The sequence below is a fragment of the Bombina bombina genome, chromosome 7, assembly GCF_027579735.1.
Source record: "Bombina bombina isolate aBomBom1 chromosome 7, aBomBom1.pri, whole genome shotgun sequence".
In the NCBI taxonomy this organism is placed as follows: Eukaryota; Metazoa; Chordata; class Amphibia; order Anura; family Bombinatoridae; genus Bombina; species Bombina bombina.
Genome location: NC_069505.1, coordinates 372,387,343 through 372,455,631, shown reverse-complemented (window position 1 = coordinate 372,455,631; position 68,289 = coordinate 372,387,343). Strand labels below are relative to the sequence as shown.

The window sequence follows — 68,289 nt, the reverse complement described above, 5'->3', positions numbered from 1 at the left end:
GGACAGATCATAGTCTCTATTGAGACCCCTAGGTTGTAATGTGGCAAGTTGGTGTATCCACCACATTTCCCTTTGTTGCAGGAGGCGTTCCCTATCCATACCATTTCTATTAGGGCCCACATGGTCTATGATCTGCCACCTCATCTGGCTAACACTGTGACCTTTCTCCAAAAAATGACTTGAGACAGGGGCCTCTTTATTTTTGCACCTAATGTTTGATCTGTGTTGGCTCACAGATGACCACTAGGGGGAGATATTTCCCCAAGGTAGGTGCATTTTGGCGCCTTGTGAAGGGTATTTAAATGTTGGTGTGTTAATTATTAAAAATATAGCATGAGGAAGGGGCTGTGACCCCGAAACGTTGCTAAATAAATATTGCCTTTTTACACTTTTGGAGTGCTGGAGTACTGTTTTGTATTTGCTGATTGCTGGAGGGCTGTGGCAGTGCCATTGGTCTCCTGTGCACCCATACCTCTGTGCTGTGCTCTCCTTTGGGTTGTGATAAATTAAATATACTTTTATATAATTATCAATCTCAATTTGACAATTAGACCTTGACTAAAATGTGTCCACCACTAAAATTCATTGTGTGTATGTGAGACAGAGTGAAAGTGTGTGTGTGTGGGCTGTCTGTGTGCATGTGTGTGGGCTGTCTGTGTGTGTGTGGGGGCTGTCTGTGTGTGTGTGGGCTGTCTGTGTGCGTGTGTGTGGGCTGTCTGTGTGTGTGTGGGCTGTGTGTGTGTGGGCTGTCTGTGTGTGTGTGTGTATGTGTGGGCTGTCTGTGTGTGTGTGTGTGGGCTGTCTGTGTGTGTGGGGGGCTCTGTGTGTGTGTGTGGGGGGGCTGTGTGTGTGTGTATGTGGGCTCTCTGTGTGTGTGGGGGGGCTCTGTGTGTGTGTGTGTGTGTGTGGGCTCTGTGTGTGTGGGTTCTCTCTGTGTGTGTGGGGGGCTCTGTGTGTGTGTGTGTGTGGGCTCTGTGTGTGTGTGTGGGGGTTCTCTGTGTGTGTGTGGGGCTCTCTGTGTGTGTGGGCTATCTGTGTGTGTGTGTGTGGGCTATCTGTGTGTGTGGGGGCTATCTGTGTGTGTGTGTGTGGGGGGCTGTTTGTGTGTGGGGGCTATCTGTGTCTGTGTGTGGGCTATCTGTCTGTGTGTGGGGGGGATATCTGCCTATGTGTGTGTGGGCTATCTGTCTATGTGTGTGTGGGCTATCTGTCTATGTGTGTGTGTGGGCTATCTGTCTGTATGTGTGTGGGCTGTCTGTCTGTGTGTGGGCTGTCTGTGTGTGGGCTATCTGTCTGTGTGTGGGCTAGCCTATCTGTGTGTGGGCTAGCCTATCTGTCTCTGTGTGTGTGTGTGGGCTATCTGTGTGTGTGTGGGGGGGGGGGGGCTATTTGTGTGTGTGTGTGTGTGGGGGGCTATCTGTGTGTGTGTGGGTTATCTGCCTGTGTGTGTGGGGGCTATCTGTCTATGTGTGTGTAGGGGCTATCTGTCTATGTGTGTGTAGGCTATCTGTCTATGTGTGTGTGGGCTATCTGTCTATGTGTGTGTGGGCTATCTGTCTGTGTGCGTGTGGGCTGTCTGTCTGTGTGTGGGCTATCTGTCTGTGTGTGGGCTATCTGTCTGTGTGTGGGCTAGCCTATCTGTGTGTGGTCTAGCCTATCTGTCTCTGTGTGTGTGTGTGGGGGGGGGGCTATCTGTGTGTGTGTGGGCTGTCTGTGTGTGTGTGTGCGGGCTATCTGTCTGTGTGTGTGGGGGCTATCTGTCTGTGTGTGTGTGGGGGGGCTATCTGTGTGTGTGTGTGTGGGCTGTCTGTGTGTGGGCTATCTGTGTGTGGGCTATCTGTGTGTGTGTGGGCTATCTGTGTGTGTGTGGGCTATCTGTGTGTGTGTGTGGGCTATCTGTGTGTGTGTGGGCTATCTGTGTGTGTGTGTGGGGGTTATCTGTGTGTGTGGGGGCTATCTCTCTGTGTATGTGTGGGCTATCTCTCTGTGTGTGTGTGGGCTATCTGTGTGTGTGGGGGGGGCTATCTGTGTGTGTGTGTGTGGGCTATCTGTGTGTGTGTGTGGGCTATCTATGTGTGTGTGTGTGGGGGGGGCTATCTCTCTGTGGGTGATCTGTGTGTGTATATGTGTCTGAGTGTGTGGATGTATGTGTATATAAGTATCTCTGTGTGTGTATTATATATGTGCACTGTGTTTGTGTGGTACAGTGCATTGCCCCATTTATTTTAAGTATTTTTTTCTTCTGGGTAGAGGCCTGCGCTGTCATTCTGCCTAGGGACCTGCACTTGCTGTGGCGGCCCTGGCATTTCTGTAATGTTCTTGTTATCATAAGATAAAACATAAAAATAAGGCACAGTTCAACTCAACTTTTCCTAATTGTCAGCATAATTCTTCATTATATACATAAATTGTTGTTCCAATAGTACAAATGGTCCATTGCAATATACAATGTTATAGTGCTCCACTTTAGTGGATTTATATTCTCCCATTTTTTATTTATTTGTAAAAATGGCGGGGGCGGGGTTGGGGGCGGGGATTGGGTGGAGTTGGGGGCAGGGATTGGGCAGGGTTGGAGGCCGGAATAAAGGGGGCCCCATTTTGTCATCCTGCCTTGGGCTCCGCAATGGCTAGGACCGGCCCTGATTAGGGGGTGTTTTTATTTTAGGGTGTCTTTTTTTTGTTTTTATAGGGGTATTAGATTAGGTTTAATTTTTTTAGTTTGGATAATTTGGTTTATTATTTTTTGTAATCTTAGATTTTTTATTTTTGGTAATATTAGATTGTATTTTTTTTATTTTTTTTTTATTTTTACTGTAATGTTAGACTACCAGGGAGTTATGGTACTTATATATTAAGCGCAAGGCTTTCTGCACCGGTCTATGTGTGGTGAGGTGAATATGGAGTAAAATTTCTCAATATTCTCTGCGTAAGTTGTTGCGCTGAATATGTGATACCAACTTGCGGCGCCGGTTCTATGTTTGTTTATGGGAGTAAAAATAGCGGCCGACAGGTGAAATATATGTGCCGCATTTATATGCAGCCCCGTATATGTGATAGCAATATCCGACAAAAAACAGCCAATGCCGGCTTTTGCGGGCGACGCCACATATGTAATTTTGTCCTGGGTGTACGCATACGCAGGCACATATACATATGTACTCATATACACACACATGTACACACTCATATACAGGGAGTGCAGAATTATTAGGCAAGTTGTATTTTTGAGGATTAATTTTATTATTGAACAACAACCATGTTCTCAATGAACCCAAAAAACTCATTAATATCAAAGCTGAATATTTTTGGAAGTAGTTTTTACTTTGTTTTTAGTTTTAGCTATTTTAGGGGGATATCTGTGTGTGCAGGTGACTATTACTGTGCATAATTATTAGGCAACTTAACAAAAAACAAATATATACCCATTTCAATTATTTATTTTTACCAGTGAAACCAATATAACATCTCAACATTCACAAATATACATTTCTGACATTCAAAAACAAAACAAAAACAAATCAGTGACCAATATAGCCACCTTTCTTTGCAAGGACACTCAAAAGCCTGCCATCCATGAATTCTATCAGTGTTTTGATCTGTTCACCATCAACGTTGTGTGCAGCAGCAACCACAGCCTCCCAGACACTGTTCAGAGAGGTGTACTGTTTTCCCTCCTTGTAAATCTCACATTTGATGATGGACCACAGGTTCTCAATGGGGTTCAGATCAGGTGAACAAGGAGGCCATGTCATTAGATTTTCTTCTTTTATACACTTTCTTGCCAGCCACGCTGTAGAGTACTTGGACGCGTGTGATGGAGCATTGTCCTGCATGAAAATCATGTTTTTCTTGAAGGATGCAGACTTCTTCCTGTACCACTGCTTGAAGAAGGTGTCTTCCAGAAACTGACAGTAGGACTGGGAGTTGAGCTTGACTCCATCCTCAACCCGAAAAGGCCCCACAAGCTCATCTTTGATGATACCAGCCCAAACCAGTACTCCACCTCCACCTTGCTGGCGTCTGAGTTGGACTGGAGCTCTCTGCCCTTTACCAATCCAGCCACGGGCCCATCCATCTGGCCCATCAAGACTCACTCTTATTTCATCAGTCCATAAAACCTTAGAAAAATCAGTCTTGAGATATTTCTTGGCCCAGTCTTGACGTTTCAGCTTGTGTGTCTTGTTCAATGGTGGTCGTCTTTCAGCCTTTCTTACCTTGGCCATGTCTCTGAGTATTGCACACCTTGTGCTTTTGGGCACTCCAGTGATGTTGCAGCTCTGAAATATGGCCAAACTGGTGGCAAGTGGCATCTTGGCAGCTGCACGCTTGACTTTTCTCAGTTCATGGGCAGTTATTTTGCGTCTTGGTTTTTCCACACGCTTCTTGCGACCCTGTTGACTATTTTGAATGAAACGCTTGATTGTTCGATGATCACGCTTCAGAAGCCTTGCAATTTTAAGAGTGCTGCATCCCTCTGCAAGATATCTCACTATTTTTAACTTTTCTGAGACTGTCAAGTCCTTCTTTTGACCCATTTTGCCAAAGGAAAGGAAGTTGCCTAATAATTATGCACACCTGATATAGGGTGTTGATGTCATTAGACCACACCCCTTCTCATTACAGAGATGCACATCACCTAATATGCTTAATTGGTAGTAGGCTTTCAAGCCTATACAGCTTGGAGTAAGACAACATGCATAAAGAGGATGATGTGGTCAAAATACTCATTTGCCTAATAATTCTGCACTCCCTGTATACACTTACACACTCAGGCACACTAATTATTAAACACAAACTCACACCCCTCACATGCACATACCCCTTCTCTCCCCCCCCCCATGCCCATACCCCTTGTCATGAGACGCAGGACACAGTAAGATAGGTACAACTCGATTTTATTGCAGAGCATAAGTTATACAGACTGCACAACACATCCAGCTTAGTTACTGCGACACAGGTTAAGACCAGCACTAGACTACGCCCACTTCCTGTGACATCACACCCACTCTCTCATCACATTTCCCCCCTTTTCAAAGATCAAAACACAATTTTTTTTATTTTTAATACAACAGATAGCAATGTATAGAAGAACATATATATATATATATATATATATATATATATATATAACAAAAATCATGTCTTGGACATCGGGGTAGACATGATTATTCTGCCCATTCTTCTGGTCACTGCTCTAACTACAGTGCTAATCTCGGTAGCGGGCTGGAAGTTTCACATCCCTTCCACGTGACGTCATTTTACAAGAACTACTGTACCTTCCGATGCAGTGGTAGGTATTTGAGAGTCCAATGAAGGCACTGAAGTATCCCTACTGTGGTCTTGCTGCGGGAAACTACCCCTCTTATAATAGGTGATCCCACCAGCTGTGGCCCCGAAGCATCCTCTGCCAATACCTCAGGTACTGTCTGAAGATGTCTTCTATTTTGGCGTGTGACAGTCCCTCCCTCAGTAAGGACTACATATGACCTTGGTTCTGGGGAGCGTCCTATTACAGTGGCTGGTGTCTTCCATTTATTTTCATCATGTTCAGCTCCTGCAAAGGCCTCACAGAGTGTCTTTTGTCGTAAAAGAATCAATAGCCTCATTTTGCCTCTTCAGTCTTCCTTAGGACCTCCTCCCACTGAACGGGGGGGGGGGGCAGACTTGAACTCACCCACAGAAGGTAGTGTGGTGCAGATCTGTCATCCTAGCATCAGCTATAACCCATGATTTGAATAGGAGTCACCCTATAAGCTAGTAGAGCTAGGTAGGACTCTGATTGCTTCAAAATGAACTTGGTGGTTTGAACTGCCCTCTCGGCCATTCCATTGGCCTGCAGGTAAGGCAGACTTGAAGTAGAATGAATGAAGTCCTATTCACTGCTGAAGGAACTGAACTCCATGGAAGCAAACTGCATGTGTTATCACTCACTGTCACTAGCTCCATCGGTATGCCCCACCGGGCGAACAAACCTTTAAGATGAGTGATGACAGCCAGACTAGTTGTAACACACACTAACTTGAAATTAGAAGTTTGCTTATAAGTATCAAAAGTTTATAGCAGACCATAAAATTAGAGTGTGTCTCACGTAGATTATAGTGAAGTTTTATCTATAAAAACTCACATATAACCTGGGTGAGTGGGATTTAGTTTTAGATCTCATGCTGTCATGAACAATAAAGCTGAGTGTGATTGTGGTTCTCATCAAATAAGTAATTGAAATGATGCAAATTAAGATCTTAAAATAAGACTGCTGATAAAAAGTAATATGTATGAAAAAATATGAAATAATCTTTGATACAAAAATTAGGTAAATGCTTAGTTATATAGGTAAAAAATAATGGTTGATAAAGTCCAGGTACGACTCACCTCCGGAGGGCAATTGTAATCTGTAACAGTGGTGGTTTAGTGGTTTGTAAGGCAGACAGCAGAGAGATGGGAGAGCTGCACTCAGAGCTTCAGCACAGAACGCAGAGGAGTCACAGCGTTCTGATCCGTGAAACCGGAAGTGCGGGTGACGTCACGCAGACGGCGTGAGTTAGACAGCGTATGCTGACAGGAAGGCAGGATAGATCCACAGAGGAATCGGTTAAGAAAGGAAGCATGTAACTTCAATACCAAGCAAGGTATTGAATGTTACTAGCTCCTTTATGGCCAAGTGAGATAATTGTCTACCGCCCTTTAAAGAGACAGGCTCCATTTATGACGGAGCACCCCCTCAAAGGAACCACTCTGTGGTTCAAGGTCGAGGTCTGGTGGGATGCCGACGGGGGAACAAGGATACCAATCTTGGAGCGGAGAGATTAACTGAAGGTTCCCAGGAATCCTCCTCCTTGGAGTAACCCTTCCAGTGGATCAAGTACTGGAGTCTACCAGACACTTTTCGAGAGTCCAGGATGCTTTCAACCTCATACTCTATTTCAGGTGCCAGAGGTGGGTTATCAACCGAAGAGGGTTGATGATTCCTAAGTGCCTGATAGGGTTTGAGAAGGGAGACGTGGAAGGTTGGGTGTATTCGGTATTGAGAGGGTAAGGTGAGGGTCACTGCGTTGTCATTGACAACCTTGGATACAGGAAAAGGTCCGATGAACAGCTTATTAAACTTACGACTTGGTACCGTGAGACAAAGATTTCTTGTGGAAAGCCAAACCAGGTCCCCAGGTTTGTAGATAGGGGAAGCTCTATGACGAAGGTCATAGTAGTGTTTATGACGTAGTTGAGCCTTCTTGATATTTTCTGAAAGCAATGAAAAGGATTCTGAAATGGTATTAGTGAAATCATTAATTATGGGACAATCGCTTTGTCTGTCCGGGAATAAGTGAAATGATGGATGAAATCCGTAGTAGGCATGAAACGGCGTATCTTTGATAGAGGTGTGATATGTATTGTTATGCGCAAATTCAGCTATAGGGAGTAATTGATTCCAGTTATCCTGCTGTTGGGTAGAAAAACAACGGATGTATTCCTCCAACCACTGGTTGGTACGCTCAGTCTGCCCATTGGTCTGGGGGTGGAAGGCAGATGATAAGGGTTGATCTATATCTAGGGAGTTACATAGTTGTTTCCAGAGGCAAGAGGTAAATTGTGTCCCTCTGTCAGTTGTGATGGATGAGGGTATACCGTGTAATTTGATTACATTCTCAAGCAACAATGTCACCGTTTCCATGCTAGTAGGAAGCTTATGGAAAGGGACGAAATGTGACATTTTCGTAAAAAGATCAACTATGACCATGATTGTATTGTTTCCACCAGATTTGGGTAATTCAACAATAAAATCTATGGCAATCTCACTCCATGGCCTTTTGGGTATTGGAAGAGAGAGTAAATATCCTGGAGGATGTTTTCTGTCTATTTTACATATGGTGCAAGTTTTGCAAGTTGATATGTGTTTTTGAACATCATATAACATTCCTGGCCACTAATACAATTGTTTAAGTAGTCTATGGGTCTTGTTGACTCCTGGGTGTCCAGAGAGTTTGGAGTCATGTACCTGTTCAAGTATGTGAAGTCTCAATTTTGGGGGGACATATACCCTGTCTCGATAGTAAAATATTCCATCATGATGAAGAGACAGATTATATGTGTTTTTTGATGTATTGATCGCTTGTTTACTCTTTAATTGTTTGGTGAAATCTACAATACTGCCTATTGTACATTCTGGGGGAACAAGAGTGCCTGTGTGTGGTAACAAGGAAGGTTTTGGAGGTAATCTAGATAGGATATCTGCTTTTGTGTTCAGGGAGGCTGACCTATAGGTAATGATGTAATTAAACCTTGAAAAGAACAGACTCCATCGGACCTGTCTAGATGTGAGTGTACGGTTGGTTTTAAGATACTGCAAATTTCTGTGATCAGTGTATATAATGATTGGTTCAATGGTCCCCTCCAATAGATGTCTCCAATTAACTAGGGCACTCTTCATGGCAAGCAATTCTTTTTCCCCTAAATGGTAGTTAAGTTCGGAAGGTGACAGAACACGGGAATAAAATGCTATTGGATGCAATTTATTGGTGGTTTTGGATCTTTGTGAAAGCACAGCCCCCAATGCATACTCAGATGCATCTACTTCAAGGGTGTACTGGAGCTGCGGATCAGGATAAGCAAGAATGGGAGCTGTGATAAATGCCTTTTTTAGATAATTAAAGGCATCATTGGCCGAGGGGTTCCAAACAAAGCGTGTGTTACTTTTGGTAAGATTGGTCAGGGGTTTGGTAATGTGGGAAAACCCTTTGATGAATTTTCGATAGAAATTCGAAAAATCCTAGGAATTTCTGTACATGTTTCTTATTATGAGGTATGGGCCATTCCTCTATTACTTTAACGTTAGTGTCTTCCATCTGGATTCCCTTTGATGAAATGTGATACCCCAGGAAAGTTATGTCATTACTATGAAAAATACATTTTTCAGCCTTAACATAGAGTTTATGTGCTTGCAGACATGATAAAACTGTTCTTACGTGTTTAATATGTTCAGTCAACGTATTAGAGAGTATGAGAATATCATCAAGATATATCACTATAAAGGTGTCTAATAGGTCTCTAAAGATATCATTGCTATAACATTGAAACGTTGCAGGGGCATTACATAGCCCAAATGGCATTACCGTGTACTCAAAAAGTCCGTACCTAGTACGGAACGCCATCAACCACTCATCCCCTGAACGCATACGGATAAGATTGTAAGCACCTCTGAGGTCAAGTTTGGTAAAAATAGATGACCAATTCAATCTTTCTATAAGTTCAGGGATGAGTGGCAGAGGATAACGATCTTTCACAGTGCGCTTATTGAGCTCACGGAAATCCACGATAGGCCTGATGGTTTTGTCTTTGTTGGTGACAAAGAATATGCCTGCACCAGCAGGGGAGGTGGAAGGTCTTATGAATCCCTTCCTGAGGTTTTTGTTAATGTATTCTTTTAATCTTACTAATTCTGTTTGTGATAAAGGGAAGATATGCCCATATGGAATGTCTGACCCTGGTATAAGCTTTATAGGGCAGTCGTATTCCCTGTGAGGGGGTAAAGATTCTGCCTCTATTTTATCAAAGACTAATGAGAAATCTTGATACTGATGGGGAATTATACCATTATCTTGATTGATGTGGAGTATTAATTGAGATAGTAAACAAGTTGAGTTACAATAAGGTGAGGTAAATTCTATACTGTTTTGTTTCCAATGTACCATAGGTTGGTGTTGTCTTAACCAGTGTAGGCCTAGTATAAGTGGGAATATAGGAGAGGTGATGACATCAAAGGAGATATACTCTTGATGATTACTGTGAATATTAACAAGTATAGGGATTGTTTGATGTGTGATGGGGCCAGTAGAGAGACTGTTGCCATCAATCAAAAGTACAGAAACAGGATACTTTTTCACAACAAGCGGTATTTTATTATTTTTAACTATTGAGTTATCTATATAATTGGCATAAGTGCCAGAGTCCACAATGGCCTCAAGGTTTAGTCGCTGTTTTTCCCACTGTAATGAGACAGCAACTAGTAAGTATGTTGGATTATGGTTAGACAGTGTAATATTATGTGAAGTACAAATTGACTCACCATATCTTTGTCTTTTTAGAGATGGACAGTTAGTGACAGAATGCTCCTTGGAGGCACAGTACATACAGAGTGCATGTTCCTTACAGTGGAGGCTCCTCCATTTGTGCACTTGCGCACGTGAACCCCCATTTTGCTGAATAAAATATAATTTTTCAAATAGCCCCCTATTGGAAAAATTATATTTTATTTTTAACCCCAAAAATTTAAATCCAGACTTTTAAAAAAAAAATAAAAAAAAAAAATTGTACAGTATATGTAATTTTTTTTTTTTTAATCCAGACCGCACATGCGGTAGAAAGCCCTATGCCTGTCACAGTGATCTATTGTATTCACTGCAGGCGTCCCTCCCAGCTCAAATCCATTTCCTATAGAGGCTTCATCACACAAGCTGAACTGTGCGAGTGGGACTTCAGCCAGTGCTCTGCCTCTGTCTGATACGCTGCACCAGTGCACCACGCCCCATACGTCATGGCCACAGCCCACGAGGCTCCTCCCCCTCAACGGGACGAAAATCTCATTGTGGAGATAGCTGTTGAGCGGAGAGGAGCTATACTGAGAGCTTGACGATGCATATCCCTCCGTGCCTGCCTCAAGATAGCAGTTGGTTACCTTAGCTAGCCCCACCCACTACACAGGCATCGCATCGCTGCAAGTGTCCTTTCTTTTGTAGCCAAGACGGCCCTGGCTTGTTCTATATCCCTCTGCAGTCCCATAAGGTATTTGGACTGTTACCATAATGCAGGCAGTAGCTGCCATTCTTAGAGCCAACACCAGCGGACTTTCTAGGTAATAATGATGCCTCATTTCCAATGTTCCCTCAAAGCCCTCTCTGTGTATTGCAAGCAGCGCAACTCAGAACTTCTGTAACAGGAGGGATGTGGAATGTGATTTTTTTTTAATTATATTTCAACAGTGCTGGACTCCTGGAAAACTAAGCTGCAAGACACCGTGAGAGAGCACTGTTAAAATAAAATAAAAAAATAAATCACTTTTCACATCCCTCCGGTGTAGCACAGCTTGATCTTTTTCTGTGCTACACTGAGGGGGAATGACCTAAGCTGACTGAGTTGTGTGCGTAAATCACACATCTCTGTCAGAGAGTAAGACCGGGAGAAATTAAACACGGAGAGCAGCAGGCAATAAACTTCCAGTGAAAAGATTAAAGTGCTGCCCCCCTCCTCCATACACTAGAAGCAGCCTAGTAAGTGAGTGCTGGAGATCTTCCTCACATGCGATTAAAAATGACCCGTAAGTTTCAGTTTGTGACAGCTGAAAGTTAGAGATTTATTAAACACCCATGCAGGGTCATGAAAACAGTGCACACACTACTTATTCTAGCAATACCAGCTTTTTTTTTCTATTTTCTAATCCAGCATTCTTTAAAAAAAAAGAAGGAAAAAAAGATGCAGAGCATTATTTAACCCCTTGGCTATCATAGAGAATTTCAGTACATTCTAATACATTGCACTGCAGCTCTTTTTGACAGCCAGGGGGTTAAATTATGCTCACAATATGGTCTAGGCATGTAAGGAGGGGAGGAGGTTAAGCAGGAGACTGAAGCTTCTCTGTGTCACAAGCTGACATTTCTTATATAAACTTTGAGCAATAATATCTGTAGTAGTCTGTGTAATGAAATCGCTGGTTTTAAATGAGGGTCTAGTTAATCAGTATTGTTTAGCTGTGATGTATTTTAACCACATTCCTACCTGATTACTAAAGGTTGTTTCCCTATCAAATTTGAGTGACTTAATTTTCTTTATAGTGATGATGAGACTTAAAAAGGTATTTCTTCATGCCATATGGTACCTTGCTAGCCAACTTCATATGCTGCAGTAATAATGTATATATGCTTATAACTAGGGTAATGGATCTCAGCTGTATGTATATGTATGGACTCTGGAGCAGGCTGCAGGCATGGGTGGTGGGCAGAGTGTGCCTGGGTGGCCTATTTTTCTCCTGGGCATGTGTGTATCCCTCTGTAGGCTTATTACTTTTTCCATACCAGCCAATGTACAAAAAACAGTGATTGTATGGTGTTATGAATGTTAAATCATTTGATAATTAAACAAATACATTATGTTTGTCATGTTTGAACAAATAAAAATGAAGCATCACTTTGCACTGTGGATGGTTAACCCACTAAATGCCCCTCAGTGCCTACTGCATCCCCTTCCTCCTGTGATTTACTCCCCCATCCCAGACCTCAGACTATAAAGATGAGTACACACACACACACTAGAAATATGTATGACAAGTTCCCTTTAATTTTGTTTTAAATAAAAGTGGGACTAGTGTGTTTGTGTATATATATATGTGTGTTTGTGTGTCTGTATATATATAGCCATCAGAGGGGCAGGGCTTTATTTCAAGGGGTGTGGCTAGGGGCAGGGCCAAGTGCACCTCCATCTTCATAATTCACCAGCCGCCACTGGATATAACGCTCGGTGCTTATTGCACATAACTAGCAGCTGAGGGGGAACAGATGTGCTCTGTGGGTTTTATGAGAATATGTATGGTTCTATCGCTAAATATCTGCTACTTAAATATCAGACTTGGTATAATTACTATGTTGAAAGGGCGGACTTTTTAATATATATCCAAACAGTCGCAATAGCCATTCGTTTGGAAGGTAGTAAAAACTGCAGTCAATCAGGGTGCTCTGCACGCTATATATAAAGCCTCTCTGGCTCCCCTAGTACATTATATAGTAACAGACTAGTAGAGTTCAGTAGTCACTATGGCCCGTACCAAGCAGACCGCCCGCAAATCTACTGGAGGGAAGGCTCCCCGCCAGCAGTTGGCCACCAAGGCTGCCAGAAAGAGCACCCCAGCCACCGGCGGAGTCAAGAAGCCTCATCGCTATCGGCCCGGGACAGTGGCTCTCAGGGAGATCCGACGCTATCAGAAATCCACCAAGCTCCTCATCCGCAAGCTGCCCTTCCAGCGCCTGGTCCGTGAGATCGCCCAGGACTTCAAGACCGATCTGCGCTTCCAGAGCTCTGCGGTCATGGCGCTGCAGGAGGCCAGCGAGGCTTATCTAGTGGGGCTATTCGAAGACACCAACTTGTGTGCTATCCACGCCAAGAGAGTCACCATCATGCCCAAGAACATCCAGCTGGCCCGCAGGATCCGCGGGGAGAGAGCTTAGACCCACCGCACACCCTAATATTCACTCACCCAAAGGCTCTTTTAAGAGCCACCAAATTGTCTCTTCAACGAGCTGCACTTGTTATGTTTATTTTAAATCTCTACCACCAAACCCTTTTTTCTACTTCAATATATATAGTTTGCACAACCTCAATGGTTAGTCAGGAAATTCACTTGCTTTATTTTAGACCGCACATACAATCTTACTATTCTCTCAGATAAAGACTTCAGCTTTATATTACCTAAGTGCCATTGTAGTTTCACAAACCATACTTTTTTATTGACAATTCTAGTTTTTAAACTACACTAATCATGATCCCTTCACAATATAGTTCACCACTCATACCTGTCGGTATCTTGCATTGTGATAACTATTGATAACGGCTGAAAAGAGCCAACAGATTTTCACTTTAATCCACTGCTATCTCTTTATATACTTTCTGTATTTACATATATTTTTAGATTTACAGGTTGGTACCCCCTGACATGAGTTTTTTTTTGTATACTTACAGCAGCTTCTTTGCTCATGTGCACAATGCAATGGGTGTAACACTGTAGCAGGAGGCACCTCAAACACATGGGTGTAATGATCAAGCTTTTCTGTAATTTGATTTTATATATATATATATATATATATATATATATATATATATTTTTTTTTATATATCAATCTTTATTGAATTTTTAGGCACAACAAATAGCATGAAGCAGTACAAGTACAATTCTGGTATAAAAACCAATATACTCCATCCTCCCTCTGACTGTTGTGAACAATGTAAAATTATGCCATTATACTGCCTTGATTTGGAATTCGGGAGAAGATTGACTTACATTATAACCTAAACAAACTATCTACAAACTTAACCAAAATACTGAATCTCTTATCTTTATAGCACTGTATACCTGCAGGACTCTCTGCTCTCCAACCTGCTGTTTGTATAATAAGTCAGTCCCATGTCAGTGTTATCGTCAATATGTCGAGAGGCCTGGGTATAGGGGGAGTGCATTGATTGCTGTGTCACAACACTGAATATGAACCATTCCTTATCTTTCTTACGTCACACTCGAGTCTCTGGAAAAGGCCCTGCTGTTAAGGGGCGGTTTATGTTGCATGTCCTCCCATATAAACTTAAGTTCCAGGAAGAAAGTTAAGTTGTTATTTTTGAAATAACCATATTCATAGGGTGTCTTTCATCAAAGTACATCATTCCCCAAATGAAGGACATGATTGAGATTTCCATTTTCTAGCTACCAGTAGTCTTGCTGTGTTTAGTGTAAATTGAATCAGTCTACCTCTGAGTCTGCATTTGCAAGGTGGTGGGAGATTCAGTAATGCGACTTCGGGTACTAAAATGTAATGAGTGTCTACGCCTAGTATTGCATTAATGGTTTCTTGAATTTTTTCCCAGAAGGGCTTTATAATAGGGCATTCCCACCATATGTGTAATAAAGTTCCCTTCATCCCACACCCCTGCCAGCAAAGCTCAGAGGAAAGGGGGAAAATACTCTTCAATCTGGAGGGAGTGAGATACCATCTAGTCAATAACTTAAAATTGGTCTCTAAATACTTCGTGGAACAGGAGTACTTTCTAATACTGTGAAAAATATGTTCCCACTCCGTGTCTGTTAATCTTTTACCTAGATCTTTATGCCAATGATCTGCATAGTCGGGCAAAGCTCCTTTTTGTGCGTTAGTTAATAGCTTTTTGGCCATAGACAATGTGTGGTGGGCTGGAAGGTTTAACGAGCAAACCAATTCGAATGGAGTTAGTTTTCTGAGCAGAGAATCTTTTTGTGGGTGGGTTTGTACGAGGTGATGTATTTGATTGTATTTTAACCAATTAGTAAAGGCTCCTCCTAGTATGTCTTTCAATTCATGTTTCTGTTTTAATTTGCCATCCCTAGTCAAAGAGAAAAGCGGAACTGTAAATCCCATTTCCCACATGTTTGAATTTGCTTTGTTGAATCTAATACCCCCAGTCAATTCGTTTGGAGATATAGGGCACATGGGGGAACTCAAAGTGGAAATTTGTGGGTGCTTTCTAACTATCTTATCCCAGACGTCAAAGACGTGTGAAAGTAACGACTACTGTTTTAACCAAGGTGGTCTATTCTGTTTCGCTATCCAGCATAGTGCCCTGGGGTGAGGTGTGTGTAAAATGTGGGAGTCCATCGGTATCCACGCCTTCCTGTCTCTATTTCTATGCCAGTCTATTATTCTCTGTATGCTAGTGGCTTGATAGTAAGTATCTATGTTCGGCAAACCCAACCCCCTCTCTCGGACTGCCCTATACATTGTCTTCTTTTTAATGCGTGGTTTAGTTGAACCCCAGACGAATTGATTCAGAACCCTTTGAGTTTGATCTAATAAGGTGTGTGGTAGTGCTATAGGAACTGCTTGGATGGCGTACAATACTCTGGGCAGTATATTCATTTTAAGGATTTGCAGTCTTCCCCACCAAGAAAAAGGGCGATCTTTCCATTTCTGCAAATCTTGTGTTATGGCAGTGAGAAGATTGGTAAAGTTCAATTGCAATAAGGCCCTAGGACATGGAGTCAGATATATTCCCAAGTATTTGATTGCCTTGAGTTGATGCTTAAATGGGCAGTGTTTTAACAAAGTTTTAAATTTTATTTTTGAAAGGGAGATATTTAATATCTCTGATTTCTGAGCGTTGACTAAAAATTTGGAAAAGTCGCCGAACTGTTTCAGTTCTTGTATAACCTCTGGTACTGATGTCTCTGGGGAGGTCAAGGTAAAAAGGACATCATCGGCATACATAGATAATTTAAATTCTAGGGGGCCCACTTTAATCCCATGTATTTGGGGGATTAAAGTGGGCAGAGGACAGAGGACAGCCTTGTCTTTTCCCATTGTTTATATTAAATGGATCTGAGACCGTGCCATTAACTCTAACTTTTGCTGTGGGGGAGTGGTACAGACATTTTATTCTCTTGATCATTTTTTCTCCTAGCCCTATCTTACTCAATGTGGCAAGTAAAAAGTTCCAATCAAGGCGGTCAAATGCCTTTTCGGCATCTGTTGATAAAATTAAAATTTCTGTGTTGGTGACTTTGGCGTGTTCGATCAGCTGGAGGGCCCTAATGGTGTTGTCTCTCGCCTCCCTCCCTGGGACAAAACCTGACTGATCCGTGTGGATAATTTGAGGTAGAATTATGTTTAGTCGGTTTGCTAGAATCTTAGTATAAATTTTTAGGTCTGAGTTCAATAAAGAAATAGGTCTATAATTACTTGTTAGTTTAGGGGATTTCCCCGGCTTGGGAATTACCGTAATATGGGCTTCAAAAATTTTTTTAGGGAGATGGCCAGAGTCGTCTATATGGTTAAAAAGAGCTAATAAATGAGGTGCTAATTGTTCTTTAAATTGTTTATAATATGAGTTAGAAAATCCGTCGGGTCCCGGACTTTTATTGGCTGGTAAATTATCTATAGCGTCTATGACTTCTTCTAAGGTGATTGGCCCTTCCAACTTATCTCTGTCAGCTGCCTGAATTTGATTTAGGTCGGTGTTCTGGAGATACCCCTCCAGAGTCTCGTTTTGGGATGAATAATTGTGTGTGGGGAGGTTATACAGATCTCTATAATATTCTTTAAACGTTTGTGCTATTAGTTTGGTGTCTGTTATTTCTGTCCCTCCTCTATCTGTCACACTAAGAATATAGTTATTCAGAGATTTGCTTTTTAATGCCCTCGCTAACAAGGCTCCCGCTTTATTCCCCCCCCGATAATATATTTTTTTCAAATATAGAGCTTTTCTACAAGCTTCCTTGTTCAGAAAATCTTTCAGGAGTTCTTTGGCGTCGGTGAGAGTTTTTAGAAGGCCTCCATCCAGAGGGTTATGTTTGTGTGCTAATTCTGCTGTTTGTAGTTTTTGTGTTAGTTGTAAGAGGTAGGCGTTTGATTTGCGTTTATAATGGGCTTTATCTTTCAATAATTGTCCCCTTACAATGGCTTTATGTGCTAGCCACACCGACGGTTTCTCACATGAGGATCCCAAATTTGTCTGAAAGTAATCAGTGATATTTCTACTTGTTTGTTGTAATAAAATGGGGTCATGTAATCGCGCCTCGTCCATCCTCCACAAGAAGGGTAAAATTGGGGCTGAGGGCCATTCTAAATTAATTGAGACAGAGGCGTGGTCCGACCACGCGACTGTCTGTATGTTAGCATCTCTGAGTAAGGATAGGTGTTTATGCTCTAGGAGCAAGTAATCGATTCTAGAATAAGACCTCGCTTGGTTAGAGTAGAAAGAATAGTTGCGTGTGGTTGGATGTTTATATCGCCAAGTGTCTAGAAGTGTGAGTTTTCTTAATGTATTATTAATCAATTGTCTAGAACCTTTGGTTACTGAACTGTGGCCCTGTGAGCAGTCCATGGCTGGGAACAATGCGACATTAAGGTTCCCTCCCAGAATGAAAGTCCCTTTCTGGATTTCTAAGAGTTTGTTACCAAGCCATTTTATAAATTGGGCTTGACCTGTATTGGGGGAGTAGACAATCGCCAGTGTGACCGTTCTGTTGAACAATGTACCTATCAAAACCATAAATCTACCCTCCCTATCTGTATATTTCTCTATTAATTGGAAGGGGGTGTGCCTGCCGAACAGGATCCCCACTCCGTTAGTCTTTTTCTTATGGGAATGGAGAAAGGAGACTGGAAAATCTTTGGATTTGAATGTGGGTTCTCTATCCTTCAGGAAGTATGTCTGCTGTACAAATATTATATTCGCCCCTTCCCTTTTAAAGCTGTTAAGAGCTATAGAGCATTTTGTGGGAGAGTTGAGGCCCCTACAATTTTGGGAAATTAAAGTGATTTCTCTATGTGCAGCTCCCATTATCCCTATGAGTTATAGTTGCGCTTACCCTTTCCCTGGCTCTGAAAGTGGTAGTACATGTGAGTGCGTCCCAGTCTTACCCTGCTGGATCTGTCCTCATTCAAGGATGGAAGGGATGATGTCAGGTCGGTAGGTATGTTAGGAGCTGATAAAGAAGTCCTTAGGTATTGAGAGACAAAAAAAAGCTTTAGAGATTCGGTTAAGACAAAAACAAGTAACTTAAATAACATATTAACAGTATTCAACAAGGGATTAAAAATCCCGTAACTAGACTCTATCCCTATGGAGAGAGTCGTTGGGGTAATAATTCAACCAGAAGGCTGAATTGTACCCGTAGGGTAACGCTCATATATATCAAAACATTATTTTTAGACAAGTCCAACATATTATTTAGAATGTTCATATTCAATGGGATGCTGTGAAAAGAAAAATTAACTTAGCAAGACATAACTTATTAAGACATAAATATAAGCCATCAAGGTGTCACCAAGTATTGAAATTATAAATGGTAAGAGTGGATTCCCATCCGTCAGTCCATTTCAGGGGAAACTCTTCTTTGCTCTTAATAATAAAAAAAAAGGAATTTCAGAACACTTCTGGTGATTGAGCCATGTTGTAGCTAAATATTTCTCTCAGCCGTTATCTGGTTCTGAGCTTGGCGTATTTTGTGCTGTGGAAGCGGCTCTAGATCTTTTCTGGGGCACCTTACTCCAATGGGGTCTCTGAGGTTGTGGGTGAGTGTTATCCTCTTTTTGGATGGTACTTCCTGGTGCATCCAGAGGGGGGAGCGAGGGAGGAGGAATGTCCAGAGATCTACAAAATTGTTCCAGATCATTGGGTGATCTGTATGTGATTAATCTGTTATTTTTCATTACTTTGATGCTGAGCGGGAATCCCCATCTATAGTTCAAGCCTTTTTCTTTTAAGTGGTTTGAAGTGTGATGGGGCTAAGGTCAGCGTAAAATTGTAATTTTTGCCCATCTATTTGGAAGGATTGATGCTTTCTCGTCATTGACATAATTCTTTCTTTATCCGTGTACTTATGAAATCGGAGAATAACATCTCTTGGGGGTTCTCCACTTCTCGGGGGTGGTCTCAGAGCTCTGTGAGCTCTATCCAGTAGGATATCTTCTATTTCTTGGTCGCCAATCAGGTGTTTAAAAACTTTTTGTAGAAAATTTGGTAACTCGTCTGAAGATATTTTCTCTTGTATACCTCTTATTCTCAAGTTTTGCCTTCTCCCTCTATTATCTAAATCTTCCAATTTAGAGTTGAGAAATTCTATCTGCGATTCTTGTGTGTCGATTTTCCTTGTAAGAAGATCAAGAGTGGAGGTGGTTTCTTCGTCTTGTTCCTCCAGATATGCTACTCTCCCCCCCAACTCCGCCACCTCTTTCTTTATTCCAGAGAGGCCGTCTTTCAGCACTTGATTGACTTGTTGGAAAAAGTTGGTTAGATCTGTTCTAGTGGGCAATTCTTTCAGATCAGCCCTAGTTATAGGGGAGTCTCTTTGTTGAGGCGGGGTATCTGGGCCGTCTCCCTGTAGTTGCTGAGAATCCTCTCCCTCTGCGGAGGGTGTTGCTTGTAATTTTTGAAAAAATGTATTCATCTTATTGCTTGGCATGTTTGTTGTTTTGGAACCCTTATCGGCTCTGTTCAGCTTTCTTGACGCCATTTTAGATAGATTGGGAGAATACAAATTATGTAATAAAGACTTTTGTAACCCTCTGTAAGTCCTATAAGTTTGACTGCTGAGAGCTGGGTCTTATAATTTCTTTTCAGTCCTATTCAGTAGCTGTTGCCTTTCCCTGTGGTGTAAATCAGTAAACAAGTCAATAGCTGTTATATCCCCTTATGTATGTTTATTCACAATAACATATGATAGTGTCCCATATGAGGGGTTTTTGCCAATGTTCAGCAATACAAAGCAGTTCCTTATTATGCTCTTAATTCTAAAAGAACTTAATTGTGTTTTACAGAGCTTTAAAACAATTGCAGCGCAGTTTTATTTTTAGGCTTAACCAAAATGAATTATTCTCTGTCGGATCTTCCGGTTAAGAAAAGGGCTGATACTGATCTGTGTGCTACACCCTGAGGCTGATGGTGCTGAGGGTTTTACACTTTTGCCCCTTTGAGGCCTGACAGGTGTCTGGTGGTGTGTTTTGAGGCCTTGATGGTGCTATAAAAGTATTTTCTATAAGAAAAAACTAAAAGAAAAAACTAAGGGGACGCGCTGTAGTGTTGATAAAAAATATATGTTGATGTGAATGAAAATCCCTCTGGTATCGTGTGAGTTGAACCGTGACAGATAAGTATGTGAGAGTAGAGGTGTATATGTGTATGTGATTGGGTGAAATCTTGTTAATCAAAAGAGAATGTGTGACTTGTTACAAACCGTAAGACTTGAAACAATTGTGATACATAAGCAAAGAATCATGAAACAATTGTGATACCTAAACAAAAAATCAGTTTGAATATTGCAAAAACCTAAAGACTTGCAACAAAATATGTGAACAGTTGAATTTGATTAAACTCAAAAAACTGAAAAGTCCAATATGTGATAAGTGTTCAGAGATAAAAAGTCCAAATTCAATGTAAAGGATATATAAAGAACAAAAGTTCAAAGGATCAAAACAAATGGCTTGCTCCGCTTGAATCCAAGGTGTGATGAATCAGGAAATCTAGGAGGATAGAAAAACAAGGGGCGCCAACATAGTGTGAATCAGTTTGGAACACTGGAAAGCAGTAGTTATAATAAAATCTACTCACAAGTGGAGTGGCACCTAGAACCAACTGGGTGCATACAGGCAGGCTGACATTCAGGACCAGCAGTCAGTACGCTGGGGGTCTCACCCGGGAGACCTGTGGGTGGGTCAGATGAGGTAGATGGAGTCGGCTGTGAGTCGTCTGGTGAGCCGGATCGCCACTATGGAAGTCCAAAGGGCTGTGTTGTTTATCCCAAAAGGTAGCTGCTCACACGATCAGCCTTGTTTCCAAACGAGTTTCCAATGTCAGTGTATGGAACAAACGGATAAAAACCAAACTAGGTATAACCACTGCAAACAGTAGTAATATTAAAAAGGCACAGAAAACCGGGTCTGTCTAAAAACAAGTATTTAATTGCTACGCGTTTCTCAGTCTGTAAAGGACCGTTTCCTCAGGCATATATAAAGGTGTTCAACAGGCTACCATTTATACCTGACAGTGACCCGGAATCTAATGTGGAGGTCATCTCCAAAGAATTGACAATAAAATGTTAAAAAACAAAAATACAATAAAAAATTGAACATGTATCGAAATTGTGTTTGAGCAGCAATCAGATAATATATTCATATCATGCAAAAAACAAAAAGAACAAACATAAAAACAACATGTATTTGCATTGATGGGTAACACCTGTGATAGTGTTTCTGAAAAAGTGCTAAACCTGTGTATGTATCCTATCCTATAGATAAACATGTTGTCACCTCATAAGACTATTGGGTTATATGAAAATAAGATCCCAATGGTGACTGTTGTTTGGTGTGCAAAACAAATCTGTATATAATCAATAAAGAATATATAAAAGCTAGAAAAAATATATATATGTTTTCCTCTGGGTTGGGCTCGAACCCTTGACCTTATGTATGCTAGGCTTTTACTGATCTAAAAGAGTTATTCAGATATGACAACAAATGAGATTGATATCACTCGCAATATACCAAACAATAGTAGATAATATGGATGTATTAGAAATATGAGTTTGCAGAAAACATTGTTCTTGTAAAGAGCCCTCATATCTTATATTCTAGAAACAAAAATAAGATGGTTAAGATCGATAGGTTCTAGATAGAACAAGAAAAATGGTCTTTTATGTGTCTAGACAATGATTTAAGGAACGCTATCTCAAACTGGCGGTCCCAAATATAAATTGAATGTCTATGTAAATGTTGAAGGTGTTGGATGAAGATTAATGAAAGAATATAGCAATCCTTGTTTGGAGAGATATAATTACGCTATATGCTAGCTGTTTTAATACTGGTAAAAAAGTGATGTAAAAATGGTAAAAAATGGTTCATTAAAAAAACCTATTGAGAAATATTAGAAAAATATATATATTAAAAAATATAATGATATACTGCTATAAAAGTATATATATATAAAAAGAACCTTCGTTTAAAGCATATATTTTTACTAAATGCTAGCTGTGAAGGTTCTAGTGATACTGCTCATGATATTCTTTTTCTAAACTCATATTGATAATAAATTGTTTCAATTATTTTGGGGGGGATACGAACCTGTGTCTATATATGTGAGGACCCTATGTTTAGTCCGATGAGCTATCTGGAAATAGCAAAGTATATAGGAATCTTAGTGAGGTTGACTCTAAACTAATCGATATAACATTAAAAATGCTGTACACTAATAGGAGTGATTCAACTCATTGATTCTTAGTGTTTGTGTGTATCTCTGATGGTAATGTCTTGATTGATAAATGTATTAGAAAATGTTGTGGAGAATCTATTGATGTAAACTGGATATGTATATGTAATCTAAATATGATGTATGTATCTGAGAAAATGTCGTAATAATGAATGTATGAAAAATATCGTTGGAAATCTGTTGTTGTAAACTGAATGTAGTATGTAATGTGATCTCTGCAAAGGACGGACTTATATGAAAGCAGCCAAATTAACATTGGCATTCAAACCCAGTGGATACAAAGTTTTGAGTTTATGTATCCAGTAAGTTTCTAATTGTCTAAGTTTAATTAGACGATCATAATCAGTGGATGGAGGTACATGGTCTATCGGAATTATTTTAAAAATATCTGCTCTACCATCATGTATTGTTTCGCAGTGATTTGGAACACTGTGATTAATCTTACTTTTTTTACAGTTTTTACAATTCCGATAGTGTTCACCCCAACGGGTGCGTACGTTCCTAATAGTACGCCCAATGTATTGGACCCCACAAACACAATTTAAAAGATATATAATATACTTAGATTCACAATTGAGGCCATGTGATATCTGATAAGACAAACCAGTAGTGTTAGATTTAAATGTTTTTTGAGAACATATAAATTTACACATATTACATCCTCTTTTGCCACATTTATATGAACCATATAATCTCAAAAAACTGTGTTTTTTTCAAATTACTTATAGATGATTGACTGTGTTTTACCCTTTTGCTAGGTGCTAGTTTGTTCCTAAGGGTTGGTGCCCGTCTGTAAACAATTTTAGGTCTCTCCTTGACTATATTTTTTAAAAAAGGATCCTTTTGAATAATATTCCAATGTTTGTTGAGTATATTGCAATTTTTTTTATGATTGCTGTTGTATTGTGTTATAAAGAGAGGTTCACTATTAGCATCCCTATTCATTGTTTTGTTTGGATTGGTTGTGTTATTTTCAAACTTTTCAAAAAAGAGATCTCTATCCAAGTCTCGTGATGAAACGGTTGTTGTGACCGGGAAACGCGTAGTGTATTAGGTTTTAATAAACTTATATGTTATATTTTAACCTATCTGTCATCACGCTTGATTTTATCGTTGCTTTGAAAAGCTATTTTTAACTTTTTATCAGCTACCAGCTTTTGACACAATAATACTAGCTGTGCTTTTGCCCTGAGGAGGACACTTGTACCATCATTGGGCATCTTTGCAACCCCAAGTACTGGTGGGGTTTCATGTAATCTTCACTTTGGCTACTGGATCGGAGTTGATCGTGAGGATAAGCTCGCTGGACAGCTTGTGAATAGTTCAGCCTGCGCTTGTGGCACTTCTCAAGTGCTCTGAATCTAGTAAGTGATCTTGTATCGTTGTGTGGGGGTCCTATTAATCTACGATTTCACACTATTGTGGCGCCTCCTTCTTTTTTCCCCTCTATCTGCAGATCGTCACTGGTGCCATCAGTTTTGGAAGGAGTAATTGCTGCCGCATACCCGCTATCTGAGGGAACACCCGGAGGAAATAATCTCCACTCCATGAACTTTGGATAAGAACTTTTTATTCACCCTATTTTGTTTTTAGGCACTTATTGTATGTACTGGTATTTTTATGTTATACCTGCACCTATATGTGTCTCTAACACTGTTTGATACTTTGGTGCGTCTGTAACATCTCTCGCATTGATAGTTTCATCATCTCAGCAACACAGTTGCTGGAGGTTGTTTTCGATATCTTTATTTATTTGATTTGGAAGACACAATAGTAACACTTTTTAGGCACAGTGTTTATATCTATATTCACAGTTATTTTGATATATATATTTTTTGTACACTCATATGTACATTTATATATAATTATCTATCACTTTAAGAATATAGTTGTGAATACATTTCACACATATTTTCAATCCTTGTCCTTTGTTGAAGAGGGCAGTCAAGCTTTTGGGATATACATCACATGATAACTTTTTGTACACATTATTCGTTTGCATATTTAGGCGCCTTCATTTTTTTATATATATCACTGTTATTTTCATGTTAATATATCTGTAATCAGTGTCCCCTCTATTGTGCCCTTACAACCTGTCAATAATACGGTATACTCTAAATCTAATATGACATTAAGGGGTTAACTTTTTGTTTTTAATTGAAGAGTGTTGTTCCTTTAAATAGGAATAGGAGTAGCAGTGGCAGCAATAACATAGCAGTGAACAAGTGTGCTAAGACACACGAAACATGTCTGCTGTGCTGCACTGTTACCCCTTAACTGTCAGTGTAAGCTTTCGTTAGAGCTATGGCCCTTTTTTGCTTTTAAGTATTTTTTTGAATAAAGCCTTTTTACTTTTATTAACCTTTTGTACTGTCCCCCATCTTTACTTGTGGACTAAGTAGGTTTGTAGCCCTGCAGCCGCAACAAACTCTTGCATACTCTGAATCACTATTGCGCCTTTGACAGAGGCGTGACGGCTGGGCTCCCTACTTCCGGAACTAACAGTGCTAGCTGCATGGAGGAGTAGCACGGATACTACACACAGACACGCCGAAGTGACGCTGCTCAGTGACAGACCATAACCCCCGCAGGAACGGTAAGCGCCACACTAGTGTACTTTCTATTGGTCTTGAGTCTGCCCGGGGTTTCCCGGTCTTGCTGCAGGGGCGTGCTCTTTTGGTCAGGTTAAAGTGCAGTAAATTACCTTACATGGCGGATTTTCCTAGATCATTACCCTCCGCTGTCTCCTCTGTCATCTCTTATGTTGATTAAAATAAGTGTTGGGCTCTCATGTCGAGCATTATCCCCTTGGGCACCACATTAACTACGGAGCATTACATAAATGTGGCCATCACAGGGCATGGTCGGCTCCGCCCCCCAATTTGATTATATATTAAACAAAAATTTAACTAGTTTACTAGTGTTTTTATAATGTTGCAGATTAGTCGAGTGATAACAAAGAACATTAAATTGAAACCCTTTTCCATCTTCAAGGTGCACTAGTGATACATTTATAGCATCAGCTCTAGAAGATTCAGACCAAGCACAGTACATGTGCAAATGTCACTTTAAACGTGTTGGTGACTTAAATGAGTGTCAATAATTTGATATACCTCTTTACACACAGGGTTTATCTATATTAAAGTCTACACTAGGAGATTACATTAGTACATTAAGGAGGAAGAACAAATTAATTGTACCCTCATTTTAACAAATTGTTATCTGTTATACAGCATAATAAACTGAATGGAAACAATGTAACTTTTATTCCTAGGTTATGCATTGTATTTGTGAATCATTTCCATAATGAACTAAATGTTACACATAGGACGTTCTCTGTATTCAAACCCTGAGCCAATGCCTCAGTGTCAGCTGAGACTGGGGTTTAACAAGATATACACTGGTCATTCTGCACAATGTGCTAATAAACGGAGCACTTCCCTATTTCATAATCAGATACTCACAGCTGCAGCTCCAGTCGGTATCAGCAAAGCAATTATGTATTCTACAGTGGAGCTAAACTATTGCCCTTTATAAAGATTTCTGCTCTACAATTACAGACCGTGATGTGAAAATTACTGTTTTAACCAACATACATTAGCGCAGACATTCACTGTACAGGATAAGGCAACACTTATGTACTATAGACAAGTATTTTAAAGTAATTAGTTAATTAACTACATGTATTTGCAATCCATTTACTGTAGGTTTATTACTCATTTTAACTTATTCTTCAGTGCTCTGCAGAACAGATTGATGTGAATCATCAGCTACATAATAAAAAACAAAACGAAGTTAAACGTGAACAATGTCACAGCTCTGTTGGAAAGTGTTGGTGGCTTTTAGAAGAGCCTTTGGTTGTGAGCGATCACTTTTTAGCAGCCACCTTCTTGGCTTTGGGTTTAGCGGCCTTTTTAGCTGGGCTCTTGGCAGCTTTCTTAGCCGGGCTCTTTGCTACCTTCTTGGGCTTGGCGGCTTTAGGCTTCTTCAGGCTTTTTGCAGGGGCAACCTTGGCGCCTGCGGGTTTCTTGACCTTTTTGGGACTTTTCTTTGCAGCAGATGGAGCCTTTTTGGGCTTCTTGGCCGCTTTGCTCTTTGGCTTTGCTGCTTTATTGGATTTGGCCTTTGCTGCCGGCAGCGCCTTTTTCTTGTCCTCTTTCTCCTGGCTCTGCAGCTTCTTCTTGTTCACCTTGAACGAGCCGGAGGCCCCGCTGCCTTTCAGCTGGACGAGACGCTCCTTACTCACCAAGGCTTTGAGAGCCAGCTTGAGGCGGCTGTTGTTCTTCATACATCATAGCCTTCCGCAGCCAGAGTCTTCTTGAGAGCTGCCAGGGAGACCCCGCTGTGCTCTTTAGAAGCGGACACCACTTTAAAAATCAGATCGGACACGCTGGGACCGGACTTTGCAGGGCGGCTTTTCTTGGTTCCACCTGATACAGCTGCCTTCTTTTTCTGCTGCTTCTTGGCAGGAGCGGCGCTTTCAGCGGGAGGTGCAACTGGTGCGGTCTCTGCCATTTTGTCTCTAGTCACACGAATATACTAATTGCGCTCTTTCTTGTGTTTAAATAGAAGCCACGTGGTGATGTGATTGGCTATACTATTTACAGATGTGTTCTCTGATTGGTTACTTGCATGTAGGCGCATATGTCTCCTAGTTTACAAAATGGCACAGGTTTTGTGTTTCCACAGCTTCACTTAATCTATATTTTATTAGACTATATGTGTCATATCTGTGTCTCTCTCACACAAGCAGAAACTGTGCACCTTATGTTACAGACTAATGCCTGCACAGTGCAAACAGAACGGTATTATCTGTAGTGATGTTGCAAACTGTTCGCCAGAGAACAGTTCCCTGCGAACATAGCTTGTTCGTGTTCGCCGCTGCGGGCGAACATATGTGATGTTCGATCCACCCCTATGTGTCAACATTGAGGAAACTTTGACCCTGTATGTCACAGCCTTCTGACACATTTGAGCCAATCAGCAGCAGACACTCCCTCACAGACCCTCCCAGCTCCTTGGCAGCAGCCATTTTAGACTCATTACGATCTTGCTTTCTTAGTGAGAGGAGCTTTAGTGTTGCTGCTGCTGACATAATAGGGAAATAGATAGCTAGGCTAGTGTATTTAGTGTCCACTACAGTCCAGAAGGACTCATCTAATCTCTGCTGTAAGGACAGCACCCCAAAAAGCCCTTTTTAGGGCTATAACTTCAGTCGTTTTTTTTTTTTTTCTTCTTTGTATTTTTATTTGCATTTGCCTGGCTTTCAGCCTGTGTGTGAGGCTCACAGCATATACTGTGATTAGTGCCCCCACTGATATCTGCTTAACAATACATTAATGTAAATTTAACCAACAAAACTTTGAAATCATTTTGCTAGTGTAATCTAATTTCATTTTCTATCAGGCCTGTGTGTTTCTGACTTACACAGCATACTGTGGTTAATTGCTGCCCTAACTAGCAGCCATGACTCATATCTGCTTTACATTATTTTAAATTTAAAAAAAAAACTTGTAAATCATTTTGCTAGTGTATACTAATTTCATTTTCTATCAGGCCTGTATGTTTCTGGCTTACACAGCATACTGTGGTTAATTGCTGTCCTAGCAGCAGCCAGCCACCACACATATCTGCTTAACATTATTTTAAATTTTTTTAAAAAAAACTTTGAAATCATTTTGCTAGTGTAATCTAATTTCATTTTCTATAGTTTTTTTTCCGGTTGCGGCGTCTGATCACGCTGTGACGTAGGTGCGCATGGAAGAGCAGAGGCGGCAGTGTACGACCGAGTACGCCAGCTGCATGCGGAGAGGAGAGTGGTAAAAGCCCTAAATAGCAATTTCAGAACTGCCAATTGCCACTACGCCTCGGGCTCCTCACGGCCAGTATACACCAGCAAACTCGGAGGCAAGAAGGAAGCAGCCCGGTACTGGTTGAAGCACGCACACCTACTTTTTGTCCACGGCCTCAAGATCTCTTGGCAGGGGTAACCAGTCTGAGGTACAACCGGAGCAATTCGGAAAGGAGGCCGCACAAGCTAGCTAGCATCATAGCTTGGACCGGTAAAACCTAACACAGGCCTAATAATGTCTATTGGCCACAGACAAATCAGTTACTGTATGCAACGCACTTAAGGAGTATAAGTGAACTTTCTGCTTTTTTTTTTGTTTAAACAGTCCGGCATAGTTTCTCGGTATATGGACTTATAGTTATAGGTATATCAAGTCTGGCTGACCTGGGAGGGGGAAGAGAGACCAATGGGGCATAAGTAGCAAAGAAGTAAAGGGCTATAGTCTGATGGAGGCTAATAAGCTGCTAGGTATGCCATCAATTTACAGAGTAAGTCCCTCTTAGAAGCTGCCAGTGAAGCTACCTGTCTCTGCCGGCTCTGTGTCATTTATCCCTCTCATATTGGTAACACACTGCGGAGGAGCAGGGCCAGGTGTCAGTCTGGAGGTATAGGGGAGGGTGAAGTAAAGCAAACTTAAAAGGGGATATATGGAAAAGAGTATGCTGCATGCAATACCTCCCCTTGGTGATAAATTTTGGTCGTAGTCCCTCACCCTATCCCCAGTGAAGCAGCCCTGGGTAAAATGGTAATCCACCTTGCATAGAACTGGGGTAGTTGAAGCTAAGAGGAGTGCCCTGGTCTGTTGGGAGAGTGAAGAAAACTCATTATCTGGTTTCTAGTATTAAAAAAACTCTGGTCGTTTGTTGAAGGACAAAGTAAAATCACGGGAACTGTGTTTTGGCCTGTATATTCCTGGCACAATGTTTTTTCATAAAATCTGAGTCTTGGTGGACCTTGTGTGGTTGCATTTGAAAATCAGGAAGTCCCTCACAGACCTTATACCCCACTGTTGTTTATAGTGAATGGACTCTTGGTCACAAGGACTTTAATGCTGATACATATATATGGTTATATCAAATATAAGGCAGATCTGTCTAACTAGTTGATAATATAACAGTGCATTGTTTGTATAGCAAGCTGCAAGGGTGATTGAGGATAGGGGCCGCTCATCTAATATACACAAAATTGTCTCAGATTTCTTTTGTCTTTGGCACATGCACTAATTGCACTAATCGCATATAAGGCAGAGTGAATTTCACTCACATATAATTTTTGCTTTTTTCTTTTTCTTTTTTTTTTTTTTTTTTTTTTTTTTAATATATTTTGTATGGTTTTTTGAATTGCACAAAGCCAAAGTCATTTGGGCCATTTCTATTTATTTATTTTAGGCCACTTAGATCTTAGGGGAATATAGCTACCCTAGGACACAAAGATCTCAGGGGTATATTATGATATGTTGCACAATTTAGAATATACTCACGTCGTATTTTTTCAGTTTTCGTAGTCAAAGTAGTTACACTTTTATGGTACACATATGGAGAAATTTGTACACACAGTGAAAGCTAAATCGCCAGTTATGGCTCCTAAAAAAGACAAAAAAAGCAAAGCTAGTGTTTTGCAGGATAGTATATTGGAAGAAGGCAGCAGTGCTAAAATGGACACAGATTCACAGGCATTGATAAAAGCTATATGCGTGGCATTGTCCCCACAATTTGACCAACTGCGCCAAGACGTACTTACACTCACAAATGAAATACATGAATTCAATAGCAGAATAGAAGCTGTTGAAATGCGCATCTCAGATATTGAGGACAGGTTAAATATAGTTGAACAAGATACAAGTCAGCATAAAATATCACTAGAAAAACTGCAGGACAAGGTTGATGACCTTGAGGATAGAGCCAGAAGGAATAACCTGAGACTAGTTGGGGTTCCAGAAACATCAGAATATAGTGACTTAAAAAAAATTATCGTAGAGAAATTACCCCTCCTGCTAGATTTACCAGACCCCACACGACAGATAGTGATTGAGAGAGTGCACAGAATAGGGCAGTTAAGAACTAAAGCTGATGGTGCGCAGATACCAAGGCAAGTGATAATGAAATTGTTAAATTTTCAAGATAAAGTAGATCTGTTGAATGCCTATCGCAAAAAGAAGGAAGTTTTTTTAGAAGGTGCTAAACTATTAATGTTTCAGGACTATTCAGTCGAAACAACAAATAGGCGGAAGGTTATGGCCCCTCTATGCACACGCATTATTAAAAAAGGTTTTGAAGCATTTTTACTATATCCAGCCAGGATAAAGGTCCGTAAAAATAACACCTGGCTTATGCTAAATACATATCAAGAAGTTAATATGTTTTTAGAGGAGAATGCTTAAGAATTTGTGTTGGCTCTTTAAGAAGATGAAAGAATCATTCTCTATAACAGTGATGATGCATACAATTGATGATGTTTTTAAGTTTAAGTGTTGTTTTCTGCTAGTTTCTCTTTTTCCCTTCTTCCTTTCACTCCTATTTCTTTCTTCTTCTTGCCTTCCCCACATGTTTTCCCCTTGCCCCCCCCCCCTCCTCCAATAATGAAGTTGCAAGAGGTTTATGGGACATATATTATATTATGGAGCATAAAGCTAAAAAGGGACTTAAGGTTTTTTAAATCTATAGAATGACAGAGATGGTAAACATTAATCTGATATCTTGGAATATCAGAGGCATAACAAATCCAATCAAAAGAAAAATGGTCATAAAAAATCTTAAAAAACTTAAATGCAATGTAGCATTTTTACAGGAAACGTATGTAACCCAAAAGGAAGTAAATAAACTGAAAACAGATTGGGTGGGTGAAGTTATTGCTTCAGTTGGAACTACCAGAAAATGTGGGGTGGCTATTTTGCTACATAAAAACCTAAACTATAAGATTGCTCAATTAGAAATAGATGCAGAGGGACGGTTCATTATTATGCAGATAAAGATAAAGGATCAAATGTATATATTGTGCAATATTTATGGACCTAACAATCAAAGCCCAGATTTCTGGGAAAAAATAAAAACTAAACTGACACCATATATAGAAAGCAATCTGATAGTGGCAGGAGATTTCAACCTACTCTCTCAACTTCCATTAGACAGATGGCCGATCAAAGTGAGAGATCTAGGTCGAGAGAAAAGTAATATCACGCGTTTTCGAAAATTTAGAAATACGTTAAATCTAAAGGATGTGTGGAGGATTCAGAATCCTGAGTCAAAAGCGTATACATGCAAATCTAATACATATAAATCATTATCACGGATAGATTATATATTAATAAATGAAAGGCTTGTTGGGACTGCTGAGGCAGATATAAGTTCAATTATTATATCAGACCATGCTCCAATTTCTCTATCCTTATCAATGGGTTCGGCAAGTAGAAATAGCCCCTCATATCTTTTCCCAAAACATTTATACTTTAATCCTAAATTTCAGAATTGGTTAATAGAGGCCTGGAAAAAGTATGAATCCTTGAATAAGAATTCAGTTAAAAGCCCTGAGACATACTGGGAAGCCTCGAAGGCGGTACTACGCGGTGAAATAAAGGCATATTTACATAAGATATGGAAAAAAAACCCAGCTCCGGGAGGGACAACTAACAAATCAGGTATCAAATGCATATAACACATACTTACATATAGCTTCGCCATCTAATTGGCAGAACTATGCTAAAGTAAAAAAAGAAAGAGACATATTCCTCCAACAAAAAGCTGCCTACACGGTGGCTAGGTCTAATGCAAGGTTATATAAGTTTGGAGGAAAGATTGGTAAAAATTTAGGTAATTTAGTTAGACAAAATCGGGGCTCAAATTCCATATCTGCAATATCAGTCAATGGTAGTCGCTTAACACAGTCTAAGGACATAAGCAAAAATTTTTCAGAATATTACACCCAAATCTTTTTATCTAAGGAAATCAATGTGGATAATAAAAAAGCTTTTTGGGATACATGCAGGCTCCCGACATTGGATGAGGAAGCAAGCAAATCACTGTCTGAACCAATTAATAAAGATGAAGTCATTCAGGCAATTAAAAGTAGTAAGTTAAATAAGGCCTCAGGGCCGGACACTTTTCCGGCAGAATTTTATAAAATACTCACACAGCAAATAACGGAACCTTTATGTGACCTATATAATGCATATTACTTGCAAGGACATCCTATCTCGGGTAATTTCAGTGCCTCCCTAATAGTGCTAATTTTAAAGAAGGGCAAGGATGCAGAAAAATTAGATTCATATCGTCCTATATCCCTGCTCAATGCCGATTATAAACTATTAACAAGCATCTTAGCAGCTAGATTACAAAAAATTCTGGATAAACTTATCCACCCAGACCAAACTGGCTTCTTAAAGGGCAGATCCCTATTTTCAAATCTAAGGAAACTATTATTAACAACAGAATATTATAATATTAGGAAGAAACCATATGAGGCTGATAGGGAAGACAAGGTTATCATTGCTCTCGATGCCGAAAAGGCTTTTGATTCCATTGGTTGGGATCACTTATTTACCACAGTGGAACAGTTTGGTATGAGAGGTGCCTTTCTGTCGTTTATACAAGCACTATATAAGAATCCAAAATCTGCCCTAATTGTGAATGGCAGGACCACAGAATGGTTTCAACTGGCGCGAGGCACTCGACAAGGGTGTCCACTCTCCCCACTACTCTTCAATCTTTGTATTGAACCACTGGCTATAGTATTACGCAATACCATCAGGGGGATTAGACTTGGGGAGACAGACATTCAAATCTCCCTTTATGCAGATGATTTGCTTGTATTCCTCTCCAATACTAAGGAGAATATTCCTGTATTACTGAGTATATTGCAGCGATATGGTTCATTCTCAGGTTACACAATAAATGATAATAAATCAGAGATTATGTGGCTAAATAAGACCAGAGACTCTCTGGGGGCTTTGCCCTTTAAGGAGGTTAAAATGATTAAATATCTAGGAATTAATGTCACAAACTGCCCGGAAGAGTGGTACCGAGCTAATATCGATGGCGTCATTAAGAAAATCCTAGAGGATATCTCTAGATGGACATCATTTACATTAACACTAGCCGCCAAGATAAATCTCATAAAAATGATCGCACTGCCCAAACTTCTGTATATAATGCAGAATATCCCACTGTTTCTACGTAAAGGAGATATAAATATATTAAATTCGGCTTTTAGGAGATTTTTATGGGGAAAAACAAAGCACAAAATGTCGATAAAAAGACTATCTCAATCCAAGGAAAACGCAGGCTTCGCCCTTCCCTCAATATATAATTATAATCTGGTCTGCTTGATGAAGATAGTTCCAGATTGGTTATTAGATATGGATCAGCTAACGCCTCTGGATGTAGAAGCTGGCCTTTTTAAACCGTATAGCCTAAAAGCCCTAATACATATGAGGCAAAGAGACTGGCCTCCTTTACTCAAAGTTATGTACACCTTTAGAAATCCTATCATAGCCTGGCAAAAATTATGCACGGCGGTAGGTGTCAATTTTCAGTGTTCTAGATATCTACCAATCCAGAATAACCCACTCTTCCCCGCAGGTTCTGATACCGAAATTTTTACGAGATGGAAGGTAGGGGGCTTAGACTACTTTGCACAATGTATTGATGAAGATAGACAAGTTATTCATTCATTTGGCTCCTTAAAAGAAAAATATAATCTCCCTAACCGCGATATGTTCGGCTATTTTCAAATCAGGCATTTTCTCAACACTACAGCACTTGCAGATTTTTACATAAATTGGGAAATACTAACTAAAGCTCTGTCACGCCGTCAGCTTGGTAGAGCTTCCATATCTCATTGGTATAATATATTATTGAGTAAAGAAGGTGTCTATGGCATGGAACGGCTCCATGAGAGATGGTCATTAGACATCCCGCAATTGGAGCTTAAGACAATCCAAGAAAGTATTGACAGGGCTTGGTCAGCGACACCTCTGTTATCTTGGCGTGAATCTCATCTTAGATTAATTAATAGGACCTATATCACCCCAGAGAAGTTAGGGAAGTGGAATAATAAGCAAAGATATGAATGTACACGCTGCCACTACCTAAATGCCAACTTGATCCACTGCATCTGGGCATGTCCCAAAGTCAAACAGTTTTGGGCAAAAGTCTCATTTTGGCTTTCAAAAACCCTAAAACTTAAAATTTCTTTGGAGATGGAGGAAGTCATCTTTCTAAGGCAATACGATGATAGGGCAGGAAATATAAAGTTTGTTAATTTCATAATTTTAACCGCTAGAAACATTATTTTTTCTTCCTGGAAAGCTAATAAAGGCCCTATGCTCACCTCTCTTTTGAACATGTTAGACTCCAAATTAATTTATGAACAATATGAGACGCAGATATCTTCTGAAAAAGAAATTGCCAAATTTTTCAGGAAATGGGGAGATTACATTCTCTCCAATACACTGGAAGTTCAAAGAAGCCTCATCGCTCCCTTTAAACACTCTGAATGGATTCAGAATGCTGTATTGAGAGGGGAATTCAGTAGTGATGTAATCACTTAATTTTTGTTGGTCCCGGTCTCTTGGAGAGGGGGGGGGGAGTGGGAATTCAACCTAAGTCTCCCTTATCATCATTCCTATTTTATTTTTTTTTTTTTTATTTTATTTTTTTTTTTCTTCTTTCTCTCTCCCTTCTTCTTCCTTTTCCCAGTCCTTCTCTCTTCTTTTCTTATTTTCTGTATTTTTCCTTTATCGGTACACTATACCTATGTTGGGTTATTGTTTGTTCAAAAAGATGAAAATGTTTTGAGGCACAGGTTTCTCAATTTCTACTTCAAGAACTATTATTGGATTAGTTTGTAGAACTCGGTAAAAGCATTTTGTATTTTTTAATAGGTATAAGCAGTTGTATATAACACCAATCACGAAATATGTTCACCTTTCATTGTATTACCTGATCCACTTATTTGTGTATAATAATATATACATTTTCTATCAGGCCTGTGTGTTTCTGGCTTACACAGCATACTGTGGTTAATTGCTGCCCTAGCAGCCACGACTCATATCTGCTTAACATTATTTTAAATAAAAAATAAAAAAAATTAAATCATTTTGCTAGTGTAATCTAATTTCATTTTCCATCAGGCCTGTGTGTTTCTGGCCCACATCATATAGTGTGATTAATATCTCTTTTTTCCACCACTTATATCTGGTGTAACATTAGTGTAAATTTAAAAAAAAAAATTTTTTACGCCAGTCTGCTATTGTTATATAATTTTAGTTGCCATGCCAGCCTGGCTGCCATTAGTGCCAGCCTGTGTGTCAGGCTGCCAGCATATACTGTGCCTACTTCCATCCTCAGTGCCAGTCCACCACTCCTATCTGGTGTAACATTAGTTTAAATTTTGTAAAAAAAAACTTTTACATCAGTCTTCTAGTGTTATTTAATTTTAGTTTACAGGCCAGCCTGCCACCACTAGTACCAGCCTGTGTGTCAGGCTGCCAGCACATACTGTGCCTAGTTCTATCCTGAGTGCAATCACTCCTATCTGTTGTAACATTAGTGTCACTTTTTTAAAAACAAACTGTTACATCAGTCTGCTATTGTTATTTAATTGCAGTTGCCTGCCTGCCAGCGTGTGTGCCCGGCCCACTTTCCAACTAGTGCCACAAATCATATTTGTTATAACAGTAGTGTAAATATTTAAAATAAAAACTTTTTTGACTGTGAATCATCAGCCTGCTAGTGCAATTGAATTGCAGTTGCCTGTCTGCCAGCGCGTGTGCCAGGCCCACTTGCCAACTAGTGCCACCTATCATATTTGTTATAACAGTAGTGTAAATATTAAAAAAAAAAAATTTGACTGTGAAAGATCAGTCTGCTAGTGTAATCTAATTGCAGTTGCCTGCCTGCCAGCGTGTGTGCCAGGCCCACTTGCTGCCAACTATTGCCACCAATCATATTTGTTATAACAGTATTCAAAATATTTAAAATAAATAATTTTTTGACTGTGAATCATCAGTCTGCTAGTGCCATTGAATTGCAGTTGCCTGCCTGCCAGCGTGTGTGACAGGCCCACTTGCCAACTAGTTACACCAATCAAATTTGTTCTAACAGTATTGTAAATATTTAAAATAAAAAATTCTTAGATTGTGAATCATCAGTCTGCTAGTGCAATTGAATTGCAGTTTCCTGCCTGCCAGCGTGTGTGCCAGGCCCACAAGCCAACTAGTGCCACTAATCATATTTGTTGTAACAGTATAGAAAATATTTTAAATCAAAACTTTTTTGACAGTGAATCATCAGTCTGCTACTAGTGCCATTGAATTGCAGTTGCCTGCCTGCCTGCCAGCGTGTGTGCCAGGCCCACTTGCTACCTAGTTACACCAATCATATTTGTTCTAACAGTATTGTAAATATTTAAGCTAAAAAAATGTTAGATTGTGAATCATCAGTCTGCTAGTGCAATTGAATTGCAGTTTCCTGCCTGCCAGAGTGTATGCCAGGCCCACTTGCCAACTAGTTACACCAATCATATTTGTTCTAACAGTATTTTAAATTTTTTAAAAAAAAATTCTTAGATTGTGAATCATCAGTCTGCTAGTGCAATTGAATTGCAGTTTCCTGCCTGCCAGCGTGTGTGCCAGGCCCACTAGCCAACTAGTGCCACCAATCATATTTGTTGTAACAGTATTGAAAATATTTAAAATCAAAACTTTTTTGACTGTGAATCATCAGTCTGCTAGTGCCATTGAATTGCAGTTGCCTCCCTGCCAGCGTGTGTGCCAGGCCCACTTGCCAACTAGTTACACCAATCATATTTGTTCTAACAGTATTTTAAATTTTTTAAATAAAAAATTCTTAGATTGTGAATCATCAGTCTGCTAGTGCAATTGAATTGCAGTTTCCTGCCTGCCAACGTGTGTGCCAGGCTCACTAGCCAACTAGTGCCAACAATCATATTTGTTGTAACAGTATTGAAAATATTTTAAATCAAATCTTTTTTTGACTGTGAATCATCAGTCTGCTAGTGCCATTGAAGTGCAGTTGCCTGCCTGCCAGCGTGTGTGCCAGGCCCACTTGCCAACTAGTTACCCCAGTCATATTTGTTCTAACAGTATTTTAAAAAAATGTTTAAAAAAAATTCTTAGATTGTGAATCATCAGTCTGCTAGTGCAATTGAATTGCAGTTTCCTGCCTGCCAGCGTGTGTGCCAGGCCCACTAGCCAATTAGTGCCACCAATCATATTTGTTGTAACAGTATTGAAAATATTTTAAATCTTAAACTTTTTTGACAGTGAATCATCAGTCTGCTAGTGCCATTGATTTGCAGTTGCCTGCCTGCCAGCATGTGTGCCAGGCCCACTTGCCAACTAGTTACACCAATCATATTTGTTCTAAAAGTATTTTAAATTTTTTAACTAAAAAATCTTAGATTGTGAATCATCAGTCTGCTAGTGCAATTGAATTGCAGTTTCCTGCCTGCCAGCGTGTGTGCCAGGCCCACTAGCCAACTAGTGCCACCAATCATATTTGTTGTAACAGTATTGAAAATATTTTAAATCAAAACTTTTTTGACAGTGAATCATCAGTCTGCTAGTGCCATTGATTTGCAGTTGCCTGCTTGCCAGCGTGTGTGCCAGGCCCACTTGCCAACTAGTTACACCAATCATATTTGTTCTAACAGTATTTTAAATTTTTAAACAAAAAAATTCTTAGATTGTGAATCATCAGTCTGCTAGTGCAATTGAATTGCATTTTCCTGCCTGCCAGCATGTGTGCCAGGCCCACTAGCCAATTAGTGACACCAATCATATTTGTTGTAACAGTATTGAAAATATTTTAAATCAAAACTTTTTTGACTGTGAATCATCAGTCTGCTAGTGCCATTGAATTGCAGTTGCCTCCCTGCCAGCGTGTGTGCCAGGCCCACTTGCCAACTAGTTACACCAATCATATTTGTTCTAACAGTATTTTAAATTTTTAAAATAAAAAATTCTTAGATTGTGAATCATCAGTCTGCTAGTGCAATTGAATTGCAGTTTCCTGCCTGCCAGCGTGTGTGCCAGGCTCACTAGCCAACTAGTGCCAACAATCATATTTGTTGTAACAGTATTGAAAATATTTTAAATCAAAACTTTTTTTGACTGTGAATCATCAATCTGCTAGTGCCATTGAAGTGCAGTTGCCTGCCTGCCAGCGTGTGTGCCAGGCCCACTTGCCAACTAGTTACACCAATCATATTTGTTCTAACAGTATTTTAAATTTTTAAACTAAAAAATCTTAGATTGTGAATCATCAGTCTGCTAGTGCAATTGAATTGCAGTTTCCTGCCTGCCAGCGTGTGTGCCAGGCCCACTAGCCAACTAGTGCCACCAATCATATTTGTTCTAACAGTATTTTAAATTTTTAAACTAAAAAATCTTAGATTGTGAATCATCAGTCTGCTAGTGCAATTGAATTGCAGTTTCCTGCCTGCCAGCGTGTGTGCCAGGCCCACTAGCCAACTAGTGCCACCAATCATATTTGTTGTAACAGTATTGAAAATATTTTAAATCAAAACTTTTTTGACAGTGAATCATCAGTCTGCTAGTGCCATTGAATTGCAGTTGCCTGCCTGCCAGCGTGTGTGCCAGGCCCACTTGCCAACTAGTTACACCAATCATATTTGTTCTAACAGTATTTTAAATTTTTTAAATAAAAAATTGTTAGATTGTGAATCATCAGTCTGCTAGTGCAATTGAATTGCAGTTTCCTGCCTGCCAACGTGTGTGCCAGGCCCACTAGCCAACTAGTGCCACCAATCATATTTGTTGTAACAGTATTGAAAATATTTAAAATCAAAACTTTTTTGACTGTGAATCATCAGTCTGCTAGTGCCATTGAATTGCAGTTGCCTCCCTGCCAGCGTGTGTGCCAGGCCCACTTGCCAACTAGTTACACCAATCATATTTGTTCTAACAGTATTTTAAATTTTTTAAATAAAAAATTCTTAGATTGTGAATCATCAGTCTGCTAGTGCAATTGAATTGCAGTTTCCTGCCTGCCAACGTGTGTGCCAGGCTCACTAGCCAACTAGTGCCAACAATCATATTTGTTGTAACAGTATTGAAAATATTTTAAATCAAATCTTTTTTTGACTGTGAATCATCAGTCTGCTAGTGCCATTGAAGTGCAGTTGCCTGCCTGCCAGCGTGTGTGCCAGGCCCACTTGCCAACTAGTTAACCCAATCATATTTGTTCTAACAGTATTTTAAAAAAATGTTTAAAAAAAATTCTTAGATTGTGAATCATCAGTCTGCTAGTGCAATTGAATTGCAGTTTCCTGCCTGCCAGCGTGTGTGCCAGGCCCACTAGCCAATTAGTGCCACCAATCATATTTGTTGTAATAGTATTGAAAATATTTTAAATCTTAAACTTTTTTGACAGTGAATCATCAGTCTGCTAGTGCCATTGATTTGCAGTTGCCTGCCTGCCAGCATGTGTGCCAGGCCCACTTGCCAACTAGTTACACCAATCATATTTGTTCTAAAAGTATTTTAAATTTTTAAACTAAAAAATCTTAGATTGTGAATCATCAGTCTGCTAGTGCAATTGAATTGCAGTTTCCTGCCTGCCAGCGTGTGTGCCAGGCCCACTAGCCAACTAGTGCCACCAATCATATTTGTTGTAACAGTATTGAAAATATTTTAAATCAAAACTTTTTTGACAGTGAATCATCAGTCTGCTAGTGCCATTGATTTGCAGTTGCCTGCTTGCCAGCGTGTGTGCCAGGCCCACTTGCCAACTAGTTACACCAATCATATTTGTTCTAACAGTATTTTAAATTTTTAAACAAAAAAATTCTTAGATTGTGAATCATCAGTCTGCTAGTGCAATTGAATTGCAGTTTCCTGCCTGCCAGCATGTGTGCCAGGCCCACTAGCCAATTAGTGCCACCAATCATATTTGTTGTAACAGTATTGAAAATATTTTAAATCAAAACTTTTTTGACTGTGAATCATCAGTCTGCTAGTGCCATTGAATTGCAGTTGCCTCCCTGCCAGCGTGTGTGCCAGGCCCACTTGCCAACTAGTTACACCAATCATATTTGTTCTAACAGTATTTTAAATTTTTAAAATAAAAAATTCTTAGATTGTGAATCATCAGTCTGCTAGTGCAATTGAATTGCAGTTTCCTGCCTGCCAGCGTGTGTGCCAGGCCCACTTGCCAACTAGTTACCCCAATCATATTTGTTCTAACAGTATTTTCAATTTTTTTTAAAAAAAAATTCTTAGATTGTGAATCATCAGTCTGCTAGTGCCATTGAATTGCAGTTGCCTGCCTGCCAGCGTGTGTGCCAGGCCCACTTGCCAACTAGTTACACCAATCATATTTGTTCTAACAGTATTTTAAATTTTTAAACTAAAAAATCTTAGATTGTGAATCATCAGTCTGCTAGTGCAATTGAATTGCAGTTTCCTGCCTGCCAGCGTGTGTGCCAGGCCCACTAGCCAACTAGTGCCACCAATCATATTTGTTGTAACAGTATTGAAAATATTTTAAATCAAAACTTTTTTGACAGTGAATCATCAGTCTGCTAGTGCCATTGAATTGCAGTTGCCTGCCTGCCAGCGTGTGTGCCAGGCCCACTTGCCAACTAGTTACACCAATCATATTTGTTCTAACAGTATTTTAAATTTTTTAAATAAAAAATTGTTAGATTGTGAATCATCAGTCTGCTAGTGCAATTGAATTGCAGTTTTCTGCCTGCCAACGTGTGTGCCAGGCCCACTAGCCAACTAGTGCCACCAATCATATTTGTTGTAACAGTATTGAAAATATTTTAAATCAAAACTTTTTTGACTGTGAATCATCAGTCTGCTAGTGCCATTGAATTGCAGTTGCCTGCCTGCCAGCGTGTGTGCCAGGCCCACTTTCCAACTAGTTACACCAATCATATTTGTTCTAAAAGTATTGTACATTTTTAAATACAAAAATTTCTTGACTGTGAAACATCAGTCATCTAGTGTAATCTAATTGCAGTTGCCTTCCTCCCAGCGTGTGTGCCAGGCCCACTTGCCAAGCCAACTAGTGCCATCAATCATATTAGTTCTAACAGGTTTGAAAATATTTAAACTAAAAACTTTTTATACTGTGAATCATCAGTCTGCTAGTGCCATTGAATTGCATTTGCCTGCCAGCGTGTGTGCAAGGCCCACTTGCCGTTTCCAACTAGTGCCACCAATCATATTTGTTCTAACAGTATTGTCAATTTTTTTTAAAAAATTTTTTGGACTGTGAAGCATCAGTCAGCTAGTGTAATCTATTTGCAGTTGCCTTCCTCCCAGCGTGTGTGCCAGCCAGGCCCACTTGCCAACTAGTGCCACCAATCATATTTGTTGTCACAGTACTTTTAATATTTAAAAAAATAAACATTTTTGACTTTGAAACATCAGTCTTTTTTTGTTGTCAGGCTCACAGCGTACACTGTGCCCACTTGCCCAGTGCCACCACTGATAATTTGTTTAATAGTATTGTAAGTGTACATTTTAAAAAAAATGACAGGCAGAGGCAGGCCACCCCGCAGGTGCCGTCGTGGTCGTGGTGCTGTGATTCCTTTAGACCCTACAAATATGCACATTGTTCAGACGCCAGGTGCCAGGGGGGACGCAAAAAGTTCTGAGGAGGACCTAGTAGAATGGCTAACACAGGACACCCAATCTTCTACAGCTTCTGCTCCTAGTCCTCCTAACCTTGACGCACCATCCACGTCCAGCTGTGCTTTGGGCACCTCTCAAGTGACCAGTGCCACTCGCCCGCCTGTCGCCACCACCAACACTAGCACCACAGCCGCTTCACTTGATCTGTCAGAGGAGTTATTGACACATCAGCTGGAAGAAATGAGTGATGCGCAACCATCATTGACAGAGGATATAGATAACAGTGATATGTCTCAGTCAGGCAGCATTACAGACATGGAGGTACGGTGTGGTGATGATGATGATGATGTTGTACCCGCTGCTGCTTCCTTTGTTGATGTGTCAGATACAAGTAAAGCGGTTGATGATGATGTGTCGGTGGATGTCACGTGGGTGCCTGCTAGAAGAGAAGAAGAAGAGGGGGAAAGTTTAGATGGGGAGACAGAGAGGAGGAGGAGGAGACGAGTTGGAAGCAGGGGGAGGTCGTCTCAAGGAGCTAGTGGCACAGTCAGCATGCATCGGCACCCGGGGTCAGCCAGACAGCACGCCGACGCCAATCAACGCATGCTGTTGCCACCACCAGAATGCCGTCATTGCAGAGCTCAGCAGTGTGGCATTTTTTTTTGTGTGTCTGCCTCTGACAACAGTGATGCCATTTGCAACCTGTGCCAAAAGAAACTGAGTCGTGGGAAGTCCAACACCCACCTAGGAACAACTGCTTTGCGAAGGCACATGGTCTCACATCACAAATGCCGATGGGAAGAACACATGAGTAGAAGCAGCACACAAACTCAAAGCCGACCTCCTCCTCCTGCTCCAGCATCTTCAGCCATGTCAACCACTGCTGTCCTCCTTGCCCCCTCTCAACCATCCTCCACTGAGTCTCTCTTACGTAGCAGTTCCTGGTCATCTGCCCACAGTCAGGTGTCTGTCAAGGACATGTTTGAGCATAAGAAGCCAATTTCTCAAAGTCACCCCCTTGCCCAGCGTCTGACAGCTGGCTTGTCTGAACTCTTAGCCCGCCAGCTTTTACCATACAAGCTGGTGGCGTCTGATGCTTTCAAAAAATTTGTATCTATTGGGACACCGCAGTGGAAGGTACCTGGCAGAAATTTCTTTTCACAAAAGGCAATCCCAAACCTGTACTCTATTGTGCAAAAGGAAGTTATGGCATGTCTGGCACACAGCGTTGGGGCAAGGGTCCATATGACCACTGATAGCTGGTCTGCAAAGCATGGTCAGGGCAGGTATATCACCTACACTGCGCATTGGGTAAACCTGCTCACGTCTGACAAGCATGGAATGCGTGGCTCTGCAGAGGAGTTGGTGACACCGCCACGACTTGCAGGCAGGCCTGCTGCTACCTCCTCTACTCCTCCTACTCCATCCTCTTCCATAACCTCTTCCTCGGCTGAGTCCTCTTCTGCTTCTGCGTCTTGCTCCACATCAACGGCACCCCCCCAGCTCCCCAGGTACTATTCAACATCCCGGATACGGCAGTGTCACGCCGTCTTGGGGTTGACTTGCCTGAAAGCGGAGAGTCACACCGCACCAGCACTCCTGACCGCCCTGAATGCACAGGTGGATCAGTGGCTGACTCCGCAACAACTGGAGATTGGCAAGGTTGTTTCTGACAATGGAAGTAATTTGGTGGCGGCATTGAAATTGGGCAAGTTGACACATGTGCCGTGCATGGCACTTGTGTGTAATCTGATTGTACAATGCTTTGTGCATAAGTACCCAGGATTACAGGATGTCCTGAAGCAGGCCAGGAAGATGTGTGGCCATTTCAGGCGTTCCTACATGGCCATGGCGCACTTGTCCAATATCCAGCGTCGAAACAACCTGCCAGTGAGGCGCTTGATTTGCAACAGCCCGACACGGTGGAATTCAACACTCCTAATGTTCGACCGCCTGCTCCAACAATGAGTATTTGTATGACCGGGGTGCTAGGACAGCTTCTGGGGAGCTGGGGATTTTTTTGCCAAATTACTGGATGCTCATGTGCAATGCCTGTAGGCTCATGCGTCCTTTTGAGGAGGTGACAAACCTTGTCAGTCGCACCGAAGGCACCATCAGCGACATCATACCATTTGTTTTCTTCCTGGAGCGTGCCCTGCGAAGAGTGCTTTATCAGGCCGTAGATGAGCGTGAAGAGGAAGAGTTGTGGTGTCCATCACCACCAGAAACAGCCTTATCAGCATCGCTTGCTGGACCTGCGGCAACGCAGGAAGAGGATTGTGAGGAAGAGGAGTCAGAGGAGGAATATGGCTTTGAGGAGGAGGAGGAAGACCAAGCACAACAGGCATCCCAGGGTGCTCGTTGTTGTCACCTCTCTGGTACCCATGGCGTTGTACGTGGCTGGGGGGAAGAAGATACCCTCAGTGACATTAGTGAGGACGAGGAACGGGACATGATTAGCTCGGCATCCAACCTTGTGCAAATGGGGTCTTTCATGCTGTCGTGCCTGTTGAGGGACCCTCGTATAAAAAAGATGAAGGAGAACGACCTGTACTGGGTGTCCACGCTACTAGACCCCCGGTATAAGCATAAAGTGCCTGAAATGTTACCAAATTCCCGCAAGTCGGAAAGGATGGAGCATTTAAAAAATAAATTAAAAACTATGCTTTACACAGCGTATAAGGGTGATGTCACAGCACAACGGGAATCTAACAGGGGAAGAGATGAAAGTAATCCTCCTCCTCCCATGACCACGGCGGCAAGGACAGGATGCTTTCCTGACGTCTTGTTGATGGAGGACATGCAGACCTTTTTAACTCCTATGCATCGCCAGAGCCTTTCGGGATCCAGCCTCAGAGAAAGACTCAACCGACAGGTAGCAGACTACCTAGCATTAACTGCGGATCTCAACACTCTGAGGAGCGATGGACCCCTTGACTACTGGGTGTGCAGGCTTGACCTGTGGCCTGAGCTATCCCAATTTGCAATTGAACTTCTGGCCTGCCCCGCTTCAAGTGTCCTGTCCGAAAGGACCTTCAGTGCAGCAGGAGGTTTTGTCACTGAGAAGAGAAGTTGCCTAGGTCAAAAAAGTCTTGACTATCTCACGTTTATTAAAATGAATAAGGGATGGATCCCGAAGGGACTGACATTGGGCGATACATTTGAGTAAAAAAGGTCTGATGATGAGATGAGCTGCCTTGGGCTACAAATGGTACACACGCTGGCTTTTTTTTTCTTATAATGCAGCATGACTTGCGTGACTTATCCGCCAACAACTAGTGTTCAAGCCGCAAGGTTTTAGGGCACTTTCTAACTGTTTTACAAACATCAAATTTTTCTAGCCGCTGCTACAGCAGCGGCTGCAACAATACCGAAATTTTAAGGCATTTGTACATGCCTAATTTTTCTGGCCTCTGCTGCTGCACTGTGGCTACAAAACTCAAAGCAAAAAAAAAGGCACATAACAGTGACTAAACAGTTAACACACCACTCATATCTGGTGGCACAGTAAATTGCATGCGCAGTGCCCCAAATTTGAAGTAGGAGGACCGACCAAGCATCTTTTTCCATCTCTTGGTTCCGAAAAATTATCTCCGGGTTCCATCGATGCCATACCTGTACTCTATTGTGCAAAAGGATGGCATTTGTGGTGTTTCATGCTGTTGTGCCTGTTGAGGGTCGTGGCCCATCGTATAAAAAGGCTGAAGGAGAACGACCTATACTGGGTGTCCAAGCACATTTTTTGTTCAATATTCCCGGTTCCTTTAAATTATCTCCGGGGTCCTCAAATCAATGCCATACCTGTACTCGATTGTGCAAAAGGATGGCATATGTGGTGTTTCATGCTGTTGTTCCTGTTGAGGGTCGTGGCCCATCGTATAAAAAGGCTGAAGGAGAACGACCTGTACTGGGTGTCCAAGCACGTTTTTTTGTTCAATATTCCCGGTTCCTCTAAATTATCTCCGGGTTCCTCAAATCAATGCCATACCTGTACTCGATTGTGCAAAAGGGTGGCATATGTGGTGTTTCATGCTGTTGTGCCTGTTGAGGGTCGTGGCCCATCGTATAAAAAGGCTGAAGGAGAACGACCTGTACTGGGTGTCCAAGCACATTTTTTGTTCAATATTCCCGGTTCCTTTAAATTATCTCCGGGGTCCTCAAATCAATGCCATACCTGTACTCGATTGTGCAAAAGGATGGCATATGTGGTGTTTCATGCTGTTGTTCCTGTTGAGGGTCGTGGCCCATCGTATAAAAAGGCTGAAGGAGAACGACCTGTACTGGGTGTCCAAGCACGTTTTTTGTTCAATATTCCCGGTTCCTCTAAATTATCTCCGGGTTCCTCAAATCAATGCCATACCTGTACTTGATTGTGCAAAAGGGTGGCATATGTGGTGTTTCATGCTGTTGTGCCTGTTGAGGGTCGTGGCCCATCGTATAAAAAGGCTGAAGGAGAACGACCTGTACTGGGTGTCCAAGCACATTTTTTGTTAAATATTCCCGGTTCCTCTAAATTATCTCTGGGTTCCTCAAATCAATGCCATACCTGTACTCGATTGTGCAAAAGGATGGCATATGTGGTGTTTCATGCTGTTGTGCCTGTTTTGGGTCGTGGGCCATCGTATAAAAAAGGCTGAGGAGAACGACCTGTACTGGGTGTCCAAGCACGTCTTTTGTTCAATATTCCTGTTTCCTCTAAATTATCTCCGGGTTTCTCAAATCAATGCCATACCTGTACTCGATTGTGCAAAATGGTGGCATATGTGGTGTTTCATGCTGTTGTGCCTGTTGAGGGTCGTGGCCCATCGTATAACAAGGCTGAAGGAGAACGACCTGTACTGGGTGTCCAAGCACATTTTTTGTTCAATATTCCATGTTCCTCTAAATTATCTCCGGGTTCCTCAAATCAATGCCATACCTGTACTCGATTGTGCAAAAGGATGGCATATGTGGTGTTTCATGCTGTTGGGCCTGTTTTGGGTCATGGGCCATCGTATAAAAAGGCTGAAGGAGAACAACCTGTACTGGGTGTCCAAGCACGTTTTTTGTTCAATATTCCCGGTTCCTCTAAATTATCTCCGGGTTCCTCAAATCAATGCCATACCTGTACTCTATTGTGCAAAAGGGTGGCATATGTGGTGTTTCATGCTGTTGTGCCTGTTGAGGGTCGTGGCCCATGGTATAAAAAGGCTGAAGGAGAACGACCTGTACTGGGTGTCCAAGCACATTTTTTGTTCAATATTCCCGGTTCCTCTAAATTATCTCTGGGTTCCTCAAATCAATGCCATACCTGTACTCGATTGTGCAAAAGGATGGCATATGTGGTGTTTCATTCTGTTGTGCCTGTTTTGGGTCATGGGCCATCATATAAAAATGCTAAAGGAGAATGACCTGTACTGGGTGTCCAAGCACGTTTTTTGTTCAATATTCCCGGTTCCTCTAAATTATCTCCGGGTTCCTCAAATCAATGCCATACCTGTACTCAATTGTGCAAAAGGATGGCATATGTGGTGTTTCATGCTGTTGTGCCTGTTGAGGGTCGTGGGCCATCTTATAAAAAGGCTAAAGGAGAATGACCTATACTGGGTGTCCAAGCACGTTTTTTGATCAATATTCCAGGTTCCACTAAATTATCTCCGGGTTCCTCAAATCAATGCCATATCTGTAATCTATTGTGCAAAAGGATGGCATATGTGGTGTTTCCTGCTGTTGTTTCTGTTGAGGGTCCGGGACCCTCGTCTAAAAGGGCTGAAGGAGAACGACGTGTACTGGGTGTTGCCAATCATTTTTTTTGTTCAATTTCCCGGTTCCTAAAAATGATCTCCGAGTTTCTAAAATCAATGCCGTACCTGTACTCTATTGTTCAAAAGGATGGCATATGTCCTCTTTCCTGCTGTTGTTTCTGTTGAGGGTCCTGGACCCTCTTATAAAAAAGCTGAAGGAGAACGACGTGTACTGGGTGTCCAATCATTTTTTTTGTTTAATTTCCCGGTTCCTAAAAATTATCTCCAGGTTCCTAAAATCGATGCCATACCTGTACTCTATTGTTCAAAAGGATGGCATAGGTGGTGTTTCCTGCTGTTGTGTCTGTGGAGGGTCCTGGACCCTCGTCTACAAAGGCGGAAGGAGAACGACCTGTACTGATTGTGTCCAAGCACGTTTTTTGTTCAATATTCCCGGTTCCTCTAAATTATCTCCGGGTTCCTCAAATCAATGCCATACCTGTACTCTATTGTGCAAAAGGATGGCATATGTGGTGTTTCATGCTGTTGTGGCTGTTGAGGGTCGTGGGCCATCGTATAAAACGGCTGAAGGAGAATGACCTGTACTGCCTTGCTGCTCCTTTTAGGCAGGCCAGCTCTTTGCATACATGCCCACAGACTCTGTAACAGATGCCTCTTTTAGGGAGAGGTGCAGCCATAATGCAGGGTCAGAACCTCTGTCTGCAACTGGTATACTTGATTGTGCAAAAGGAAGTAACCTTACCATGGTTCCCTAACCGCACGTCTTGTTGTTATATTTTGGTGAGGGTAATCATGCAGGCCATATAGACCTCCCCCGATAGGGGGAGTAACAGGGATGAAAGTGCTAAGAATAGTACTGCTTTACACAACCGAGTTAGCCATGGGTCCCAGTCCAAGACCGCATGTCTTGTTGTTTTATTTGGTCAGGGTAATCATGCAGGCCATATAGACCTCCCACCATTAGGGGTTGTAACAGGTATTAGACTAATAAGAACAGTACTACCGAAATAAACCTACTTAAAATGGTTCCAAGAACCCAGGTTTTATTGTTGTACTTTGTTAGGCTAATCATGATGGCCATGTAGACCTCCCCCGAGAGGTGGCAGTAACAGGGATGAAAGTGCTAAGAATAGTACTACTTTACACAACCTAGTTAGCCATGGGTCCCAGTCCAAGACCGCATGTCTTGCTGTTTTATTTGGTCAGGGTAATCATGCAGGCCATATAGACCTCCCACCATTAGGGGTTGTAACAGGTATTAAACTAATAAGAACAGTACTACCGAAATAAACCTACTTAACATGGTTCCAAGAGCCCAGGTTTTATTGTTGTACTTTGTTAGGCTAATCATGATGGCCATGTAGACCTCCCCCGAGAGGTGGCAGTAACAGGGATGAAAGTGCTAAGAATAGTACTACTTTACACAACCTAGTTAGCCATGGGTCCCAGTCCAAGACCGCATGTCTTGTTGTTTTATTTGGTCCGGCTAATCATGCAGGACATATAGACCTCCCACCATTAGGGGTTGTAACAGGTATTAAACTAATAAGAACAGTACTACTTAACACAACCTAGTTACCATGGGTCCCAGACCGCATGTCTTGTGGTTATATTTGGTGAGGGTAATCAGGCAGGCCGTATAGACCTCCCCCGATAGGGGGAGTTACAGGGATTAAAGTGCTAAGAATAGTACAACTTAACACAACCTAGTTAACATGGGCCCCATGCCGCATGTCTTGTTGTTATATTTTGTCAGGATAATCAGGCAGGCCATATAGACCTCCCCCGATAGGGGGAGTCACAGGGATTAAAGTGCAAAGAATAGTACTACTTAACACAACATAGTTACCATGGGTCCCAGACCGCATGTTTAATTATTATACTTTGTCAGGGTAATTATATATCTAACAAATCTATCTATTTATCTTCTATCGATTCTATCTAACTATCAATCTATGTATATCTATCTATCTATCTATCAAATCTATCTATCTATCTCGTGTCCGGACTGTTTTGAGACAGCCACTTGTGTTTTTGACAAATTTGAAGTAGGAGGACAGACCAATCACAGGGATTAAACTGCTAATAATAGTACTACTTAAGAAAACCTAGTTATACCAGTACCACCATGGGTCCCAGACCGCATGTTTGGTTGTTATACTTTGTCAGGGTAATCATGCAGGCCATATAGACCTCCCCCGATAGGGGGAGTTACAGAGATGAAAGTGCTAAGAATAGTACTACTTAACACAACCTAGTTACCATGGGTGTCAGACCGCATGTTTTGTTGTTATACTTTGTCAGGGTAATCATGCAGGCCATATAGACCTCCCCCGATAGGGGGAGTTACAGGGATTAAAGTGCTAAGAATAGTACTACTTAACACAACCTAGTTACCATGGGTCCCAGACCGCATGTCTTATTGTTATATTTTGGTAGGGTAATCATGCAGGCCATATAGACCTCCCCCGATAGGGGGAGTTACAGGGATGAAAGTGCTAAGAATAGTACTACTTAACACAACCTAGTTACCATGGGTCCCAGACCGCATGTTTTGTTGTTAAACTTTGTCAGGGTAATAATGCAGGCCATATAGACCTCCCTTGATAGGGGGAGTAACAGGGATTAAAGTGCTAAGAATAGTACTACTTAACACAACAAAGTTACCATGGGTCCCAGACCGCATGCTTTGTTGTTATACTTTGTCAGGGTAATCATGCACGCCATATAGACCTAACCCGATAGGGGGAGTAAGAGGGATTAAACAGCTAAGAACAGTACTACTTAACACAACCTAGTTACCATGAGTCCCAGACCGCGTGTCTTGTTGTTATACTTTGTCAGGGTAATCATGCACGCCGTATAGATATCCCCCAATAGGGGGAGTAACAGGGATTAAAGTGCTAAGAATAGTACTACTTAACACAAACTAGTTACCATGGGTCCCAGTCCGCATGTTTTGTTGTTATACTTTGTCAGGGTAATCATGCAGGCCATATAGACCTCCCCCGATAGGGGGAGTAAGAGGGATTAAACTGCTAAGAACAGTACTACTTAACACAACCTAGTTACCATGGGTCCCAGACCGCGTGTCTTGTTGTTATACTTTGTCAGGGTAATCATGCAGGCCATATAGACCTCCCCCGATAGGGGGAGTTACAGGGATGAAAGTGGTAAGAATAGTACTACTTAACACAACCTAGTTACCATGGGTCCCAGACCGCATGTTTTGTTGTTATACTTTGTCAGGGTAATCATGCAGGCCATATAGACCTCCCTTGATAGGGGGAGTAACAGGGATTAAAGTGCTAAGAATAGTACTACTTAACACAACCTAGTTACCATGGGTCCCAGACCGCATGTTTTGTTGTTATACTTTGTCAGGGTAATCATGCACGCCATATAGACCTCCCCCGATAGGGGGAGTAAGAGGGATTAAACTGCTACGAACAGTACTACTTAACACAAACTAGTTACCATGGGTCCCAGACCGCGTGTCTTGTTGTTATACTTTGTCAGGGTAATCATGGACGCCATATAGACCTCCCCCGATAGGGGGAGTAACAGGGATGAAAGTGCTAAAAATAGTACTACTTAACACAACCTAGTTACCATGGGTCCCAGACCGCATGTTTTGTTGTTATACTTTGTCAGGGTAATCATGCACGCCATATAAACCTCCCCCGATAGGGGGAGTAAGAGGGATTAAACTGCTAAGAACAGTACTACTTAACACAACCTAGTTACCATGGGTCCCAGACCGCGTGTCTTGTTGTTATACTTTGTCAGGGTAATCATGCACGCCATATAGACCTCCCCCGATAGGGGGAGTAACAGGGATGAAACTGCTAAGAACAGTACTACTTAACACAACCTAGTTACCATGGGTCCCAGACTGCGTGTCTTGTTGTTATACTTTGTCAGGGTAATCATGCACGCCATATAGACCTCCCCCGATAGGGAAATTAACAGGGATGAAAGTGCTAAAAATAGTACTACTTAACACAACCTAGTTACCATGGGTCCCAGACCGCATGTTTTGTTGTTATACTTTGTCAGGGTAATCATGCAGGCCATATAGACCTCCCCCTATAGGGGGAGTAAGAGGGATTAAACTGCTAAGAACAGTACTACTTAACACAACCTAGTTACCATGGGTCCCAGACCGCGTGTCTTGTTGTTATACTTTGTCAGGGTAATCATGCACTCCATATAGACCTCCCCCGATAGGGGGAGTAACAGGGATGAAAGTGCTAAAAATAGTACAACTTAACACAACCTAGTTACCATGGGTCCCAGACCGCATGTTTTGTTGTTATACTTTGTCAGGGTAATCATGCAGGCCATATGGACCTCCCCAGATAGGGGGAGTAACAGGGATTAAAGTGCTAACAATAGTACTACTTAACACAACCTAGTTACCATGGATCCCAGACCGCATGTTTTATTATTATACTTTTTCAGGGTAATTATATATCTATCAAATCTATCTATTTATCTTCTATCGATTCTATCTAACTATCAATCTATGTATATCTATCTATCAAATCTATCTATCTCGTGTCCGGACTGTTTTGAGACAGCCACTTGTGTTTAGGACAAATTTGAAGTAGGAGGACAGACCAATCATCTTCTTCCATCTCCCTGTTCCAAAAATGCAGGCCATATAGACCTCCCCCGATAGGGGGAGTAACAGGTAGTAGTAAACTGCTAAGAATAGTACTACTTAACACACCACGGGTCCCAGACCGCATGTCTTATTGTTATACTCTGTCAGGGAAATTATATATCTTTCAAATCTATCTATTTATCTATCAAATCTATCTAACTATCAATCGTATCTATCAAATGTACATTGCATCTATTGATCGATGTAATTCGTATCTATAAAATGTATATTGCATCTTTTGATCGATGTAATTCGTATCGATCATATGTATATTGCATCTATTGAGCTATGTAATCTATGTATCTATCTATCAAATCTATCTATCTCGTGGTTGTGCAAATGGACTGTTTGCGGTGCGTTACACTTGGAGTTTGGTCTGTCACTGTGAAGCGGGCGTAACCCTTACACTACCTGATCGATACAACATCATAACTGATGTTTTAAAGCACGTTATTGCAAACAATTTATTAATGTTAGGTGATTTAGGCCCTTTATGGGTTAAAAGCAGACTCTGCATCAACTATGTAATTTTCCATGGGAGTTTTGCCATGGATCCCCCTCCAGCATGCCACAATCCAGGTGTTAGTACCCTTGAAACAACTTTTCCATCACTATTGTGGCCAGAAAGAGTCCTTGTGGGTTTTAAAGTTCGCCTGCCTATTGAAGTCAATGGCGGTTCGCGCGGTTTGCCGGTTAACGAACAGCAGCGGAAGTTCGAGTCCGCCGTTCGCGAACCGAAATTTTTAAGTTCACGACATCACTAATTATCTGCCGCAGGGTGTGCTGAAGTGCCAGGAACCCCACACTTGTCTTATTATGAACAGCCTTGTTTAAAGTGCTAAGAATAGTACAACTTAACACAACCTAGTTAACATGGGCCCCAGGCCGCATGTCTGGTTATATTTTGTCAGGATAATCAGGCAGGCCATATAGACCTCCCCCGATAGGGGGAGTCACAGGGATTAAAGTGCAAAGAATAGTACTACTTAACACAACCTAGTTACCATGGGTCCCAGACCTCATGTTTAATTATTATACTTTGTCAGGGTAATTATATATCTAACAAATCTATCTATTTATCTTCTATCGATTCTATCTAACTATCAATCTATATCTATCTATCTATCTATCAAATCTATCTATCTCGTGTCCGGACTGTTTTGAGACAGCCACTTGTGTTTTTGACAAATTTGAAGTAGGAGGACAGACCAATCACAGGGATTAAACTGCTAAGAATAGTACTACTTAAGAAAACCTAGTTATACCAGTACCACCATGGGTCCCAGACCGCATGTTTGGTTGTTATACTTTGTCAGGGTAATCATGCAGGCCATATAGACCTCCCCCGATAGGGGGAGTTACAGGGATGAAAGTGCTAAGAATAGTACTACTTAACACAACCTAGTTACCATGGGTTTCAGACCGCATGTTTTGTTGTTATACTTTGTCAGGGTAATCATGCAGGCCATATAGACCTCCCCCGATAGGGGGAGTTACAGGGATTAAAGTGCTAAGAATAGTACTACTTAACACAACCTAGTTACCATGGGTCCCAGACCGCGTGTCTTGTTGTTATACTTTGTCAGGGTAATCATGCACTCCATATAGACCTCCCCCGATAGGGGGAGTAACAGGGATGAAAGTGCTAAAAATAGTACAACTTAACACAACCTAGTTACCATGGGTCCCAGACCGCATGTTTTGTTGTTATACTTTGTCAGGGTAATCATGCAGGCCATATGGACCTCCCCAGATAGGGGGAGTAACAGGGATTAAAGTGCTAACAATAGTACTACTTAACACAACCTAGTTACCATGGATCCCAGACCGCATGTTTTATTATTATACTTTTTCAGGGTAATTATATATCTATCAAATCTATCTATTTATCTTCTATCGATTCTATCTAACTATCAATCTATGTATATCTATCTATCAAATCTATCTATCTCGTGTCCGGACTGTTTTGAGACAGCCACTTGTGTTTAGGACAAATTTGAAGTAGGAGGACAGACCAATCATCTTCTTCCATCTCCCTGTTCCAAAAATGCAGGCCATATAGACCTCCCCCGATAGGGGGAGTAACAGGTAGTAGTAAACTGCTAAGAATAGTACTACTTAACACACCACGGGTCCCAGACCGCATGTCTTATTGTTATACTCTGTCAGGGAAATTATATATCTTTCAAATCTATCTATTTATCTATCAAATCTATCTAACTATCAATCGTATCTATCAAATGTACATTGCATCTATTGATCGATGTAATTCGTATCTATAAAATGTATATTGCATCTTTTGATCGATGTAATTCGTATCGATCATATGTATATTGCATCTATTGAGCTATGTAATCTATGTATCTATCTATCAAATCTATCTATCTCGTGGTTGTGCAAATGGACTGTTTGCGGTGCGTTACACTTGGAGTTTGGTCTGTCACTGTGAAGCGGGCGTAACCCTTACACTACCTGATCGATACAACATCATAACTGATGTTTTAAAGCACGTTATTGCAAACAATTTATTAATGTTAGGTGATTTAGGCCCTTTATGGGTTAAAAGCAGACTCTGCATCAACTATGTAATTTTCCATGGGAGTTTTGCCATGGATCCCCCTCCAGCATGCCACAATCCAGGTGTTAGTACCCTTGAAACAACTTTTCCATCACTATTGTGGCCAGAAAGAGTCCTTGTGGGTTTTAAAGTTCGCCTGCCTATTGAAGTCAATGGCGGTTCGCGCGGTTTGCCGGTTAACGAACAGCAGCGGAAGTTCGAGTCCGCCGTTCGCGAACCGAAATTTTTAAGTTCACGACATCACTAATTATCTGCCGCAGGGTGTGCTGAAGTGCCAGGAACCCCACACTTGTCTTATTATGAACAGCCTTGTTTAAAGTGCTAAGAATAGTACAACTTAACACAACCTAGTTAACATGGGCCCCAGGCCGCATGTCTGGTTATATTTTGTCAGGATAATCAGGCAGGCCATATAGACCTCCCCCGATAGGGGGAGTCACAGGGATTAAAGTGCAAAGAATAGTACTACTTAACACAACCTAGTTACCATGGGTCCCAGACCTCATGTTTAATTATTATACTTTGTCAGGGTAATTATATATCTAACAAATCTATCTATTTATCTTCTATCGATTCTATCTAACTATCAATCTATATCTATCTATCTATCTATCTATCTATCTATCAAATCTATCTATCTCGTGTCCGGACTGTTTTGAGACAGCCACTTGTGTTTTTGACAAATTTGAAGTAGGAGGACAGACCAATCACAGGGATTAAACTGCTAAGAATAGTACTACTTAAGAAAACCTAGTTATACCAGTACCACCATGGGTCCCAGACCGCATGTTTGGTTGTTATACTTTGTCAGGGTAATCATGCAGGCCATATAGACCTCCCCCGATAGGGGGAGTTACAGGGATGAAAGTGCTAAGAATAGTACTACTTAACACAACCTAGTTACCATGGGTTTCAGACCGCATGTTTTGTTGTTATACTTTGTCAGGGTAATCATGCAGGCCATATAGACCTCCCCCGATAGGGGGAGTTACAGGGATTAAAGTGCTAAGAATAGTACTACTTAACACAACCTAGTTACCATGGGTCCCAGACCGCATGTCTTATTGTTATATTTTGGTAGGGTAATCATGCAGGCCATATAGACCTCCCCCGATAGGGGGAGTTACAGGGATGAAAGTGCTAAGAATAGTACTACTTAACACAACCTAGTTACCATGGGTCCCAGACCGCATGTTTTGTTGTTATACTTTGTCAGGGTAATCATGCAGGCCATATAGACCTCCCTTGATAGGGGGAGTAACAGGGATTAAAGTGCTAAGAATAGTACTACTTAACACAACCTAGTTACCATGGGTCCCAGACCGCATGTTTTGTTGTTATACTTTGTCAGGGTAATCATGCACGCCATATAGACCTCCCCCGATAGGGGGAGTAAGAGGGATTAAACTGCTAAGAACAGTACTACTTAACACAACCTAGTTACCATGGGTCCCAGACCGCGTGTCTTGTTGTTATACTTTGTCAGGGTAATCATGCAGGCCATATAGACCTCCCCCGATAGGGGGAGTAAGAGGGATTAAACTGCTAAGAACAGTACTACTTAACACAACCTAGTTACCATGGGTCCCAGACCGCGTGTCTTGTTGTTATACTTTGTCAGGGTAATCATGCACGCCATATAGACCTCCCCTGATAGGGGGAGTAACAGGGATGAAAGTGCTAAGAACAGTACTACTTAACACAACCTAGTTACCATGGGTCCCAGACCACGTGTCTTGTTGTTATACTTTGTCAGGGTAATCATGCACGCCATAAAGACCTCCCCCGATAGGGGGATTAACAGGGATGAAAGTGCTAAAAATAGTACTACTTAACACAACCTAGTTACCATGGGTCCCAGACCGCGTGTCTTGTTGTTATACTTTGTCAGGGTAATCATGCACTCCATATAGACCTCCCCCGATAGGGGGAGTAACAGGGATGAAAGTGCTAAAAATAGTACAACTTAACACAACGTAGTTACCATGGGTCCCAGACCGCATGTTTTGTTGTTATACTTTGTCAGGGTAATCATGCAGGCCATATAGACCTCCCCCGATAGGGGGAGTAAGAGGGATTAAACTGCTAAGAACAGTGCTACTTAACACAACCTAGTTACCATGGGTCCCAGACCGCGTGTCTTGTTGTTATACTTTGTCAGGGTAATCATGCACGCCTTATAGACCTCCCCCGATAGGGGGAGTAACAGGGATGAAAGTGCTAAAAATAGTACTACTTAACACAACCTAGTTACCATGGGTCCCAGCCCGCATGTTTTGTTGTTATACTTTGTCAGGGTAATTATATATCTAACAAATCCATCTATTTATCTTCTATCGATTCTATCTAACTATCAATCTATTTATATCTATCTATCTATCTATCAAATCTATCTATCTCGTGTCCGGACTGTTTTGAGACAGCCACTTTTGTTTTTGACAAATTTGAAGTAGGAGGACAGACCAATCACAGGGATTAAACTGCTAAGAATAGTACTACTTAAGAAAACCTAGTAATACCAGTACCACCATGGGTCCCAGACCGCATGTTTGGTTGTTATACTTTGTCAGGGTAATCATGCAGGCCATATAGACCTCCCCCGATAGGGGGAGTTACAGGGATGAAAGTGCTAAGAATAGTACTACTTAACACAACCTAGTTACCATGGGTTTCAGACCGCATGTTTTGTTGTTATACTTTGTCAGGGTAATCATGCAGGCCATATAGACCTCCCCCGATAGGGGGAGTTACAGGGATTAAAGTGCTAAGAATAGTACTACTTAACACAACCTAGTTACCATGGGTCCCAGACCGCATGTCTTATTGTTATATTTTGGTAGGGTAATCATGCAGGCCATATAGACCTCCCCCGATAGGTGGAGTTACAGGGATGAAAGTGCTAAGAATAGTACTACTTAACACAACCTAGTTACCATGGGTCCCAGACCGCATGTTTTGTTGTTATACTTTGTCAGGGTAATCATGCAGGCCATATAGACCTCCCTTGATAGGGGGAGTAACAGGAATGAAAGTGCTAAGAATAGTACTACTTAACACAACCTAGTTACCATGGGTCCCAGACCGCATGTTTTGTTGTTATACTTTGTCAGGGTAATCATGCAGGCCATATAGACCTCCCCCGATAGGGGAGTAAGAGGGATTAAACTGCTAAGAAAAGTACTACTTAACACAACCTAGTTACCATGGGTCCCAGACCGCGTGTCTTGTTGTTATACTTTGTCAGGGTAATCATGCAGGCCATATAGACCTCCCCCGATAGGGGGAGTTACAGGGATGAAAGTGCTAAGAATAGTACTACTTAACACAACCTAGTTACCATGGGTCCCAGACCGCATGTTTTGTTGTTATACTTTGTCAGGGTAATCATGCAGGCCATATAGACCTCCCTTGATAGGGGGAGTAACAGGGATTAAAGTGCTAAGAATAGTACTACTTAACACAACCTAGTTACCATGGGTCCCAGACCGCATGTTTTGTTGTTATACTTTGTCAGGGTAATTATGCACGCCATATAGACCTCCCCCGATAGGGAGATAAGAGGGATTAAAATGCTAAGAACAGTACTACTTAACACAGCCTAGTTACCATGGGTCCCAGACAGCGTGTCTTGTTGTTATACTTTGTCAGGGTAATCATGCAGGCCATATAGACCTCTCTTGATAGGGGGAGTAACAGGGATTAAAGTGCTAAGAATAGTACTACTTAACACAACCTAGTTACCATGGGTCCCAGACCGCGTGTCTTGTTGTTATACTTTGTCAGGGTAATCATGCAGGCCATATAGACCTCCCCCGATAGGGGGAGTAAGAGGGATTAAACTGCTAAGAACAGTACTACTTAACACAACCTAGTTACCATGGGTCCCAGACCGCGTGTCTTGTTGTTATACTTTGTCAGGGTAATCATGCACGCCATATAGACCTCCCCTGATAGGGGGAGTAACAGGGATGAAAGTGCTAAGAACAGTACTACTTAACACAACCTAGTTACCATGGGTCCCAGACCACGTGTCTTGTTGTTATACTTTGTCAGGGTAATCATGCACGCCATAAAGACCTCCCCCGATAGGGGGAGTAACAGGGATGAAAGTGCTAAAAATAGTACTACTTAACACAACCTAGTTACCATGGGTCCCAGACCGCGTGTCTTGTTGTTATACTTTGTCAGGGTAATCATGCACGCCATATAGACCTCCCCCGATAGGGGGAGTAACAGGGATGAAAGTGCTAAAAATAGTACAACTTAACACAACCTAGTTACCATGGGTCCCAGACCGCATGTTTTGTTGTTATACTTTGTCAGGGTAATCATGCAGGCCATATAGACCTCCCCCGATAGGGGGAGTAAGAGGGATTAAACTGCTAAGAACAGTGCTACTTAACACAACCTAGTTACCATGGGTCCCAGACCGCGTGTCTTGTTGTTATACTTTGTCAGGGTAATCATGCACGCCATATAGACCTCCCCCGATAGGGGGAGTAACAGGGATGAAAGTGCTAAAAATAGTACTACTTAACACAACCTAGTTACCATGGGTCCCAGCCCGCATGTTTTGTTGTTATACTTTGTCAGGGTAATTATATATCTAACAAATCTATCTATTTATCTTCTATCGATTCTATCTAACTATCAATCTATTTATATCTATCTATCTATCAAATCTATCTATCTCGTGTCCGGACTGTTTTGAGACAGCCACTTTTGTTTTTGACAAATTTGAAGTAGGAGGACAGACCAATCACAGGGATTAAACTGCTAAGAATAGTACTACTTAAGAAAACCTAGTAATACCAGTACCACCATGGGTCCCAGACCGCATGTTTGGTTGTTATACTTTGTCAGGGTAATCATGCAGGCCATATAGACCTCCTCCGATAGGGGGAGTTACAGGGATGAAAGTGCTAAGAATAGTACTACTTAACACAACCTAGTTACCATGGGTTTCAGACCGCATGTTTTGTTGTTATACTTTGTCAGGGTAATCATGCAGGCCATATAGACCTCCCCCGATAGGGGGAGTTACAGGGATTAAAGTGCTAAGAATAGTACTACTTAACACAACCTAGTTACCATGGGTCCCAGACCGCATGTCTTATTGTTATATTTTGGTAGGGTAATCATGCAGGCCATATAGACCTCCCCCGATAGGTGGAGTTACAGGGATGAAAGTGCTAAGAATAGTACTACTTAACACAACCTAGTTACCATGGGTCCCAGACCGCATGTTTTGTTGTTATACTTTGTCAGGGTAATCATGCAGGCCATATAGACCTCCCTTGATAGGGGGAGTAACAGGGATTAAAGTGCTAAGAATAGTACTACTTAACACAACCTAGTTACCATGGGTCCCAGACCGCATGTTTTGTTGTTATACTTTGTCAGGGTAATCATGCAGGCCATATAGACCTCCCCCGATAGGGGAGTAAGAGGGATTAAACTGCTAAGAAAAGTACTACTTAACACAACCTAGTTACCATGGGTCCCAGACCGCGTGTCTTGTTGTTATACTTTGTCAGGGTAATCATGCAGGCCATATAGACCTCCCCCGATAGGGGGAGTTACAGGGATGAAAGTGCTAAGAATAGTACTACTTAACACAACCTAGTTACCATGGGTCCCAGACCGCGTGTCTTGTTGTTATACTTTGTCAGGGTAATCATGCACTCCATATAGACCTCCCCCGATAGGGGGAGTAACAGGGATGAAAGTGCTAAAAATAGTACAACTTAACACAACCTAGTTACCATGGGTCCCAGACCGCATGTTTTGTTGTTATACTTTGTCAGGGTAATCATGCAGGCCATATAGACCTCCCCCGATAGGGGGAGTAAGAGGGATTAAACTGCTAAGAACAGTGCTACTTAACACAACCTAGTTACCATGGGTCCCAGACCGCGTGTCTTGTTGTTATACTTTGTCAGGGTAATCATGCACGCCTTATAGACCTCCCCCGATAGGGGGAGTAACAGGGATGAAAGTGCTAAAAATAGTACTACTTAACACAACCTAGTTACCATGGGTCCCAGCCCGCATGTTTTGTTGTTATACTTTGTCAGGGTAATTATATATCTAACAAATCTATCTATTTATCTTCTATCGATTCTATCTAACTATCAATCTATTTATATCTATCTATCTATCAAATCTATCTATCTCGTGTCCGGACTGTTTTGAGACAGCCACTTTTGTTTTTGACAAATTTGAAGTAGGAGGACAGACCAATCACAGGGATTAAACTGCTAAGAATAGTACTACTTAAGAAAACCTAGTAATACCAGTACCACCATGGGTCCCAGACCGCATGTTTGGTTGTTATACTTTGTCAGGGTAATCATGCAGGCCATATAGACCTCCTCCGATAGGGGGAGTTACAGGGATGAAAGTGCTAAGAATAGTACTACTTAACACAACCTAGTTACCATGGGTTTCAGACCGCATGTTTTGTTGTTATACTTTGTCAGGGTAATCATGCAGGCCATATAGACCTCCCCCGATAGGGGGAGTTACAGGGATTAAAGTGCTAAGAATAGTACTACTTAACACAACCTAGTTACCATGGGTCCCAGACCGCATGTCTTATTGTTATATTTTGGTAGGGTAATCATGCAGGCCATATAGACCTCCCCCGATAGGTGGAGTTACAGGGATGAAAGTGCTAAGAATAGTACTACTTAACACAACCTAGTTACCATGGGTCCCAGACCGCATGTTTTGTTGTTATACTTTGTCAGGGTAATCATGCAGGCCATATAGACCTCCCTTGATAGGGGGAGTAACAGGGATTAAAGTGCTAAGAATAGTACTACTTAACACAACCTAGTTACCATGGGTCCCAGACCGCATGTTTTGTTGTTATACTTTGTCAGGGTAATCATGCAGGCCATATAGACCTCCCCCGATAGGGGAGTAAGAGGGATTAAACTGCTAAGAAAAGTACTACTTAACACAACCTAGTTACCATGGGTCCCAGACCGCGTGTCTTGTTGTTATACTTTGTCAGGGTAATCATGCAGGCCATATAGACCTCCCCCGATAGGGGGAGTTACAGGGATGAAAGTGCTAAGAATAGTACTACTTAACACAACCTAGTTACCATGGGTCCCAGACCGCATGTTTTGTTGTTATACTTTGTCAGGGTAATCATGCACTCCATATAGACCTCCCCCGATAGGGGGAGTAACAGGGATGAAAGTGCTAAGAATAGTACTACTTAACACAACCTAGTTACCATGGGTCCCAGACCGCATGTTTTGTTGTTATACTTTGTCAGGGTAATCATGCAGGCCATATAGACCTCCCTTGATAGGGGGAGTAACAGGGATTAAAGTGCTAAGAATAGTACTACTTAACACAACCTAGTTACCATGGGTCCCAGACCGCATGTTTTGTTGTTATACTTTGTCAGGGTAATTATGCACGCCATATAGACCTCCCCCGATAGGGAGATAAGAGGGATTAAAATGCTAAGAACAGTACTACTTAACACAGCCTAGTTACCATGGGTCCCAGACAGCGTGTCTTGTTGTTATACTTTGTCAGGGTAATCATGCAGGCCATATAGACCTCCCCCGATAGGGGGAGTAAGAGGGATTAAACTGCTAAGAACAGTACTACTTAACACAACCTAGTTACCATGGGTCCCAGACCGCGTGTCTTGTTGTTATACTTTGTCAGGGTAATCATGCACGCCATATAGACCTCCCCTGATAGGGGGAGTAACAGGGATGAAAGTGCTAAGAACAGTACTACTTAACACAACCTAGTTACCATGGGTCCCAGACCACGTGTCTTGTTGTTATACTTTGTCAGGGTAATCATGCACGCCATAAAGACCTCCCCCGATAGGGGGATTAACAGGGATGAAAGTGCTAAAAATAGTACTACTTAACACAACCTAGTTACCATGGGTCCCAGACCGCGTGTCTTGTTGTTATACTTTGTCAGGGTAATCATGCACTCCATATAGACCTCCCCCGATAGGGGAGTAAGAGGGATTAAACTGCTAAGAAAAGTACTACTTAACACAACCTAGTTACCATGGGTCCCAGACCGCGTGTCTTGTTGTTATACTTTGTCAGGGTAATCATGCACGCCTTATAGACCTCCCCCGATAGGGGAGTAAGAGGGATGAAAGTGCTAAAAATAGTACTACTTAACACAACCTAGTTACCATGGGTCCCAGCCTGCATGTTTTGTTGTTATACTTTGTCAGGGTAATTATATATCTAACAAATCTATCTATTTATCTTCTATCGATTCTATCTAACTATCAATCTATTTATATCTATCTATCTATCAAATCTATCTATCTCGTGTCCGGACTGTTTTGAGACAGCCACTTTTGTTTTTGACAAATTTGAAGTAGGAGGACAGACCAATCACAGGGATTAAACTGCTAAGAATAGTACTACTTAAGAAAACCTAGTAATACCAGTACCACCATGGGTCCAATCACCGCATGTTTGGTTGTTATACTTTGTCAGGGTAATCATGCAGGCCATATAGACCTCCCCCGATAGGGGGAGTTACAGGGATGAAAGTGCTAAGAATAGTACTACTTAACACAACCTAGTTACCATGGGTTTCAGACCGCATGTTTTGTTGTTATACTTTGTCAGGGTAATCATGCAGGCCATATAGACCTCCCCCGATAGGGGGAGTTACAGGGATTAAAGTGCTAAGAATAGTACTACTTAACACAACCTAGTTACCATGGGTCCCAGACCGCATGTCTTATTGTTATATTTTGGTAGGGTAATCATGCAGGCCATATAGACCTCCCCCGATAGGTGGAGTTACAGGGATGAAAGTGCTAAGAATAGTACTACTTAACACAACCTAGTTACCATGGGTCCCAGACCGCATGTTTTGTTGTTATACTTTGTCAGGGTAATCATGCAGGCCATATAGACCTCCCTTGATAGGGGGAGTAACAGGGATTAAAGTGCTAAGAATAGTACTACTTAACACAACCTAGTTACCATGGGTCCCAGACCGCATGTTTTGTTGTTATACTTTGTCAGGGTAATCATGCAGGCCATATAGACCTCCCCCGATAGGGGAGTAAGAGGGATTAAACTGCTAAGAAAAGTACTACTTAACACAACCTAGTTACCATGGGTCCCAGACCGCGTGTCTTGTTGTTATACTTTGTCAGGGTAATCATGCAGGCCATATAGACCTCCCCCGATAGGGGGAGTTACAGGGATGAAAGTGCTAAGAATAGTACTACTTAACACAACCTAGTTACCATGGGTCCCAGACCGCATGTTTTGTTGTTATACTTTGTCAGGGTAATCATGCACTCCATATAGACCTCCCCCGATAGGGGGAGTAACAGGGATGAAAGTGCTAAGAATAGTACTACTTAACACAACCTAGTTACCATGGGTCCCAGACCGCATGTTTTGTTGTTATACTTTGTCAGGGTAATCATGCAGGCCATATAGACCTCCCTTGATAGGGGGAGTAACAGGGATTAAAGTGCTAAGAATAGTACTACTTAACACAACCTAGTTACCATGGGTCCCAGACCGCATGTTTTGTTGTTATACTTTGTCAGGGTAATCATGCACGCCATATAGACCTCCCCCGATAGGGAGATAAGAGGGATTAAAATGCTAAGAACAGTACTACTTAACACAGCCTAGTTACCATGGGTCCCAGACAGCGTGTCTTGTTGTTATACTTTGTCAGGGTAATCATGCAGGCCATATAGACCTCTCTTGATAGGGGGAGTAACAGGGATTAAAGTGCTAAGAATAGTACTACTTAACACAACCTAGTTACCATGGGTCCCAGACCGCGTGTCTTGTTGTTATACTTTGTCAGGGTAATCATGCAGGCCATATAGACCTCCCCCGATAGGGGGAGTAAGAGGGATTAAACTGCTAAGAACAGTACTACTTAACACAACCTAGTTACCATGGGTCCCAGACCGCGTGTCTTGTTGTTATACTTTGTCAGGGTAATCATGCACGCCATATAGACCTCCCCTGATAGGGGGAGTAACAGGGATGAAAGTGCTAAGAACAGTACTACTTAACACAACCTAGTTACCATGGGTCCCAGACCACGTGTCTTGTTGTTATACTTTGTCAGGGTAATCATGCACGCCATAAAGACCTCCCCCGATAGGGGGATTAACAGGGATGAAAGTGCTAAAAATAGTACTACTTAACACAACCTAGTTACCATGGGTCCCAGACCGCGTGTCTTGTTGTTATACTTTGTCAGGGTAATCATGCACTCCATATAGACCTCCCCCGATAGGGGGAGTAACAGGGATGAAAGTGCTAAAAATAGTACAACTTAACACAACCTAGTTACCATGGGTCCCAGACCGCATGTTTTGTTGTTATACTTTGTCAGGGTAATCATGCAGGCCATATAGACCTCCCCCGATAGGGGGAGTAAGAGGGATTAAACTGCTAAGAACAGTGCTACTTAACACAACCTAGTTACCATGGGTCCCAGACCGCGTGTCTTGTTGTTATACTTTGTCAGGGTAATCATGCACGCCTTATAGACCTCCCCCGATAGGGGGAGTAACAGGGATGAAAGTGCTAAAAATAGTACTACTTAACACAACCTAGTTACCATGGGTCCCAGCCCGCATGTTTTGTTGTTATACTTTGTCAGGGTAATTATATATCTAACAAATCTATCTATTTATCTTCTATCGATTCTATCTAACTATCAATCTATTTATATCTATCTATCTATCTATCAAATCTATCTATCTCGTGTCCGGACTGTTTTGAGACAGCCACTTGTGTTTTTGACAAGTTTGAAGTAGGAGGACAGACCAATCACAGGGATTAAACTGCTAAGAATAGTACTACTTAAGAAAACCTAGTTATACCAGTACCACCATGGGTCCCAGACCGCATGTTTGGTTGTTATACTTTGTCAGGGTAATCATGCAGGCCATATAGACCTCCCCCGATAGGGGGAGTTACAGGGATTAAAGTGCTAAGAATAGTACTACCTAACACAACCTAGTTACCATGGGTCCCAGACCGCATGTCTTATTGTTATATTTTGGTAGGGTAATCATGCAGGCCATATAGACCTCCCCCGATAGGTGGAGTTACAGGGATGAAAGTGCTAAGAATAGTACTACTTAACACAACCTAGTTACCATGGGTCCCAGACCGCATGTTTTGTTGTTATACTTTGTCAGGGTAATTATGCACGCCATATAGACCTCCCCCGATAGGGAGATAAGAGGGATTAAAATGCTAAGAACAGTACTACTTAACACAGCCTAGTTACCATGGGTCCCAGACAGCGTGTCTTGTTGTTATACTTTGTCAGGGTAATCATGCAGGCCATATAGACCTCCCTTGATAGGGGGAGTAACAGGGATTAAAGTGCTAAGAATAGTACTACTTAACACAACCTAGTTACCATGGGTCCCAGACCGCGTGTCTTGTTGTTATACTTTGTCAGGGTAATCATGCAGGCCATATAGACCTCCCCCGATAGGGGGAGTAAGAGGGATTAAACTGCTAAGAACAGTACTACTTAACACAACCTAGTTACCATGGGTCCCAGACCGCGTGTCTTGTTGTTATACTTTGTCAGGGTAATCATGCACTCCATATAGACCTCCCCCGATAGGGGGAGTAACAGGGATGAAAGTGCTAAAAATAGTACAACTTAACACAACCTAGTTACCATGGGTCCCAGACCGCATGTTTTGTTGTTATACTTTGTCAGGGTAATCATGCAGGCCATATGGACCTCCCCAGATAGGGGGAGTAACAGGGATTAAAGTGCTAACAATAGTACTACTTAACACAACCTAGTTACCATGGATCCCAGACCGCATGTTTTATTATTATACTTTTTCAGGGTAATTATATATCTATCAAATCTATCTATTTATCTTCTATCGATTCTATCTAACTATCAATCTATGTATATCTATCTATCAAATCTATCTATCTCGTGTCCGGACTGTTTTGAGACAGCCACTTGTGTTTAGGACAAATTTGAAGTAGGAGGACAGACCAATCATCTTCTTCCATCTCCCTGTTCCAAAAATGCAGGCCATATAGACCTCCCCCGATAGGGGGAGTAACAGGTAGTAGTAAACTGCTAAGAATAGTACTACTTAACACACCACGGGTCCCAGACCGCATGTCTTATTGTTATACTCTGTCAGGGAAATTATATATCTTTCAAATCTATCTATTTATCTATCAAATCTATCTAACTATCAATCGTATCTATCAAATGTACATTGCATCTATTGATCGATGTAATTCGTATCTATAAAATGTATATTGCATCTTTTGATCGATGTAATTCGTATCGATCATATGTATATTGCATCTATTGAGCTATGTAATCTATGTATCTATCTATCAAATCTATCTATCTCGTGGTTGTGCAAATGGACTGTTTGCGGTGCGTTACACTTGAAGTTTGGTCTGTCACTGTGAAGCGGGCGTAACCCTTACACTACCTGATCGATACAACATCATAACTGATGTTTTAAAGCACGTTATTGCAAACAATTTATTAATGTTAGGTGATTTAGGCCCTTTATGGGTTAAAAGCAGACTCTGCATCAACTATGTAATTTTCCATGGGAGTTTTGCCATGGATCCCCCTCCAGCATGCCACAATCCAGGTGTTAGTACCCTTGAAACAACTTTTCCATCACTATTGTGGCCAGAAAGAGTCCTTGTGGGTTTTAAAGTTCGCCTGCCTATTGAAGTCAATGGCGGTTCGCGCGGTTTGCCGGTTAACGAACAGCAGCGGAAGTTCGAGTCCGCCGTTCGCGAACCGAAATTTTTAAGTTCACGACATCACTAATTATCTGCCGCAGGGTGTGCTGAAGTGCCAGGAACCCCACACTTGTCTTATTATGAACAGACTTGTTTAAAGTGCTAAGAATAGTACAACTTAACACAACCTAGTTAACATGGGCCCCAGGCCGCATGTCTGGTTATATTTTGTCAGGATAATCAGGCAGGCCATATAGACCTCCCCCGATAGGGGGAGTCACAGGGATTAAAGTGCAAAGAATAGTACTACTTAACACAACCTAGTTACCATGGGTCCCAGACCTCATGTTTAATTATTATACTTTGTCAGGGTAATTATATATCTAACAAATCTATCTATTTATCTTCTATCGATTCTATCTAACTATCAATCTATATCTATCTATCTATCTATCTATCTATCTATCTATCTATCTATCTATCTATCTATCTATCAAATCTATCTATCTCGTGTCCGGACTGTTTTGAGACAGCCACTTGTGTTTTTGACAAATTTGAAGTAGGAGGACAGACCAATCAC

General features: G+C 41.5%; 1 protein-coding gene and 1 pseudogene across 1 annotated transcript; one reads left to right on the top strand and one right to left on the bottom strand.

The window, feature by feature from the left end:
* Nucleotides 1-12,791: 12,791 nt before the first annotated feature.
* LOC128666467 (histone H3-like) lies at nucleotides 12,792-13,205 on the top strand. The gene has a single exon (XM_053721083.1). The coding sequence runs from the start codon at nucleotides 12,795-12,797 to the stop codon at nucleotides 13,203-13,205; it is 411 nt and encodes a 136-aa protein (XP_053577058.1). The 5' UTR covers nucleotides 12,792-12,794.
* Nucleotides 13,206-26,350: 13,145 nt separating this feature from the next.
* LOC128635912 (histone H1C-like) lies at nucleotides 26,351-26,997 on the bottom strand (annotated as a pseudogene).
* Between the last annotated feature and the right edge of the window lie 41,292 nt (nucleotides 26,998-68,289).

Bases quoted from the DNA above. Each gene is read 5' to 3' on its own strand.
- LOC128666467 (XM_053721083.1), top strand. From the start codon at position 12,795: ATGGCCCGTACCAAGCAGACCGCCCGCAAATCTACTGGAGGGAAGGCT.